Source organism: Anguilla anguilla, chromosome 3 (assembly GCF_013347855.1).
Source record: "Anguilla anguilla isolate fAngAng1 chromosome 3, fAngAng1.pri, whole genome shotgun sequence".
Lineage (NCBI taxonomy): Eukaryota > Metazoa > Chordata > Actinopteri > Anguilliformes > Anguillidae > Anguilla > Anguilla anguilla.
In genome coordinates this window covers 38,201,708-38,273,796 of record NC_049203.1, presented here as the reverse complement: position 1 = coordinate 38,273,796, position 72,089 = coordinate 38,201,708, and the positions used below count along the sequence as shown (strand labels likewise).

General features: G+C 39.8%; 1 protein-coding gene across 7 annotated transcripts; it reads left to right on the top strand.

Moving 5' to 3' along the window:
- The first annotated feature begins 17,767 nt into the window (after positions 1 to 17,767).
- Positions 17,768 to 69,875, top strand: fign (fidgetin). Of its 7 annotated transcripts, none has more exons than XM_035408020.1 (3): positions 17,768 to 17,937; positions 18,820 to 18,850; positions 64,015 to 69,875. In XM_035408020.1, the coding sequence occupies exons 1-3, from the start codon at positions 17,830 to 17,832 to the stop codon at positions 66,222 to 66,224; spliced, it is 2,349 nt and encodes a 782-aa protein (XP_035263911.1). In that variant the 5' UTR covers positions 17,768 to 17,829; the 3' UTR covers positions 66,225 to 69,875. The 7 variants fall into 7 exon arrangements, 5 of the variants coding, with proteins under 5 accessions (XP_035263911.1, XP_035263914.1, XP_035263913.1 ...); XR_004764282.1 differs by lacking the exon at positions 64,015 to 69,875 and adding an exon at positions 31,994 to 32,059 and having other exon boundaries at positions 17,850 to 17,937; positions 18,664 to 18,850; XR_004764281.1 differs by lacking the exon at positions 64,015 to 69,875 and adding an exon at positions 21,758 to 22,013 and having other exon boundaries at positions 17,850 to 17,937; positions 18,664 to 18,850.
- The last annotated feature ends 2,214 nt before the right edge of the window (positions 69,876 to 72,089 follow it).

The window sequence follows — 72,089 nt, the reverse complement described above, 5'->3', positions numbered from 1 at the left end:
GGAACAGCCCGGCAAATTCTATTTCACAACTGAAGTCGTCCATTTGCGAGAGATCATTTGGTTTGGGCCTGAGTAAACAGAGTGTTCCTTCGCTCGCAATGACTTACACGTGAAAGCAGGGATTACCACTGATCAGGAAGTCCCTGGGTCATTTTAAATGCAATGCTTCAAGATAGCACTAAAACAGTGGTCTGAACCTTGCATTTTTTTTCCCCATGTGTATGTGCAAGCGTGCGTGTATGTGTGTGTGTGTGCATGCATGCGTGCCTGTGTGTGTGTGTGTGTGTGTTTAAAAGTAAAAAGCAGCACTTGGTCAACCGCACATGCTCAGTTACCTGGAATAGAAGGCTATGCTTCAAACCCAAATTACTCCTAAATACACATAGCAGGGCTCTACCAGTGTTTTTGCCTACATGGTTCTATTGACCTGTTTCGCAGCACTGTCATACTCCTGGTCAGATTTGTCTTAGCTTGGCAAGCTGCTAAGACAGTTTTCCAAATAAATGGTACTTTGCTTTGATTATATACGCAAAAATGGTGAAGACACGATGCTAACTACAGCTACTGTTCTAACAGTATGGATTCTAATCTTCAATAAGTTATTACCTGCTATACCCTGTGCATTCATTTCTACACCTACGGCATGCATAGTGCATATTATAGTATACATACATCTAATAACAGGGAAAGAAAATGCCAGACGAAGGCATTATCAACAAGCTTGTAGACAAATGCCCCCTCGACCAAAACTGCAGTCTTGTTGTTTTAGCACAACACTTGAAATTTAACTGACAGAAGTCATTCATTCGGAACAACTCCGCTCATGTGTATGAAGTGTCATTGTTCAATGTTATTTGTACCTTCATCAGTGCTCTGCCTTGTATCTTCATTAATTTCCTGACATAACAATTTGATCTTTAGTGTTGAAAATGTTTTGGTTTATGAAAATATTCCAGATGATCACTTCACGTTTTAGGTTGAAGCTGATAAAGTAATAGTTTTTAGTCAAAGATCATTTATAAAATGGCTGCTTGTGTCTATAAGATATTTTTGCGGTACTATACAGCCTGGGTTTTCAACAGCAGTCGTTACAGGTACAGGTTCTCCAGCCAGACTTTATGTGCAGTGACTATAGATCTGGAAAAATATTTCAAAATACATAACGTTTTAAAAAATATAACAATTTTTGACATATGATTGGGGTTTCGTGAATGCATTTTAGCCTGGGTGGAAGTCCCTGGATCAGAAAAGATTGAAAACTCCTGCTATAGAGCCAATGACAAATATATCCTTTAACTGTTCATGGTAGATGAATGTTGTTCAAATTCACTTTAAATTCATTTTAATAAACTGTTTATGTTTGGGGATGCTGAACTGTTGTAGATCAGCGTTCGGACGATTGAAGTGATCCCATTTCAAAATGTTCTAGTTATTAACAGAAGGCTACTCCACTTTACCACTTAATGTTCCCGTCTGCAGTAAATGTTCTCTGTGAAGCAAAGCCTTCAAGTATGAAGCATGAATATTAGCATGAGGGGTTGTAAAGTGGAGTCCATTAGAATATATCATCAATGTATCCAGGGACCATTTTGCATGCTGGTATAAATACATCATTTAATTACAATAGAGATATTACTTCATGTTTCGAGTGATGTAAGTATTATTACAATTCATGAAATTCTTCCAGTACCATGAGCCATTATGCTGGGCAATAAGCCTCTGCAGAAAGATTTAGTATATGGGAACGGTGACTATTTCAGCATTACTGGACTCCATGGAAATAGGCTAATGTCCGAGGATACAAAAACAAGGATAGCTTCCAGGAGAATGTGCTTAACATCTGTCCAAAGCCAAAAGCATTGAGAAATCATAAATATACACTTTGCAAGTAAGCAGAGATAATAACCGTAGCTCATGAAAAAAATAATGCTAGTTAACAGTGATATGGCCACTGAGATTGAGTCCTCTTTTTCTCATCACAGATTGCTGAATTTTACATGAGAGGAGGCCCTGCGGTAGTACAACACTGTTTTACTGATAATTCCTTGATGCCTCAGCACACATTCCTGATAAGGGAGGTGTGTGTGTCTATGTGTGTGAGTGCGTGGGTGCGCGTGCATAAGTGTGTAGGTATGTGAGTATGTGTGTGTGTGCGTGTATGTGTGAGTGCGTGCATCTATGCGTGTGTGTGTGTATGTGTGTGTGCGTGCTTGCATGTGCGTGTGTGTCTGTGTGTGTGTGTGTGTGAGCAAGTTGCTCTAAACAGAGAAAATACAACAGCATGAAAACACAGTGCAGTGTGCAGGCCTGGCAGTTCCTCACGTCACACTGATAGTGACAGCTAGATTAAAGAACAAACTGTCAAAATTCAATAGCTTCTACTCAGGCTTTGTCCATCATTGCTCCCCAAATCCACTGATATAATTACCTGCATCTGTCAGATTTTCCTTTGCACTTGACACTTACATTCACTGGTGCTGTAGAATGTGTTCTTGGAGTAAGACATGGCATCAAAACTACTTTTGTCTATTTTGTTCATACAAAAGCAGTTACCTGTTCATTGTTTGCAAATGCTGGAGGTCAAAATAAATAAACAAATAAATAAATGACTCATCTACTGTAGGTGAGGCTTTTCTAACGGGTAAGGCAGGATTCACTCACAGTGCAAACACTAAAGCCGATGAGAGCTACCGACACTAACACAACCTTAGCATAACTAGCTTTGACGAGAGGATCCACTCCAATATGAAATGGGGTAAAGTGGATAAAAATACATTTTTCAACGTGCGTGCCTGCGTATGAAATAAATCGGCTTTTCAGTGACACACTAAAAGATGACCACTGTTGTTCTGGGTGACATTGCATAGTTAACTTTGGTGACCGTCTGTGTGATCCCACTCACATGGAGTTTGTAATGAAATCCGCCCTGCCGAGCGGGTCAGAACCTCACAAAGGGGGTGTTCGTAATCCCTTTATGGTATGGATTTATATCATTTCAAGTCAAAAATACCAAGATGGGTATATATTTACAGTGACAAAACTTGCACAAAATTGCTTAAGAGCTCCGAACACACCCCCTGATTGAAATCGCATCGGGAAAGAAAACTAGCGAGAAGGTTTATTCAATGGTTTATTTAATGGAAACACATTTGGCTTAGTCTTGCAATCCAAGAATGATGTGTCCTTTTCTTCCAAACCTGTTAAGAAGAACTTGCAACACAATCCACAGCACCTGTGTCAAACCTATTTGGCCAAGTCCCAAGAATGATGCTGTTTCAATTGGCAAAAGGCAATCCAATTGGTAATATTGGTCTGAGCAGGTTTGTATTGATATGGAATAAACACCGTTCCTCACAAATTGGCTTTAGTGTAGAGCGAGACCAGTTGCTACTGACTCCCTATCCTGGTAAATGGTTCTTTTAGATTAGTTCTGAAATCTTTCGATTTAGCTTTGAACCATTGTATAAAGTAGCTGAGACCGCTCTGTTATTTATCCCAGGAAGTTGGCTTGAACGTGATGCAAAGTGACTGTTCATTTGTGGATAAATCTGATAAGCTTCATTCCCCTCTGACTGAAAATCAGCTGCACAAACCATGCTGTTCAACACATTTTATACGGTCTGACTAACTTTCCCAACAATTTACTTTGTAATAAGGATAACATGAATGAAAACAGTAATAAGGAGACACTTGAGACAAATACAACCGCTTATTATTCTTGTTTCTATATATTTGTTTAAACTACAAAGATGTGTGATAATGCAACCCTTAGTCTGCTGAAATTGAAAATCATGTATTTTCTGTTAAAACATGCCTATTACTGTCATTTCCCAATGTATTCCTTTTTTCCACAGTAATCTATTTTATTCAGTCTTTTTTTTAATCCTGACAGCATAAACATGAATATAAATTGTGTTTTTTCATGACAAATCTATAAAACATATTTCCGTTTCCTTCACTCAGGAAAAAAAAATGCAAATAAAACAGATAACAGTTATATGGGAAAGGGAAAATAATAATCTTAAATGAATTACTGAGAAAGGACTGACTGTGCACGGGAGGACTGTCATTATTAAAGGAGTTTCTTTATTATCATTGAAATGGGATGTTATGTTGAATTTGAAACCAAATCAGTGAGAGGGGATATTCTGAATGACAGCACATGTAATCCCAGACTGAAAAGGCTCTAGAATGTTCAATGTGCCAATCAAATGTTGATAGGTCTCTTCCTCCGTGAATTGTCTTGTATCACCAGCAATTGTATTATTGTAAATCTTTCCGAAAGCGCTTTTATATGCTGAGCATCAGGTATATGATTCTGCATGCGACTAACAATATGCCATCAGAGAAAACCTGGCCCACATAACCTAGATATCATAGCAAGCGTGTGCCTCATTAGTTGACTACCACCACAGTGGAAGGACAAAACTGGTTTTGTCCCATCACATGTAGTGTGCGCTTACATTGGCCAGGGTATATGGAGATACCACTGCATTAACTCCTCCAAAAAGTATGTCATTCGCAAGAGATGTACTTATTCACAGATTTGTTCTAGCTCTCCTGCAGTACAGTGTAGTCGTCAGTGTGTAAAATAGTTGCTGCTCTTGGGTGAATGCATCGGGTGAGTACCCATGCTTTTCCTGCAGGGCTCCTTGTGTTAGGCGTGGCATTTAGGAAGAAAAGGGGGAGACATGTTGTCGTTCGTGCATATTATGTATTTGTGCCTTACGAGGCTGCAGAATTTGAGACAAACTACAGCAGAAGCTATGCAATCTGAATACATGACAAAAACAATACTTGCGTGATTCCTGAATTCACTTTATGCTTAACGAGTCTTAAGGAACAATAAACAACAACAGCAACTACAACAACAAAGGGCGTACCAGCTTATTTTCCGTCATACTCCAAGCAGTAGGGAATCCATTGAATGCGCCTGAGAACGGACTAGCAGAACCAAGGAATGTTCAGAAGCATCCCCTCTGAACTCACCCCAAATCCCCTTCAAAGAACTGTCTGGATATTACATTTCAGATTTAGCAAAGGGGGCAGCTCTCATTGTTTGTATTGATGGTGTTTCAATCAAGCCCAATACCTGAGGCTGTGTGGGGGCCTTGGGCTCCCACCCCCAACCCGCGCCGGCTGCAATGATGGATCCGCCAGTGCGGCAGGTGGCCGCTTCAGCGGGTGTGGACCCAGGCAGGGGTTCTGAGATCAGTTCTGAGATAGGCATCTGTAGAAAGGTGAGAGTGAGATCCAGCAGCTTCCTGGCTTCCAGCCAAACTGTTCTCTGTACAGCTTCCCCCCTCCTGCACACACAAGACCGCCTTGCAATGCCTGAACAGCTAGTTGTATCTCTTTCTAGTCCACTGGAGTGTTTTAGGTGCATTTCAGAAAATAATTATACAGGAAATGACTCTAAAACGTATGTGTTCGTATTTAAGGTGCCATGATTGTTCATCTTTTTTGCGACAGAATAACTGATGCAGAAACAACATGGTACAAAATTATTTCTTAGTACAGCAATAATTTTGATAATAACTACTGTACATCGCACGGTCTAGAATGATTTCTCACTAATTTATTTTGAAGCTTTTCGGATATTTGTTTAATGTACAAGGGGGAAAGTATGTTGTTACTATTTCACTTACAAGTGAAATTATGTGTTCTGATTCTGCCAACATTCCTTAACCCAGACAGATGGAGGTGACATGAGGTGCTGAGGGTGCAGCAAAAAAATTTAAATAAAAAAAATCCATTCCACTGGGATTCGCATTAAATAATTCTCCTGTGAATCAATCTAACCTGGCTATTTATTTAGATTTTAAATATGACAAACACATTCATACAAAGATTGCATCAGCCCTCTCATTCCTCTTTCTTTTTTAGAATGACCAGTCATTACTAACATCCACAACACACTGCTGGATGTCAGCTAATAATTGAGACAGTCAGTGCTAAGCCACATACCAAAAGCATAGATTACATTAATAATTGTCTTGCGGACAGCATTTTAGCCCCAGCAATATACATTGTTTCGTTGTGATGGTTAATGGGAATTAGTGTGGACGATCTGCCTGAAATATACCAAAGTGGGATGCCCTCAAAGCTGAAACTTATAAAACCGATTGATTTAACCCACACCTCTAAAGCAATGTATCACTGTTTGTGGAACAAAAAGAACCCTTCGAAGACACGCATAAAGTGGCACAGACAGCGAGAGTATCTCCTCAGGCTGCTGGGTGACTCACGCTGTTAGACACTGTTGTAGTGCATGGATGGGCCCCATGGTTTGTTACAGAATCCAGACTGTGTCAGCACTGACTGTGCTGGGGAGCAGCCCCGCGTCTCTTTCTCTGATGCATGGCAGTGTTAGCCCCATTTGTCGACTGCAGCAGGATAAGAGGTGGTGGACAACATGACAAGCCTTGGAGGAGAGTGCATGCTTGTCCATGCTCTCCAGAATGCACCTTGGAGGCTGCAATGGACATTTTTGAGCATTCCAAGATTGAGCATTCCAAACTGAGGGGGAAAGCATTATAAAAGAAGCAGCTTTCCATAACTGAAATGTAAAATGGGGTAAATAAGGGGAGATGAAGCTGTATTATAAACTGGGAGCCACCCCCCCCCCTCACAATTTGAAATGGCAGATCATATATCTTCACTCATAACTGGACTCTTGGTATCAATTTGGGAAAGCGCAGACCAGCATTTGCTCTTTTTGAACACATGCTATTTCAAGCACCACATTTCAAGGCACAACAGCCTGCAAGTCGGGCTGGCACTGAGAATGGAGAAAGACACTTTACGTGCAGGTGGACTTGCAGGCTCCCGACTGACAAGTGCGATGAGACGTGTGGATGCCTGCTGAATGAACCCTCCTTAGCCATGGATGACATCAACGGCAATTACGTACTGCCCTGCAGTGCCACAGGTCACAGCTGGGAGGATTCGACCCCAGACCACGGGGCTCATTTCCCAGGTAAAAAAAGAATGGTGCCTTAACCTAATGAGCCACCCAGCAGCTGCAAATTTTAAGGTTTTTAACTTTCGCTGCATATGCACAAACACTATATCAGGTGTATCTGCACTTTTGCCTGGCTTGTAATCCCAGAAAGCTAGCATGCTATATCAAAACTGTGTGATCTATTAGTCACTAAAAGACCGTTTTGATTACATACATTTGGATTCCTTGACATACACACACAATACAGTAGCCGAAAAACACTTCCAGTAAAAAAAAAAATCACTGACATACAGTCAAACCAGACTTTTGGCAATTTCCCACAAAATATTTATTTAACTCTCCTGTCATTTGTTGGAGAAAAAGAGATGGTCATTCTGCACGTTTAACCTGTTGTTCAAGCTTGATGCATCTACCTAAAAAGGCATGTTACATTTTACCTTGTGTTAGATTTTGCCCCGCTGTCCCCTACAGCAAATAAGTTACCTAACTTTTGTCTGCAAACATTACACAAACAGACCACATGCCCTCAGTTTAACATTAGATATCTAGCTAACTACTGCAGCCCTGGGGATCAAGATCACTTTTACTTTTTAGATCTTGAGGCTAGCTTGCTAAAATAGTAAGCACCAACTAGCTTGCCAAAAACATAGCTAGCCAGATGGGAGCCCCACATTCATTCATAAGAGCAAACCAGCGTTATTCTAGACCCACTGTCACTTGCGCAACTTAGCCCTACTGAAAGCTAAAGCCAGTGGGGATTCTAAGCTTGTTTAACAAGGGTCTGTTTTCACCACTTCTAGCTGGTCAAAACTGGTCTCTAGCTGGTTAAGCTGGTAGAGTAAACTGGTGGTCAAACTAGACAAGACTATATTGGTTGGTCAGTTGGTGAACACCTGGTCAGCCAGCTAAAAGTCAATATTGTTTGTTGTAACTAGGCTTCATTTTGATAATAATAATTTTGCATGCAGGCCTAGATTATGTAGATTTTAAGTAACAAATTTTACACAGTACTTTGTATGTGTGACTAACTTGGCATTTTTGTATGGTGAAAATATTTTTTTTTATTGAGATATCGTTTATTTTTGTACTGTGTTTCTTATGAGTAACTAATAATGATAATGCATATAAATTTACAAACCATAAAAGTATTAAATCTAGAGACAGACATACACATACATATATGCATACACACATACATTTTACCTCAAAGATACCGTGTTTCAGCTTTCCTGAAAGTTGATAGGGACACGTCCCTACCATCCACACCTAAATCTATGCCGTTGATAGCTGGTCAATTGTAGTTAACTTTTTAACAATAGTTAATGTCACTGGCTAGGGAGCTATTGTTCAGTATTTTGATTATAAGTTACCAGCACGGATGTTTGCTTGCTAATGTGCTGTTGCAATGAAACATCCGAAAAATAGCCAGGTAGCTACTATTTAATCTGTAGAGGCCTAAGGTGATTTTGATGTTTTGTCACTATCCTCAGTTTTTTGCAGATTGAACAGGATTATATAATGGATAACTCCTCTTAAGCCCCTATCAGGACATCTCAGGCTTGGGCGTGGATATAGTATTGTTTAGTTGGTAGGCCGCACTGTATGAGAAAAACATACATTTTTGCTTACTAAAAAATGTGCTCACTTGAAAAATCTAAAGTGTAAGTTTAGGTATATCATCTTACACTACGAGAATAGCTTGTATGGAGAAACCACATCACAGAGCTATTGAAAATCACGTCAATAGTGTGACGTGTAGTCGTCGGCACACTGTTTCATTCTTTTATTCAATCAAGCGGGTCGTACTGTAGTTAATTTAGCATGTGTAAGGTTGCACGTAAACTTTAAACTAGTCCGAACTTGAAAAGCAGTATCTTTTCTCAACCAAACTGTACCAATAAATTCAGTGACCGTTTCTAATCGTTTTACAGTTTCTTTTTTTATTTTTATTTTTTCCTCGATTTCTGCATTGCTTAGGCAACTTGGGAAACACTTAGGTGGTCTGCCTAATTTCAATGCAGGAAAAAACCATGGGTGCATATGTGGCATGACAAAGCCAGAACACCCACTGTAAATGAATGAAATATAGAACATGGAGTGTGCAAACAGTCTGCCTAATTACTGCATTAACGGACCTGGCCAAAATTATTTTGGCCCATCCAGAATTGAATTGTGATGTAATTCATTAACAGTAATGTCTGTTAGGGTTGCAGTGTAGTATGATAACCAAAAGGTTGCAGATTCAGTTCACAAATAGGACACTTGAGCAAGGTACTTGACCTGAATTGCCTCCGTATCTGTCCAGTAGTATTAATGGATAGCATGTAAAAATGCTAAAACTTGAATAAGTTGCTTTAAGTTGCTTTTTTGGAGTCTTTGTCATGTTCAGAACACCATTTGGCAAAACATACCAGCGGATGTTTCACAGTTTGAACCACTAAAAGTCAGCTTCCGTTCAACTGGACCTGGTAAGTAGGCTTGCATAAGTCAACAGAAAACTCATGCAGGTGGGCCTCTGTCTCGCATTGCTTGTCATTTGTCCATATAACCTGACGTTATAAAGTTCAAGCTGAAATTTATCAACAGAATATCTCTCATCCCCATGGGGTATTTCAGTATCTTCAGCTGAGGCTATTCAAGCAGAAATAGCTTTTAAGCCATATTTTCCTGGTTATTTGTACAGCTCGGCCTGTTTCCAGGATATCTGTTATTTATGATTGTTTTTGTTTCCTTTATTTTTTTTTCCAGCAGTGCATGTCTGTGGCATGCGGGGGAACAGAATAAAGTGCTTTGGTCATTTTAGTCTAATAACAAAGGAAGAAATTCATGAAAAGCAGAAATAATGTCATGAACACTTCAGTTTGAGGGGCACGGTCGACCATAATCTGAAAAGTGATTTGTTGTACCTCCTGTCCTTCATTTCAATTGTTGCTGCCTACTTCACGCCTCCTTTGCAGGTCTGTAATGTAGGTAACATGTAAATATTTTCAGTTGTACTGTCAATTTTATTTGAAAATGAAAAACCATATCAACAAAACTAAGATTCAATAGTGATCATCAACAGGCCATAAAAAAGAAAGAGGACGGGGAATGATTCATTCAGTAACCGTGAACTAACTTGGCTGCCTAAGACGTGTATACTTAAAGCTCTTTCCGTTAAGGCGACAGCCAATTGCTTATTCTGTGTCTCCCTTTCAGTTCATTGCCATTCTGAGGAAGGCTTGTTCTTCAAACCAAACTTTGGGATTTAGCCCGATAAACAGTTTATAAAACGGCATTAATTCATTTAATGATTGCTGTGATTGCCTCTGCTCCCCTAAAAGGCTCTTAATTGATATTCCAGGAACAACGCAGGACTCATTTTCTACCAAGAGTGCACATCTATGCAGATTGCTTTAAATTAGGGTCTGAATGTGCATGTTTTCTCTCTGTCTGCAGTGAATGCTGGCTAGTTCCATGCAGCAGAGGTAGGCATTTATGATGAGGCACTCTGGTATAAGTGCAAATGGTACTGCAGCAATGCGTTTGATTTCGTCATGGAACCTCTAACAGTGTAATTTAGTTTCCATATATCAATAAAAACATGTAATGACATTATCATGGCATTCAATTGAATATTTTGTTCAGAAATGTAATACATTCACCAATTATACATTTCCTTTTTTCATATCCACTACTGAACACAGTCTAGGTTTTTGTTTTTTAAATCAGTCTTTAAAAAGGCAATGGGGCTATTATTGTTGCTGTTGTTGAGGTGGATGTTGGAAGCACATAAACACTCTCTGAAAGCAAAGCACTCCATTTTACTGTCCTGCAGTATCTGTTGAGTCCTGTTGAACTGCATACTTCACTGAGCTTATACCTTTGATTGAGTCCATCCAACTGAAGAGCTATTGTATCTCGAGAGTAAACCACAGGGATTTTGTCTAGCCAAGTAATCTTCCACTCAACCTTACAGCAGGTACCTCGCTGGGCAAGGGATGGCTATTGTACACTGCCGCTATGCGTGGGCCCAGCCAAGCATATCACGGGTTGTGCATCTGGCAACCTGCAAATCAAACGTCAGGTGCCATTACACAGAGTACTGAAATCACTACAGATATTTTGGGGAAAATTTAATCCCTCTCAAGTGCATGAGGTGCACATGCTCGATGTATGCCAGGGATTTCCTGCTCCTGTCAATCAAAGGAACATGACTGTAGTTGATGTATAATTGATGTATTTTTGTATTAACACAACATTAATACAATGTTCAAAAGCATTTTCAATTTAGCTTGGTATCACCTAGTTCGAAATAACATGATTACACGCATATATACTGTAGGTGGGCCTCAGTCATACAATATACATGGTGCCATGCATGCACACACTTTATAGATATTGTAGTGTGTCTGAGCTAATCATCTTCAAAAACTGTTTATTATTTTTTTTTAACTAAATCTTTAATTGAGAGGCACAAGAAAATATCTTGCAGTTATAGCAGTATCATTCAGTACTCAAATCCAGAGCTCTGAGCCCTCTCATTTTGTGAATTACAAGGCAGCAAAGTACATTCCTGCTTCATTTACTCAGCAAAACAAAAACAAAAAAAACAAACAAACAAACAAAAAAGAGAGAAAACAGTGATACTGCTGATATGTGGATTGTTTTATAAGTCAGCCTGAGATTGTTTTCATGACGGCCGTGAACTAGTACACAGACAACCTACTTGAATTTCAAGTACGTGTGGCAGCGCCCCAGCCCCCACACCCCCCCCTCCTCCCCTCCAACTCCCACCCCCCATCCAACCCCTCAAAATGTCTCAGCTTTAACCTTCAAAAGTGTCAACTTCACTTTTAAAACGTGTATAATCTCCAGCCAGCCTGCTCTTGTGTGGATTTGAGTCATAAATGCAAAAGGCCACCGAGAGAACACTGGAGTGGTCAATGATGCTCCTTCTCACCCATCCTCTGTTATGGAGAACGTTTCAAGTAGCTAATTAGACAGATACCGGCATTTGCCGATATAGTTTGCTGTAAAACAAACATGCTGTTTTTTAACGTCCGCATGCGATGCTAAGAAAGTGACAATTGCTCATCTCCATGGAGATCAATAATAGGACTGGGATCGTTGTGTAAAGTGTCCGCGGGTTTAACGCTGATAGGATGTCATTATTATTTCTGTCCTAATGACGGTCATTATGCACCAACACTGATTGAATTGCATTTGCTACCTGTATTTGAGCTGAGTGGAATAATTACCACTTAAGTGTCTCCATTAAAATTCATACACAGATTTGCATGCCCAGACCCCTTGCTTCAAAATAACTAAAATATTCTTTGAATTTGAAATGAATTGCATTATTACCCAGTTTGGTTTTAAATGCTTGATTAAAGAAGTGTCTGTCTATGTACAATCAGCTTGTAGTCTTTTTATCCTGTTGTGCAGTCATGTATGAAAAGGCATGCAGAAAGACAGAACTGTGATCCTTTTTGGTACGCTTAATATTTAATTAAAATAGATTGTTTAATAAAACATATTCAATATTGTACTCCCTCTCTAAATTGCATTTTTGTCAACCTCCTATGCCATATTTAAAATAATTATTGCTAGCTCATTGCAGAAAACATCCAGAAACCTTGCTTTAGTAGTTAATTTATTATTAATAAATTATATTTGCAGTTTAAATCTAATTAAAATGCCTCAGACTGATAATACAAGCATATCCTGCAGGACTGTAATACATTAATTATGCATTAATAATTTATGAAAAGTACGATATTGTGTTCCTACACATTAGTAATGTTACACATGATGAGTAAACAGTGTTCCCTGAATATAATCCACAGTGTGGAAATGTCACTATTCTGTATAGTTATAAAACCAGAGAAAAGATCTTATTATTTTCACACTGCAGTGGATGCAGACAAGATATTTTTTGACAGGTTTTATGGTCTGAGGTGCCATTATACCAGCTTAGCCAGACATCAGTAGTCAACATTAATAGATATTTATCCACCACGCACCTAATATTATTTATTGCCTTTATATTAAAGCATCTCAAAATTATTCGAGTAGTCAGTCGTATGTCAGGAGACTGCTTTATAATGATATCTGAATACGGGCTTATCCAAACAATTAAGAGCCACGGTTTGATGAATATGCACTTGTTTTCTCCCCCTTTGGCTTGTAGTTTTTTTTTTTTTTTTGGACCAACGAGAACATGTCACATCTTGTTCCTGGTTTTATTGGAGTCCGCTCCAGCACACATCCGCCCGAGTGGAATTAATTGCGTTTGTGTTTCAGGTAAATACAGTGCAGGGCCCCTAGCACACTCGCTCTGCTGCGAGCGTGCAGCCGCGGCCGAGCGCCTGGGCCTGAGAGGAGCGAGCGGGAGAGGGGATTTGGTAAGGCCTAATCAATCACTGACAGATTACTGCTAAAGCCACTTCCAGACCCATTAAAGCAGGACAAATGCAGAATTGCAACTGAACAACTTCTAGTTTTAAGCCAACAGTGGGACTTCCTGGTTATTTATCAAAGTCATTGGCGGTAAGCGCCGTGCCCGGCCGGGCGATTGTAGTTCACGGCGCGCGGAGCTGAGGGAAGGCCTGCCGCTGAAAGGAGTGTTTATGCCCTCAGCTGTGGCGCTGTCAGCCCTGTGGAATTTACTGTAAATCACATTGCTTTTATTGCAAGATTTAGTAGCTTATCCTCTGTGGGCTCCATTCACTTCAAGCTTGTCCCCATTAGGGCGTTAGCCTCAGTCCATAAAGGGACTAGGCTACACATCATCAAACAATGCGAGAAACCCCAAACCTTTCATTTTTCAATTTTTTTTCCTTTAACCCACCCACCATCTAAAACTCTATACTCTTTAACAGTCGTTGAGTTTCATTGCAGTGGCTCCTGAAACCTGCTATGGTATATTTATTTATTTTATTTTTTTTACGTCTCAGTTTCCCCCCATGGATTGTCTTGCTTGGAAAGTCACTTTTATTTCCATTCTTAGACCTTGGTAATTTGCTTAGGTTTGTATTCTGCTTGGACGTGTGAGAGGGCCACTATAATGGTTTATAGATATATTAGCACATATTACGCAAGTGCTTCTCCTAGAAAAAGAACACGGCAAAGGTGTGAATAATTTTATGGAACAATGTTTTTTGCGCAATATAAATGGTTTTGACAGTGTTATTTGACACTAAATATTGAAGGGCACACCCTTTGCATTTAATACGAGTGTGAAGATAAAACAATTATAGTAAAAATAAACTAAACAGGCTTCTAACATGATTAAAGCATTTGATCTTCATGACAGTGGATGAGCGTTCATCACTGGCAACCCTTAAGAACAAATGTATTTTATGAACAGAACAATTCAAATTAAATAACGATCCATTAAATCCAAGATGGCCCTTTATGAAAACCAAATACCAATCATTAAAAACCATCTAATGGCAGTGGATTGCATTAGACACTTTGGATAGCATGTGAAAACCGAGCTTTGGTAATGTGCTGCTGCACAGCGTTCTGTGAAGCCGACGTTTTGCAGGGAAAAACAAGGAGAACCCCCGGCTCCTGCTCTTGAAGCGATCAGAGGTGACATCAGAGGCTGCAGGCAAAAGGTTAAAATACAGCCAGTCACGTGACTCAGTAAACCCCCATAACCTCCATCCTGAGGAGATGAACAATTTCACCGTGGGGGGAAAAAAAAAAATCCTCTGCAACAAACACCCTGTAGTAGCCACACATTCCTATTCAATCAGGAGAGTGAACTCATTATATCGCATGGAGGTCCAGACCATTAGTTCTGAAACAGTTAATGAGTTAAAAATCTATTTAGATTAATGTAGCAGTTAAATCAAAGCTATGCTAGCTTAAATACCACAGCAAGTCTTGCGCACAAGAGCATCTATTCCTTTATCTAATAATCTGTGTAGTCATGTGTGTATTGTATTGTGCATGATTGCAAATGCAGTTTTTGTAATTAAATGGTGGTTCACTTGAAAACAAAATTACATTGACAAATCATCTTGTGAGGATATATTCAACTGATGCTATTATGACTAGTAATAAACATTACCAAATCCTACATAAAATTGCTTGTTTGACATTGTGTCCATTTCATTGTTCATTCAACCATAAATTCATAATCTGTGTTGAGTTTAATAAAATACAATTATAATCCAAACAATGATATAAACAATTTTGTTTCAAAAATTATTCAAATATGGGCCATACTGCCATAGTCTGAAACAGATGTGATAATCTCCAATAGAGATATTTGTGGTTTTCAGAAGTAAACATTTTTGAACCACCAAAACAGAAAGAAAACAACGCCCCTAGGCATTATGTTTTAAAATACAATCCACATCCCTTTTGAATGCCTTATTCAATCAAAGCAGACCAAAATATCAAATATTTATGTCTGGAAAATGAATCATTGCCATAACTAGTTGCAGAATTTTCGAGTTTCAGTAGTAAGGGTTATAGAAGTGTCTCTGGCTGTACTGGATATGTTTACTAGTGGGAATAAAGTCTGAATGGTTGAAGGTTTAGCTTTGATAAGAACAATCTGCCAAACTATCATAACTGGCCTTGAGACTTCTAAGCATCACAACATAATCTCAATGGATGTATCTGACATCTCTGAAACAGGCGAGTTTGTCTAAAAGTTTCTAGAGGGTAAATCATTCTTTTATTGCATTTCCAGTTCTGCGGGCATATCTATTGAATGAAATCCAACCACCTGAGAAACATCTGAAGTAGCAGAAATAATAAAGAAATATTTCACATCCTGGTCTACATTACAAATTGTCGTGTACAATGTTGTGTTCATTTTACGCTTAACCAAGCTTCTTTCTGCAAAGATTCACAAACAATGGCGAATTTTTTAAAGGTCACGAGAAGGAAGACCGTCCTGAGATGCGGGTTTGTCCCGGATTGTCTGGACGATGTGTTGGCATGCTGTAGGTAGAGAGCAGCCTGGGCAGCTGAGAGGAGTAATTCAGAATGCCCTGCCTGCTGACACAAGGACAAATAGCATAAAGCCAGAGAAGCCTTGCGTCTGAGAGAGGCGACGTGGACGCCGCGCATCCGGAAATGCACATCGCGTGTTTTCTAAATGACCTCCAGTTGGCAGAAAGCGTGTGAAGAACTGCTGCTGGACAGCAGGTGAGGACGGTGTGCAGTGTCATCCCCGGCTCAGGCGCTTATAGGCAGAGTAACCCCGACCGTGATGAGGATTCTCCCATGAATCCTTGGCCACGTCTGGACCAGGAGATTAATAGCAATCCTGATTACATCTACAGTACTGTCTGTGCTCCCTGCTCTCCTGTCGGCTGTGTTTTTGCGCATTATACCACAGCGCTAAAGCAATGTAACATTTTTTTTCCGGTTGTTTCGTTATCGATTTATTTACCCCCCAATTTCCTTTTAAGATGAAGTAAACGGGCAAAAAAAAAAAAAAAAACGAGAGAAAGCCTCACTCGCCAGCCGCTGCTGGTATCAGCTGCAAGAGGCTGCCCTGGCGCAGTAATTATTACCTTGGAATGTGTGCGCCATCATTTGTTAGACTGGCTGAGCGTTTGAGTGTTGGTTGCCTTTGGGTAGGAAATCTCCAAAGAGCAGCAGATCTGCGAGAAACAGCACAGGAGGCCTGCAGGGAGGGCTCTGGGCTGAATCAATGCATCATAGCAAGGTCCCTGCACTGAGTCTGAGAAAGGCATTCTGAGACTGAGGGTGTCAACTTTCAGATCACATGTCAAACCGAGGCTCCGTCTTCAGTCCCTACAGACGGGGGTAGGGGGGACACCCCACTGAATGAGAAAAAAGATGAGGAACAAAGGGGTCTTTACTCTAAAATGTGATTACTGTTGTTAAATTTCTTAATTTGTGCAATTATATATATATATATATATATATATGTATATATATATATATATATACAATTAAAAATAGGTAGCCTCTATTTAACTATTTTAATTATGTAATATAAATGACAGCATCGTAGATTGAGTGTTCAAAGTCTGATTTATATTTAAACAATGAACTTAAGTTGACAGTCATCATCTTTGATGTCTTCTTCAGATCAAGTATCCCCACTGATCCTCTAATAGCGTGCTATCTGGGACATTTCCACACTAATTAGGACTGAAATTATTAATTCTACGCTCGCTCTATAATTATCATTGGGAAAGACATGGGTCTGCCAACAAGCGGGACTTGTGGGTGCTGAGCAGATGTGCACGTGAGCATATTGTAGCAGTAGGCTATATAAGCAAACAGACGCTGTATGCGTACTCCTGTAGAGTCAGGAAATGTATTCGTCTAAATGCATCATTGTGTACACTATTCTAAACTAAATTGAACTGTTTTAACAACAAACATGTGTTTACAACTGGAGTTTGTGACTACATATGTTGTTTTCCAAATACTATAGCTGCACCGTTTTGAATGAACTGAACACTCAGCGTATTTATAAAAGTAGCTTAAATCACGCATTCATTATACATATATAGACCTATATGAGTTTAACGCGTCAATTATTTATAAGAGGTTTTTGTATTTGTTTTATTTCTGTAACAATATATTGTCTATAAAAGGTACAGTTCAAACGCTCTGTAAAAAAATCTCGTTTATTTTCACAGTTTATTTTCAACAACAGATGATACAAATAAACTGCCTACAATACAATGCTGCATAGGATCACCACGCATACAGAAATGTGCATTAATTCTGACGTGATAGTGAATTGATTTGAATTTGGCTCCTTCACAAAACGCATGCGCACTGCGGGGCATGCTGGCTTCTCCAAAGCAGCTGTTTTGGGTTTGAAATTCCAACATGGCAGAGGCTGTGGTCAGTCTTCCCTTTACTAACTTGGAATGGTTTCAAATCGAAAGCATCCTCGATTAACCCGAAAACCCATTCATCAGCAAACACATCGGATCGATGTTACTTTAACCTCTAACGCTGCCCTGCCACACATACAGGTAAGACTTAAATGGGGATATCTGAGATCTGGGCAATTAAAAAATGCCGAAGCAATGCCACGAAAGAGCGACCGCTCTTATTTTAACCTACCCTCTCCAAACCTTCGCACGCTTCAACCAGAATCGTACATCTAAATTCAAACGCAATAATACAAAATGTGCAACATATTTAAATCGACTTGGTAAACATATCGCAAAGATCGGTGACGAATTGCGATGCGATATGGTTGGGAAAAATACCCATAAGCGTGTTTTATTTACGATTCTGGTGTACTGTATTTAACGAGAAAGTGAGAGTACATTGGGTGGGGTTTTAAATTGTTTCAAAGTAACTTTTTCAGCGACGAGAAGTTCATGCATGTATCATCGTTTGAAAAAAGTTCCAGTGATCACTTCAAGCATATAACAGGAAATAGATACAATGTCACTGGCTCGTTGTGGGGGTAACTGCAGACATAGCATCTATTTTTAAAGTAGAGGGGGACGGCGTGGTGGGTGTATCGTTTCCTCAGAAATCTAGCTGGCAAAAATGTGCGTTTTAATGGTATTCGCAATTCTCTGACCCCCCTCGTACCCCTCTACCCCACAGCACTGTAGTTTCAACGGGAGCGAGTGAAATTGACATAGACTTCCATTCGTGGCCATGCGTTTTTTCACATCTCTGTTCTCACTTGTTATACGAAAAAGCATTTGTTGGTGTTGTTTTTCTTAATTATATGCATGTAGGTTAAATGAATACCTGACGAAAATGGCCCACGTTTCAAGGCAGTGAAATCCGATATCCGAGAGGAAGAGTGGCTGTAATGAAAAGCAACCTTTGGAATCCCTCCTTGAGAAAATTCCGATTCAGCCCTTTCTTTCTTTTTTTTCCTGTTATCGCAGCAAGAAATGATCAGTAGCAGCAGCGTTTATGGTATGTCAATTTTGGGATCTACTTTACTAACTATATAGAAAATAAAATTCGCTTGCATCGTGATTGGATTTGCATCTGTGTGTGCGGTTTTATGTTACTTGTTAAAACGGAATGATTGTTAAAGACGTGTTTTGTGCTGTTTATTATGTGACTGTCAGTGTTTGCCATGCTGTGTGTTTGAGACTTGACATTGTGAAATTACTTATGTAGTTTTTCAAGATTTAAGTATGCTAGTGTCCATTTTCAACTTGTGTTTTGTTTTGTTTTTTATTATTACAACATTGAGAACATATTACTAGTAGTGCTAATACTACGATACTACGAGCAGTATTGTGCTTTTAAAAACATTTTCAAGCATGACTCATTGTATAGGCCTATTCATTACATCAGTTTACATATACGTGCTGGCTATATTTAATATATTTTCATATGTAGCCTATTTCTGGCAAAACTATTGTTAAAACGTTGTGTTATTGTTGTTATTTTCGGTGTTTCCTATGATAGTAGCCTGTCTTCTCGGTTTGTATTAAAATAGTTGCCAAGCTATCACACAAAATCATGTTGCAGTAGTATTTTTCTAATTTATCTGCAGAACCGTTTTTCCCTCCTGCAGAACAAATAATCACCATGTGATTTGATGGAATTTTTGCATCTGAATCTACGGAATTCAAAAGGAAACCTTTGTGTAGATGTTTGTTTTAAGATGCACATAATTTTAGTGCAGAAATGTTTTCGGAATGAGAGTGGAGCCTCTCTCCCGGAGGTTTTCTGAGGGATGTGATTACCAGATGGGAGATTTCCCCGTCCTCATGTTAAAGCTCTAATATATATTCAGAGCAGATTGGTCAGCTTGCTTCTGATGAGCAGGATATCGCATTTATACATTTTAAATCGGGGGCAGGAAGCATTTCTAAGATCTCGATATCTGAGGGAGAGATGTTTCCCACGGACCGATGCTCATTAATGGTGTGATTGCAAAAAGAAAAGACAGGAAAAAAAGATTCGATGGACGCATGTAGGCCAGTCCTCGGTAGTAGTAAGATCTTGGCCGTGTATACGTGGTTAATACGACTTTGTTTTTACGTTGTTTGTTAATATTGATTTAATGACATTACGAGTGTTGTAAATCAATACGTATGTTTTGAAGAAAAAAAAAGAAATGTTACGCAGTGCGCGAAATTCGTTTATTTACTGCAATATACTATTTGGGTAACTCAATAAAAGAGTTTTTCCTTAAAGCAAAGGAACAAGAAGTTTTGGTCTTAGCAGTGTAGGCTATATATTAATTAGGCCTATAATACGTATAGGATTTGTCAACACAGTTTTCTAGTTGCAGAATAGTTATTTTTGCTGACCTTTTTAATGAATGATGTCTTAAACTGGTCTAAATGTCGGTGTGGTGCTAACACGTTTTCGGTGCTCTAATTTCGCAATTTAAAAATCAAAATTTTTCTCGCGTGGTAGTAATGATAGAAATCATTTTAATGAGAAGTTGTTTTTTGTATCTCAGATTAGTTTACTATGCGGCATAGGCCTATAACTCGGGCGTCAAGTTATGCATGTTACTTCACGTGGATCAGATATTGGCTTCTGAATTAAGCGGATGATTGTTGTAACTTTTGTCTTTTATTTTTACAGCAGGCTACAACAGGTTAAACGTATTGGAATAGCTGCATTCACAGCAGCAACACACAATTTTAATACATCTTATATACGAAATAATTACGCCTTGAACACATTACGATTAAATAATACGATACTTGAGTGTTCACTGTACTGACTATGGTAAATGGTGTCTTGAAGATTTACAAATAATAATTCAAAATCGAATACTTCTGCAGTAATAACATTACTGATGTGTGCCATTTTACTTATTATGTCTATCGCTTATTTAGCATATAAATTTATTGGAAAATGTTGTCTGTGTTATAAATTAAGCAGTCATTGCTACATAAAGATGGGTATATTGAAAACGATGCATGGCGCTGTCTTCTTAACCTTTGACATTAAAGATCTCTGGGTGTTCAGGTCTAATGTGCTTATATTTAAGTGGACACCTGTGTCTAACCTTTATGTAGGCTAAAAGTGTGGTCTTGAAGCTCAAATCATAGCTGTGCCTCTTTATATGCTTTATCGTTTCTTCACTAACTTACTGTTACGGTAATTTATTTCTTCTTAAATTGTCTGCAGTGGGTAAAATGTTACTTTGAAAAATATAGAAAAAAATACATCAATTTGATTTTAGTGCTTGAACAGTCTTGCATTAATTTAGTTTGGGTTTTCCCCAGTAATTGCATACAGCTACACACACATTGCAAGAGAAGCAGGATAAAAATGCTATTTTGAGCATCACGAGTATTCAGTCAAATAGAGCATCCCTCTGATTTGCAAGTGTGTCTTATAATGGTCACTGCATTTAGAACAGGCAAATTCACGTTCATGTTTGTTGTAAGTATGTATCTTGTCAGATTGGTTTGAATGATTGTAATAAACACTTGTACAGCAATGGTGACTTTGCTGTAGTGGTCAGTATTAGAGTGGTTCATTATTGAAATTCTAATTTAAAATTATTTTTGGAAACAGGGATGTTTAAACTTCCTTTCTGGTTAATATTTTCTCTCAGGTAATTTGTTATGAAACCCACTGTGGAAGTCTGATCATATTTTAGACACCTTATGTATTTCATTTAATTTATTATTGTATATTGACCTTAAAATATTTATCTGATTAGGATGTGCTGAGTTGCAGTGCATACATAGGCCTAGCTTAACTGTAAGGCTGGGGAGTGTGTTATAGTTAGATGAGATGTCAGGGTTATAGCGACTGAAATCTTTGTTAGTCCTGATTTAACCTCTCCCCATAAGCATGTGAAAGGACTTGACAGCTCTGTTTATTCCTGATTTCAAGGTGCCTATGATAGCAATCTGAGCTGGGAAGTTGATGCAGACCCTTCAAGTTGAGTCCAGCGGTAGCCTTGATGACAGACAGTGACCCCACCCCTTTTCATCACCCTCTTTCCTTGATGTCACACATTTTGACATGCGAGGGGAGCGTTTCATTCATTTAGCCCCAAAGAGTTACAAGATGGAAGCAATAATGCCTCCCTGACACTGTATGAGGTGGGATGAGTATACATGGGCTTTCCCATTCCGTAACATAGATTTAAATCATTTGTACATTACTTCAGGAAAATGGCTGACATATACACATTTTATGTGTGTATACGCATGTGCCTGCATCTGTGTCTGTGCGCATGTGTGTACAAATGTTTATAATCTGGTACAACGTTATATATTGTAATAGTTTTCTTCCCCTGGAGGAAAATTAAGTTTATTTTTTTAAATATATATATTTTAGTTGTCAGTTTTTTTTGCACTTATAACATGCATGTTTATTTTTTCTAAGTAACCTGCATTTGATACTATTGTTGGATATGATACTGGTTTTTGAATGGGGGGAAAATTCTACAGTGCCACTTCGGTAGGACTTTCAAATTACTTTGCATTCGTAAGCCACATTTGTGTTTTTATATTATTATTTACCTAAATTATTTTAAATGTACACATTGCATTTGTGGCTGCATCTTATAACTGCAACAGGTGTATTGCAGTGTGAATGTTTGAGTAAAATAAATGTCCCTCAAAATGAAATTAAAACAATTTCAAAGCGATCTACTAAAATCATTTCATGCAGTCACAATGATATATCTTCAGAGCATAATGTGAATTGTTGATCTTGGAAACTTTATTTAAATTCCCAGAAAGCATTTGTAATGATTTTGTTTTATTGTTACATTATAGTGATGCAGAAAAAAATAAGAGAATGGCCATACAGGCCTACTGCCTTTGTGAGATTGAGATTTCAGTTGTAGATTCTGACGTGTCATTGTTTAGTAAGTTGCAGGGCCTCTTGTTTAAGTACAGAAGAAAACAATTTATGGCAACCAGCCAGTATTTTGAAGAATGGTTGAAATCATGAATGATTGTCCAGAATATTCTTGGGAGTCCAATTGTGTTTTATTGTTTTGCGAAGCCTTGGTTTGGTGGCTGTATACTATTTGGTTGTGTGTGTGTGACCAGGCAGTATTTCAATATTCAAACCTCAAGTTTGTTTTTGTAATGTATATTTCAAAAACTGAGTGAATTAATATTCATATTTATTCATTTTGCCATGGTTGTACTTGCTGCCTGCCGTCGATGAACATCGAAATGAATAAAATGAAATTGTGTGGCCACACACAAAAAACTGTTCATATATGAGCAAGTGGAATTACCTTAACATGTACTTCATCATAAAGCCTGACCAGTATATTCTACTGGATTAAGAATGCTAAGTATTTGCATTCATGCTACTCCAGCCCTTTGTAACTACAGTTTTGTGCACTGTAAGATTTACAGAATTTGAAATGTGGCGCTACAAATTTAATAACAGCAGTAATTGATTTGTAATACATTTACCCAGGCTTGTCATAATACAAGGCATGGAATCCTGATGTCTCTCTTGGTAAATCAATAGCAGAAAGAGTGATGGTGGCTGTGGCCAGTGGGCCAGTCAGTGAATTATATAGCATGTCATATACTGTTGCTCCCTGGCTGCTGTCATAAAGAGCGAAATGTGGTGAGCTTACGGCTCGCGTTCTGATGGAATTATAATTACGTAGCGAGATCTTATCGCCGTCTACGCCGCCACCTCACCTTCGGAGGAGCTCAGTCCGCCTAATTGGCAGTTGTATGCGATGTTATCCATTATGTACATAATGTGTCATTTTGTCTTAATCTAGCTTTGGGTTTTAATAGCCCCTGACAAAGGGATAATGAAGGGGATAATTACAATTATTGAAAGCAGTCTGCAGAGCGGTTTTGGACATGATGCCTGTTTTGACAAACAAAGACCATTTTCTTGGTGTGCTTTATTTATTTTACACTGTGACTGGTCTGTAACACTTTAAAAGGCTGCATGTACCCGACTAGGGTAAGAAAGGGGGGACGATCACTTTTCCCACAGGGATTATATAAATAAATTAGACTGACAGAATTTATCACGTTCTAATGTCGAGCATTAAAGAAACCCTCTTACTAACTTAAGTTACTTATGGGCTAACGCTCCTGGGAGATCTGTGGTGCTGTTTAAATAGATGGAGCGAGCAACTGTTACAGATGGATACATTTGTCAGTCTCCGTAGCGAGTGTTATTCATCCTTATATCTCCAGTCCTGACAAAGACGGGCTCAAATGAAATCAACGCGAGGTTGTCATTTTAAAGCAAATATGTTAAGTGTTGTCTTTTGTGCTTTCCATTTGAAAAGTGCGCCAGACCCCGAGGGAGCCAGACTCATGCAAATAGAACAAATCCCATTTCTTCTGAGTGCTGCATTTCCCCCGTTCTCCCTCTCCCTCTTTCTCCCTCCCCTCTCTCCCGCTCTCCCTCTCTCTCTCTCTCTCTCTCTCTCTCTCTCTCCCACTCTGTGTAGTCTCTCCCTTCCTTCATGGCAGCTGGCCGTGTTATCTTTGTGTGTTTCTCTACACGTTGACAATTCTTTCAGTGATCTAAGTTGGGGTGCATTTGAAAGTGGAAGCAGCTGTCTGTTGCTATACTGAGAGACATATTTGCTCTACTGCAGAGATGAAGGACCGTGAATCCTTGACACCCCCCCCCCCCCCACGCACACACGCACACACTACCACCCTCCCCCCTTTCACCATCTCATTTAGACGCAGAGACTGTCTGCTTAGACAGTTTTTTTTGTTCTGACTGACAGCATATGGCACACTTTTTCTCAATGCATACATGTCCATTACCCGCCTTTGCTGTGAGGTTCCTGCGTACCATTTGTGCATCTGTGATTACTGTCCTCATATATGGCTGCTGCTTGGAAAATGGGCCCAGCATAATAGGGAAAGGTTTGGTTCAGAACAAGGATATTTTAATAGGCTACCATATAGATTTAGTTTTGAAAAAATAATATTTAGAATAGAAGCTATGTGGATTTATAAGTGCATATTTTTAGATACATATGAACTGTATGTGTTACACACATTTCACACTGTTTTTATTTGTTTTGGGCAAAACATAAGTATTCAAGCCTTTTTTATATTTTCTTATGCAGTCAACGAAAAAGACTATCAAATTTATCTCCTCTGGCATTTCTCTGGTTTAAGAAATCTCCTTGAGAGGTCTGCAGTGAAGTCGTTGACCATTTCTGAGTTGGAGATATAAATGAGAAATTCATGTAGGATCCTATATGTTTTCTTACGGTGAATTACAAATGAAGCGTTTCTGTGGGGATTTTGTGTAGTCATGCTGGAGTTAGTTGATTATGAGGTCATTTTGCAATCTCGCCAGTGTTATATTTCAGGTTATGATGGTCTGATTTGCACAGAGCAAATATGTGGTGACCCGAGGGGAATTTATAGAATGTAGCCAGGCTTACATCAGGGGATGCGGGGTGAGGGCAACAGAGCTGTTTGTCAAAATGGAGTTGTTTTGCTTATAAAAAGGTAACGTACTGTATATTGAACTATTAAAATCGAACTGTAATTTTAACATCATGTAATCTTGTTTTGTGGAGTGCATCTTGTCATTTTTGGTGTCTTAAGGGTATCTGGAGCCCGTAGAAACTGAAATCACCTACAGACTATGTCTTTTGACAATTACTTTAATTTTAAAGTAGCGCGACTCACGGTAACTGCTCACGGTGACTGGTATCATTTTTCAGGTTTGTTCACTGTCAAGCTGCATATTGCCCCCTCCTGCTACTGGTTGAATGAGCATGTTTCACTGACAAGTATACGATCCGAGCCCTCATAGTGTAAATATCAACTGGACGCTGCACAAATTTCAATTTATACATTATCAGGAAGGACAGTCCAAATTTTTGGTGTCATACTAATCAGCCGTCACTTGAAGTATATTGCACATTTACACACAGGGTTGTGGTGAAAATCCAAAAGCTGAAAATGCATTACATTCTCTTAGCGTGACGATCCCAATTTTGCCACAGCAGCCTGCCTTCCCTGCATCATGGGATCCCAGACAATTGCAGCTTACTAATTACCACTAAATTCAGGTTTCACCGTTTCCGATTAAATGTACATTTGCGTCTTTTCCAGCATTTTTATTTCTTCTCTTAACTCTGTTAAGTGTCCGTCCATGGTTGTAGACCTATCCTATCCTTCTGCTTCGTGTTCTTCCATGAGTTCAGGGGTGGGGGTGCAATCTCATGCAGCCAGCTGCTGCTTCTTGTCCACCAGACAAGGTGTCCAGTCCTTGCGCTGGAGGTCTACACCGCTAACGCCGGTGGCACGTGCAGAGGAGTTGCTATGGTGTGAAGTGGTAGGGGATACTATACCGGATTAAACACTCCCTGCCTGGGTAGCGCTGAGGGCAGTTATGCACACTCCGTGACCCCTGGCCAAAATGGGCATGAACACATGATTACATTCCGGGCTGTGGAATGGATCGCTGCACCAGGTTCTAGGTTTTAGACTGAAATGCCACGTGGGAGTACCGAAATATATATTTGTAATAATAGCCGTAGTTCAAATTTCAGTTGTATAAAAATGACATCACTTTATATATGCAAAGACCTTGTATCTTAAATATAAGTGCCAGAAATATATAAAGAGACTATTTAGTTGCCGTGTGATTGTTTTGGAAATTATGACAGATTTATTTAATTTTTACAAAAAAATTCTTTTCTAGACAGTCTCACCCAGCAATCTAGAGTTTGATGTCTATTTTTAATTACATTGTTGAATGCAGCCTACTAATACTGTCAAATAATAATAATGTGCAATACTCTCATAGATATTCTCAACCAGAATGCCTTTTAATAATGAAGACAAAATGATCATTTCCCTTGCTGTGGAACTGCTCTTTTATGGATTAGATGCTTTTCCATGATCACTGAATTACTCTTGGTATTGATCTGTGGAGACTGAATTTTGCTATAACACTGAGAATTTCTATCTGGGGCTGGAGTTTGTGCTGCCATGTTATTTAATGATGAGCACTGGGCTTGCTTTGAGTCGAACTGGAGACGTCAGCCAAACATTTCTGTGTCTTCACTTAATGTTTTGGTGGTTAATATTTGGCTAATGTTGGAAATGTATGTGTAAATCATATCTCTGCTCAATACCTTGTAAATTGAGCGCACTCCATGATAATGGGCTTCCCTACTGATTATGACTGATTATGGCAACAAATATTGCAAAGACGATCATCATTTATTGTTGTATTATGAATGTTATTTCTATTGTCAGTTATTATAATAGTATTGTTCATAGCACCACTGTAAAAGCGCAATTTAACAAGTGCCTTCAGTATGTTGGGCAAATCAAAATGTTTTTAATAACAGAAAGGCCATGAATCTACAAAGGGAACTAAGAATATACTTAACATAAAAAAAAAATGATTACATTTAGTCCTGTTTCTATTTGAGATTGACAGGCCATAGTGTGTACTGGCCTTTCTGATTAGATACTATGTGTACAGTAAATGGGAAGTAATCTATGAAATAGTCCATGCTTCAAGTGCAAAATTAATAGATGAGGTAGTAGAATTATTTGACTTATTCAGAATTTCTTTAGATGGATTTTTCTATCTTAAAGTTTCTTTTTATCATTGATGTCTCATTCCAGGAGTGTACAATTGAACTTAAGAGTCCACATAGCCCTTTCTACAGCATGTATTATGAGCATGTTATAGGTTTACACAAAAGAGAATATCACATATGCTTAGTACAGCTTTTAAAAATGCATAAAAACTGTAGGTTATATTATGTTAAACTGGGTGGGGGGTGGGGGTGATTTAATATGTTCTCTAATCTTAATATCAAATGGCCAAAGAAATGCATTTACATATCTGAGCTAGCAACGCTGGCTAATGTTAGCTTAGTGTTAGTTATGCTGAGACTGAAAGACAACTTTGACTAGAAACTAAGTGCTCATTTGTTCATAATAAACTTTATGTTGAGAATATTTTTGCTGTAATGTGTATATATTGTAGGATGTATTTACCAACTGTAACATTAATAGCACTGGGATACACTGAATTGGTTATCTGGATCACGTAACCATCCAGTCAATATGTAACTTGAGTGATGCTCGCTGATGGGCTGTGTAGACGATGCTGTTTTGTGTGGAATCTGGACCTCAGTTGTTGATACTCTGCTCTGCTCCTAACCACCTTCATTTTTCAGCTTTGAGGCAAGGGTTATAAGAAAATGGTTTTCCGCAACACACAGGAGTATTTGACAAAATTTGTGCTTGCCTGGTGTATTAGTAATTCACATTTTTACTTGGCCCTCCTGCAAAATGTTTGCCTTGGGCAGCTTGATTTACAGCACTGATTAGAATGTTTGTAAATTATATGCAAAATCTACTCTGAAACATGTTTTAACTGCAACGGTCAAACGCAAAAGAGCAGTTTGCTAGTATCAAGAATACATTGACATTAAACCTGTTTAATAGACACAAGGAAAACTTGATTTAAAAAGTGTTTGACTTGCTTTTAAAACTTCAACACTTCAGTTGAGACTGTTGTAAGAGTTTTATGCAATTGTGAAAAATGCTGGTTGAATAAATGTAGGTGGTGTGAGAGCTGTACTGTGTGCCATAAAACCCATTTATGCAGCCAGCATGTTTTGTTGTAGCACTACTGGAATTTTCAACACCTCTCGTTTCAGGGTGGGAAAAAATAGGGAGTGCAAATTTTCTAAAAACATTCAGGGCCAGGGACAATGAACCGAAAAGCATAGGTACAGCATATTCTTTAGCAATTTTGTAGATCACGGCTTTGAAATCAAACGGCACAGATCCTGGCGTATGTACTGTAGTAGGCTTATATTTGTCTGCAAATTATGGCATGGCATCCACATAATGTGGAACAGCATCTGTTTGTTCACTATTTACATGTTATAGCATTATCAGATGTGTGTGTGTGTGTGTGTATGCCATCAACTTCAAGGCATTGCATGTAAATTATATTTTGTATGTTATTGTCCATTCGAATGCAATATCTATCCATTGTGTTGGGCACTAATTCAGTTATAAACATATCGTAACTGGCACATTTGAATTAGATTCTCTTTTCATGAGACTTTTTCACACCACAAAAAAAGGACAAAGGACAAACCGTAAAAAAGGAAAGGACTAAAGACAAAGGCTTTTGAACATACTGACTTTAAAGACCATGACATTATTGAATAACATTCCTTATTTTTTTATCCTTTAATGATAAAGATATAGTGAAAATAATGACAAAACCTATTGTGCCATCATGTGCATATGATCTCATGAATTAATTTATCAATGTATTTTTAGCTCTCTGATTTTTAAGAAATGCATCTCTGCTAAGCTTATCATTTACAACCAGAACCTCTGGATATCTGTACTCATAGAATTTACCTCCTACTGAAATGTACACTTGAACAAAATTTAACTAAATATTCCATGTTGACAGGTGCACAGGTAAAATGCCATTCGGCTACTTCCACAAGGGTGTTACTAAGCACTTACTCCATATTTATATCTATAAAGTATATCTAACTATATTCCTGTTCACTGGCAAAGAACGCTGTTTTAATAAATTACCTACAATATTTAGCAAGGGCACCTAATGCCTTTTTCGGCTGCTTGGTTTTGCTTAGCTAGAGAATTCTCATATTGGCTATTTATTTAATGGGTCTGATTAATTTGGTGTTCACCATCAGTCTTAAAATGAAGATGCTTGTTAGACAAAAGAAAATAAATATATGAATAGTAGTAAAGTGGAAATTATGTGCAGATATGGAATGTGTCGAGAAGAAAATACAATTTAGGACAGGTGTAGCATTTTCAAAGCATTTTCATGTCTGATTTTGTTTAATGCTGATTTCAGTGGAGTACATATATTTCTTGCACAATGACTTAACAGATTTATTTAATCACATTTCTTTGAGAGAAATATTTTCTTTTTGAAATATTGTTATATGTTGGTTAAAATGAAAACTTTCCATGTCCAAGGTACTCACTGAGTGTACTTTCAATTTAAAATTGAATTTCCAGTTGTTCATTTTATATTACTTTGATAAGAGTTAATTGAATAATTTTATGAATTTGACCAGATTTGATTCGTTTTATGCCTTAGTTGTACCTATAATTAACATAGTGATATTAAATGAAAGCGTCAGATGAATGCCCCAGAATTTCATGGAGGTCCTTTTTTTTTTTTTTTACACTGCAGCATTTAAGAAAATGTATGGCAGTCAGGATCCATATGAAGGTACAAATTGCCGGTGTCACTTAAATAACAACTAAGAAATGTATATTGCTCTAATTTATACTGTCACATGACTTAAAACAAGTATGTAAAACACAATTTGTCTGTAAAACACGTTTCATGTAGACACTTTCAGCAGTGTACAACTGAAAGATAACCTGGCATGCTTTTGAATTTCATGTAGTGGGGGGTGGTTGTTAAATTCAGGCCATGTGTGTCACGCAAGTAATTTAAATTATTTGAAAAGAGTGTTGCTTTGTGTCTGCAAGGCCTTTTTCTCACAATTTCAAACAATGAACTGTAGGTTTTGTTCCATCTCCTCCTTCCCGATCGCTGTCTTCGTACTATTAAAGAGTAGAGGCAGCTCAGCGCCAACTGGGGATTGGTTAGAATAGACAATCCCCTAGTGTATGAAACTAGGTTTGCAGTAATGCTTTTAATCTGGACTTGTACGGGATTCATGAGCGTTCCTAGATTTGCTTCAGTAATTATCATACCCCAAGTGGCAGAGAGAGACACATTTGCCTAAAACACTGATGTCTTCATTACATTGTTTACATTTTAATTAGATACTCTAAACTTTTGATTCCTATTGGCTATTATGATGGATTTTTTTTCTCTCTCTCTCTCTTTAGTTCAAGGAGACCAGTGATGTGCACTGTGCATGCCATACTGAACGAATCTGGGAGTAGGCTCTGTTTATTCGTACTGACAGCATCTTTAATGACAACTTTAGATCTTCTAAATATTTTAAATATGTAAAATAATGTGAAATATGAAAATTATTATCCACTTTGACCTCCTGTTCAAAAGCCTTTGTGTAAATATGCTTTTGATTTTTTTGATTTAGAATGTAGTAAAGGGTACACTTTTAGGCAAAAATGAACAAACAGGCAAGGATGTTGCAGGAGTATAAGCTTTGACAGCTGTTCTATTTTGAATATAACCTCAGTGATGTTTTGCGGTAAGAGGAATACAGAATTATCAGTGCTCCTTCTGACAAGCTTTAGCACAGTTTCAGCTTCTTGGAAGTAGATGAGACATTTCTCTTACACTTTGGTTTGTATCGCAATTCCATCTATGTGCTCTGCGTGTGTCCTTGGTAGTCCGCGTACTGCAAGCCTGTTGTTGACCAGATGCAGTGCTGTAGAATGGCTTACTAGGCAACATGGTGGCCTACCCATAACACCCCGTCCCTCACAAGCCCCTCCACTTCACCGCACAATTGCATTCAGCTTGGCATAATCTTTTAATTATGCTATTAACACTTATCTTGCCTCCTAGGACTTTGACATTTATATATGTTTCAAGTTCTTTTTTTCCTGAGAGTGCCACTCATTTAAATCAAATGGAAACCTCAGATTTTCCCCTTGTCTGGAATTTTAAAGAAATTATTGTTTGCGCTCAGCATCTACAGAAAAGTTTTCTTCCAGCTTTTCTGAGAATATCTATAGATAAGATGGAAGAGGTTAAATACTACTCATTCTGGCTTACATTGAAAAAAGGCTGCTTCTTAAGATCATAACGGATGTGAACGCTCCTTAACTGCTATATTGTATTGGCAAATGAGACCTTACAATTCTAATTAAAATATTGAAATTAGTGTCTGGGCTAAATTGTACATTGATATGCGAGACAGCTTGCATTCATTTACCAGAATATGAAAGCTGTGAAACCTTTTATCTGCTTTTTTTTCTTGAAAATCCTTCTGGAACGGCGAATTGAGTCATCACGTTCGGTGGCTAATTGTCTCAAATTGATATTTTGATGTACTTCTAAAGATCACATGAAAGAAGTTGGAACTTAATTAGGAGGACAGTCATACAAGATGCATGGCATCGGTGGTCCATGACAAATTCCCAATGTTTCGTTCTCCCTTCACAGAGTTGTGCGTTTGACAAGCTGGCAGACGGCCAGGGATCGACGGAGAGAACCCTGGGTACCTGAGAGAACATCAGACTATGAGTTGTCTCGAATTGGGGGGGGGGGGGGGGAGTGAGGATTGAGTGTTGGTAAACTGGCACGGAGCTGCAAGGTGTCAGAAATAAGCGTCCGTGTAATCCGATTGAGAATGTGAGTCAGAGCTGCCCAAGGAGCCAGTGATCTGCACAGACACGAGGAAGCAGCCTAACTCTGATCGCCGCTACAAAGACCGGTCGCCTGCTTGCTGTCACACGAGCCGGACCGGCCGCTAATGACGAGATATAGAACTATTATTCAATCCTGCCATCTTCAGAGCAGTGGTTTGAGACTACACTCGAGACACCTTCTCTGTGTTCCGAAGGAAACCTTGCTGCCGTGTTCAGTTTTGTTGCCACATATTTGCTACGGTGAAATATAAAAATATAATATTTATGTGACTGTTTTTGTAAGTTAGTATTAAATTAAGGTATATTTTGTCTTCATTCTCTATTGTTAGAAAGAAGGTATCTTAGTTTCCCCTTAAAGAGCTTTTTATCATTGAAAATGGCAGAGTATTTCTACTGAATATGTCTGAAGCATTCCCAGATTTAAAGTGACTTACATTGCTATCTTAATTGAATGCAATCAAATCCTGTTTATAGCTTACAGGCAGTGATGCTTAATCTTATCTGAAGCATTTATATTACAGGATAGTTATGTGAAGCTGACTTCAAATTGCTTGTTCTGTGCTTATCATTTTTGGGAGATGTTGGATTATCTGTAAAATCCACTGTTGAACCTGCAAAGATAAACTCTGGTCCATCTTTCTCATCTTTTCCCATTGCCCCATTGCCAGCAGATATCAAACACATCTTACTTAGAAGTTTTGTTTGAAGGGGTTTCTCTCCTCAGTTTTTGAACTTCTGTGGAATTCAACGACTGTTTCATACAAATTAGTTAGACTTTTGTTTTTGCATAGTTCTGCTCAATGGGAAAACATTTCCAATACCGGATGGCTTCTTTATGCCTTCCTACTGGCAAATTTGCTTTGCAAATGTAGGGTTCTTTTCATATTAACAGCTTATTTTCTAAAGTGAAAATGAAAATTTAGACGATCATGAATCAGATCTTTTTCATTTGTCACAAACTGCAAAAGTAACAAGTTCACTAACATAACATTAAAAACCAATGTCCAGAATATATAATTTTAGGAAGGAAAAAATCACTGAAGATAAATAATCCGTACAGTAAGTCAATGACATTTTCCAGTTTAAAATGAAAGGTATTGTGTTCTAAGTGAGGGAACACTGGGTTTGGTTTGAGTGCTGATAAATGTGCAAACAACTAGTTTTGTTAGCAGATTTATTGTCATGTAGGTTGTCTACTCATGGTGACTGTTCTATAAAACATTTCTGGCAAACATGCACACGTTAAATGGGACTCCTCTGAAAATGTATTATACTGTAGGTGACAAATGTATGTTATAGATCTACTTGGACATGGCTATTCACACAGAGTATACCCAATTTTGTGTGGTTCAGTTTGGTTTTGCTTTATGTCAGAGCAAAGACCTGCGTGTTCTGAAAGTTACTTTGTCAAACTCGCCTGCTTTCCAGGCTGTCAGTGTGTCTCTGACAAAAGGTTTTTTTCCCTTCTTTTTGTTACTTTTGGGGAAACTGCCAAGAAAGTCATGCTGAATATTGTTGTCAATATGGGAAAAAAAAGTGTGGGCAATGGGTCTCGTTGAAATGACTGAATGGAGCATTCACGTTAAAGAAGAATTAGCGAGATGCCATATTGTTGCCGCAACAATGATAAATGCTTTCAAACAAAGGGGGGATTGTGGGCAGCAGCATTTTGTGAGTTGGGCAAATGTGCCTTTTGTGCGTTAAGAGTAAAGCCCGGGTTTTAAAAATAGAGTAACAAAATACAATTGTTACAGAGAGAATTTTGCAAGCAGTCGGATTTTAGTCTCTTATACGCCTTTGAGAAATGAGAGTATCTGTCCAATGCTTTTTTGTGGGCATTTTTTGTATGTAATATTCATTAGCACTTTTCTGCACTAAAGTTGTGTGCCTTTGAAAGGTAATTGTGCTGTAATGATACTTGATGAATTTATCATGTTTTTGTATTTCAAAGTTCAGCAGAAATGGATTCTAATTATCATTCCCCAGAGGGCTGGGAACCGATTTAACTTTTTGGGTGCTGCAACGAATCTGTCTTCTAAAGTAAGTCATCGCTGACCCTGTTTTTATCCACAAAACTAGCACCAGTTTGGTTAAAACTTAGCCTGGAGCTCCTCCATAATGAGGTTCCTCTTTAGTTTGGTTCCATGCCTTGTTCCACAGTAGTATTTGTTTTAAACATGCAGTTTCTAATATCTCGGTTGTATGCCTAGTACAATTCACCATGGTTTAAAGGTAATTTCAGGGACAGAAGACTCTCATTATCTGTTATCCAATACCGCAGTCGGGTAGGATAGCGGACGCTGATGAGCATCTCCCTTCGTGAGTTCATGCCAAGAAGATTCTTTCTGAAGACATGCTTCTTGTTCATTAGCATCAGTTCAGAGTGGGCGCTGCACTGATCCACTGATCTTTCAATCGTCGGGATTGGCTGACAGTCGACACCAGTGATTACGCTGACACATTCGTGTTGTGAAAAGATGAGTAGATATGTGCCGACCCTGCTCCGTACTAATTGATACCCACGACAAACAGATGGAAAATGGGTTTGGTGTCTTTTTGCCATTCATAAGTTTCTGAGGGAGCTGTCATGATTCAGCGTGACAAATAGAGGCTGGCAGATGTTACGTGCAGTTTGATGCTGTGTGCCCCACGAACCAACATGGTGCATTTTCTCTTTAATAGTGATCATCAATGCTAACACTTGTTGTAACGGTTACATAAACTATGATAATCAAAGCTAGTCTTTCTTACAGTAGAATTTTTTTTACAGATACCAGTGCTTCCCTTTCTCTACACTTTACAGTATTGTTCATTTGTGTTGTTTTAAACATGCCCTTGGTTTGTTACAATACCCTCATACAAAGTCAAATTTACCATATGTTTTATCCTACAGAATGCAGCATGTTTACCTAAATTGTGTCGTACAAACCCATTATGCATAACAGATTACCCTGGTCTTTTTGGCCTTTCCGTATTTGGAAATTCTGAGAACCATAACCCAGGTTTTCATAAGATAAAATATGCAGCCATTTGTAGTTACAGGCTGTTTTAATTAAAAACAAACAAACAAAAAAAAAAAGAAGTATTTTCTGAAAAGGGAATTTGTTTGCTGATAGCACTTCATTTGAGTGGATATCATCACCTCGTGTTGCGATCGTGCTGCGCTCATTGGGCCTTTAGTGATTGCGTCAGTGATCTCCCTCTGTTTTTGTCCATGGAAATGCCTCCATCCCCCCTGAGTTTTTGTCCTTGCGATGCATGCGCTAAATACATCTGATTGACTGCTTGGCTGCGAAACGGAAGGCGCTGGGCTTGCTTGTGTTGTGTGTGTGGCCTATTTGACGGCTCTACCAGGTGTCCACATGGAATAAGATTAATTTAAAAGCGAAGAAAAAAAGATTGTCTTCATAAAGGGTTCAGCATTATCCTGGAGGTTTCAAGGCTTTATGAGGGTTGACACCTCTTTTGTGCTCATTATCATGAAATCGCTTCAGGGATTAATGATGTCATTGCGTGTTCTAAAATAACTGGTGCAGAGCAACTTGCCACACTGTAGTTGACTTGGATCCCTTTTCCTGAAAAAAGGACAATAAAGTAATATTAAATTTAGTTGGACAATAAAGTAATATTAAATTTAGTTGGACAATGAAGTAATATTTAATTTATTTGGAAGAATCTTTTCTGGAAATGTATACATTACTGGCACGTGGGTAAAACATCTTCTTGTTCCGTTTCTTTATTTGTCACTTCATTTGGCATTGCGCTTATAAATCATGTGATGTATACTACCTTTGTTCTCTAGCTTTGTGACATGGAATCTAAAACCCCATGAGTTTCTCAGCAACAGCTTGCATTGTGACCTTCAGAATGAACGTGCTTTACAATAATGGGTCAAACCTTTTTGCTCATGCGTTGCATTATAACACAGTTGCATAGTCTAGGTAATTCATAAAAGCCTGTCCAGAAATTGGGGATACAGTGATGTGAAGATAAAAGTAGATCACATACTATGAGTTCAGCTTATTATTTGGTTCAGAAATTTCTTGCTCTGGGAACATGAATGCTTATGTATAGCAACATTTTCTTGAAAGTTACACGGAGATCTATTGTACTATTTCACATATTAGTTGTACATAATTTTAAAATTTGATTAACTGAAGTAGTTTGGTCAGTTGTAATGGTAATGGTACTCCCCTTGAGTGCAGGCAGGCCTGGATCCAAAACCATGCCCACAAGCTGTCTTTTGTCACTGTGTGAGCCATGTAGCACGTAGCCATCTTCTATTTGGTGATTGCTTTCCTGTAGTACAGTGTGACCAGTGATACCGTATGTAAAATGGTGGCTGGCTCACAGGTGAGTGCGTCAGAGTGGTATACATTCCTCAGCTGCTGTGAAGGTGCAGGTCGAACCATGATTACTTGGGAGGCTCAAACATGTACTGTTTATTGAGTGATTGGTAAAGTTTTAAATTCTGTGCAATTAGCTTTTCTAATTTGTCCAAGTTCTTTAGTGAAATGAAAAATAATCGCTCACTCACAGATGACCTGTGGGACACATACGCAGGTGCTGCTTCATTTAGTAGTAGGACGCATGTGCAGGTGCATCTCCTATATCACCACAACAAACGCCACAAGATTTTTAAGCACAGCTTTATCGCCTAACATTACTTTAGCTAACCCTAACATATTAGCGTTTTGCCTACTTTAGTTAACCTACTTAGCGCGTACCACCGATACAGATGTATTGGCACACGGAGGACAACAAATACCGTTACAGAGGTGAGAACATGCCATAGCTAGCTAGCTATATAGTTAGCCAAGTTTTACTCATGACACTTTGTACAGGTGCGCCGTGGGTCTACACGGTTTCGTGCTTGTTTGAGATGAGAATGCGTGCCTTTGTCCAACTGGTAGTTATAGACCAAATCTGCCCTAAGCTTTACATGTAATTATACAATTAGAACAGACCCTAATGTAGCTATTCAAGTAGCGTATGTGAAAACATGTTTGTAATCCTTAATTTTATCCAAATAAAGGTCTGCATTCCACTGCAATGCAATGCACATTTTCGTTTTTTAGTTTGTTCTACATAGTATGTTGCATTTGGTGTGTTGGTAATTGAAAAATCATAAAAATCCATCCCATGTAATTCCCAAGTGAAGCAGAAGTGACTTTGTTATGGTCTGGACAGAAATGGACAGTTTGTCATGTTTTCAGTTTCAGTTATGGTGGAGATATCCTGGAGATCATAAATGAGTATCGTCTCGTCTTCAATCCCTTTTGATCATACATGCAGGTGTGACTGGAAAAACTCCAGACGACCCCAGTGAAATTTGCTTTGATATTTTCTTTTTTTTTTTTTTTGTCTTTGACTGTTGTAAAATCAGGCATTATTCAGTTTTGTTTTGATGTTCATCTGTCTTTGCACAGCGTAAGTATGGGGGATAAAGAAAGATTGTATCTTCGCTGAAACGTCCACTGGCCAGGAGACTTTATGTTTTCTGGTTACAGATGAGGACTTTGTTTCCCTTACAAGGAGAATGTACCCTGTTCTGTATCTTCTATATTAAAGCTAACCAGACATGCAGTCCTTAACCGTACCTTTGAAGATGACTTATTTTGCTTAAAACTAAAATGTTGTTTTTTTGGAAATCATTCAAAGAGGAGATTCAGTTTAATAGCATTACACCCTGTCTATGCAAGCAGACTTTCAGATCACCCCTGGCAAGCTAAGTACCCTCAGAAAATGTTGGCAAAATACTTTGATGGCAGCCCTGCGTAACAGAGTTGCATATTTCAGCTTGCTCTCCGTAATGTCTGAGGACTTTAATTCAATGTGTGGCCGGGGTGTTAATGGCTACTGTGCTTCTTTCTGAAAAATGTACTATTTGCTGCCCAGGACAGTAATGGCTGTCTAATTACTCCCTATGAACAGTGCAGTGATTCCATTTCTCTTCTGCGTTGCACAATTGCCATTGATTTTGTTCTCTGATGCAACGTGAAACCGGGTAAAGCAGAAATAAAATCAAGAGGAAAATGAACAAGTCTTTCTAATGAGGTTACTATTCATTAACTGCTTATGTTTTAAGCACCTATTGCTTCTCGGATATGCTTCCAAATCGCAACTCTAATTGTTTTTGGGCAAATTGAATTTGCACACACTGGAAATGTTATGCTCTTTGCCAAAGGCACAGCAGCGCGGAGCATTGCGACATCGTACATTTGAAACGAGTTGCGAATGGACAAAAACTTTGGGTCATAAATAGTGCATGCGGACTTCTTGACCGCGGAAGTCTATCCCCAAAAAACACCCCTCTGCGGGTTTGCGAAGCTTGACCTTCCGTGCCTCCTTCAAAGGTATGCATAGGAGGGAGGGCGTAAATGTAATTTCGCATTTGAGATGAGCCAAAATTTCTGCGGAACGACGCTTTGCGCGAAACCCCCTGGCATCGGTGGGGTGGAGGGGGGGAGGGGGCGGCGGACGGGACGTGTCTGTGCGAGAGGCCCGCGGCGCGGCAAGCGGGGGGACGAGGCGCGGGGCCCTCAGCTGTCTGCCCGCGGCTGTCATTCTGTCATCCCGAGCCCTAACCGCTTTCCCAGAGGGCACCTGGGGAAGACCCGCGCGGCACCAGGCAGGATTCAACCGCGAGGCCTCCCAGTGACAACGGGTCGCCACGGAAAACAATACTGTCATCGGATGTGTGTAAACCGGCGGCGGGTGACTGGACACCTTAATGTTGTTGAAGCTGCAACACATTTATATGCATGACCTCGCTTTCCTCAACAAAAAATGTAAAAAGCTATTCAAAACTGCTTGAATATATATAGTAATGTGGATAAACTATGTTGATAAACTAAAATAACATTGTGTACTTGGAGATTTTTTGTATGTATTAAAATGGCTCAAATCAGCAGCAAAACATTGATATGAGAATTTTTTCTAGTATGCATTAGCAGAAATGGCAATTGCACATACATTTTTTTTGTGTAGTGAAGTACAGTTTTTTTTTTTTTGGTCAATCTTGAGGCTTTGCGTACTAACATTAGGAATGTAGCATGTTGTGTTTTTACAGATACAAACTGTAATTCCCAGATGTGGATGGTTCGGCCCAAATGTGGATGAAAAATGAGTGTGTTTCGTCAATATAGTAATATTAATATGATAATATTGACCATTCAGTATTGATATCATTCTACGGTAATTTAATTTATACATTTTATGACGTCAGGCTAAATGACGTGGTGTGTGCATGCGTAAACACATGCTGTAAGTGCATGTTTGTGTGAGGGTGACATCTAGATTAAATTTATGTAATCTGCGTGAATTTCCCATTTGATTTATTTGATTGGTCGTAATCTATTCATCAGTGGAACCCATAATTGTCACTGAAGACAATCAGGAAGCACTTAGATTGACAGGGAGTGGACTTATTACTTTTACAACAGATTATATCTGATGTATCGAGTTAAAATTGTGGTTCCAGCAACAGTAAACGTTACTTCCATCAACCAAAATGAATTACTTCACTTATACACTTGTTTATTTTTCTTTACATTTTTGACCAAACTGCAAGGACAGTGTGTTTGTTGTGGATTTACTAATGGTGCTTAACGTCATATATGTAGAAATATTCTCTAAATAAATTGATTCAATCAATAATATTTAAGTATAAAATTTAAAGTGATAGTCTCCATCTCTCTATCTGATTGAATACAACATAAGCAACTGGTAACCACCCCTAGTAGTCTTATCCTGAGGGCCTTTTGCACTTGTAGATTTCTTTCCATTGCATTACCACAACAGACTAATAGAAAAGTGTTTTTCCCATTTTCTGTGACACTGAAGGCAGCATAAGGATGTTGGAGGGGGGAGGGGGGTGGGCTGGGGGAAGGGGGGCTCATGATATAACTGGTCTGGCCTTAAAATGGAAGGACCGAACACAATAGGGAATGCAGCTCATTTTTCAGGAAACAGGATCGTCTCTTAGGGCTTGTCAAGGAGATACACAGTACTGCCATTTCCTCACACCATGACATATTCCAGTGTTTTTGGTATTGTTTATTTTTTTAATGTTTGAATTTTGTGTTCCATGACTACAGTATGGAAATACAGACTTCAATAGGGGGTACCTCTTTTCAAAAACTCTAATTGTATCTTTTTATTGTATAATGGATTGGACAAGAATTGATTAACAATTTTTTCCCCGTAACTTCCCCCTATTCTGTAATAATTGGAAAAGCTTATTTATTATTCAAGTGAACATCTTTATTAAACATTTGATTGAGGGTTGCTTGGTTCTTAGTTCACAGTGGAACGACAAGACCAATTTCATATACCTACATCTTTTGAGCCTCGTTGTTTATGGTAGTATCCTTTTTTTGAGAAATGTTACTCTTGTCACATGTTAATGGATTGCTAAAGGCAATTTTTGTGCTTAAACTTGCATGGAATTATAGATGATTCCCCAATCAGGTTTGCTTCATCTTTGGAAGCACTGAAATTGCAGTAGCAAAATCAGTTGATGTGTTCACCTAAAATAAACTTACAATCCTAGTTTATTAGTCATTTTCATACAATTGTATTAGAACATTAATGGGAATTTTGTTTATTTAACTAATGGTTGCCTTCGAGATAGGAAGGGATCAGCAGAGCAGGATCCCACAGGAAGTGATGTATCCACACCCAGTGCTTGGGTACTCTAAATTTGAGGCCTCCTCCATAATGCCAGCAACTGTGCACAGACACTGGATCAATTTATGCAGCTGTTCATTTCATTACCTGCACAAATTTTTGTTCCATTTTTTAAATTCAAATCTTTATTCTTGTGCCGTATTCCTGTGCTTTTTTAGATTGGTATAAACCTTAAAGCCAATTTGCACTTGAGCAATGAATGACCTCAGGTTGCACGTATTGATGAGTGGGATTTGATTCTTAATAGAATTGTATCTAATTAATTAGCTTTTAATTGGGCGAAAGCAGAACATGCAAATGCTGCAGATTCCAATTCAATCGTTATTTATAAATAATTGTTTTAATGTGGCTGTTTCATGTGAATGTGACCATGTTTAAAATGTTTGTATTTTTCTATCTTTCAATCTTTGCGTAGGAATAACATTTTTGTTGCTCAAGTTTGGATTCCTTAAATAACAAGGGAAATAATTACTAGACACGGACATGCTATAATAAGTGCTATTAAATTTCACTTAAAAAAAACAGTGTCTGCTTAAAACACAACCACTGTCCAATTGTTTATCAATCTGATTACTTAGCCTGTCTATTCTTTATCTCTGCACATGTGTGTCATTATGTCTCCATCTTGCTATCTGGCCATGTGAGTTAAGGGCAGCATGTCTACCTTTACCACCAATCCATGCGAATTAACCAGTTGTTTGGCTCCATCAGGAAACATTGCAAAGCCTCATGGTACATTTCTGAACTGGAGGTCCTTCTAGTGGCGTCACTGCCTGTGAATCATTCTTCTGGAATATTCTCATTCTGCTGACCTTGTCGTGTATCCCCTGACTCTGCCCCCGCGGCCTGGCAGACGGCCTCCCCGGCGTGGCCCGCGTCGGCTTCTCCCCCGCCACCGCCATGTCCGGGTCCTCTAACGGCGCCTCGTTGTAGACAGTTTCCATTTCAGCTCGTTATGTCTGCCAATGAGCGGTGGTCCACCGTGGCCTTTCTGCGAACCTGCGCCGGGCACACCTGCTCGCGGGCCTCTGCGTGTGTCAGAGGCGGGGAGGCGCGCCGTGGAAACGCACAAAGCGAAACCCGCGGCCCCATATGCTCGCCCGCACCGGCATTATAGGTGCTGTGTACCGAGAGGGAAACATGAATACTCTCGAGCATCAGAGAGGAAGGGAATCTCAATTTAATATCCAGCCGCTTAGATCTTCTCTTGGCCTGCCGACTTGCTTTCACACCAATAAGCTATGATCCCGGATTCCTATGAATAATTGCAGACACCTCCTTTACAGCGCTTAAATGAGTGTAAAAGTGGGGTTCAAACAGAGCCTATTAATATTTATTAGCTCTCATTTCGCGATGCGGAGGTTGAAAAGTGCTTTCTCTGTATGTGCTTTGTTTGGCCACTCGATTAGTAACCAACATTGATTGACTGTGTTCTTGTCTCTGTGGTATTAACGCTGACAAGGCGCTGAAAGTGAGCAGCCTTGAAGTACCCGTCCTCAATCTGAGGTTGTTTCCCCCCTGTGTTTGGCACCCATCTCCCTCGCGAATGGATAACGCTCTTGCCCGTATCGCAACGTAAAGATTCTGCATATTCACGGCTTAGCGCTACATTTTTGTCAATCTGCCAGTTCTTTGCTTTCTTTACTTTTTTTTCTCCCTCAGCTGAACATTTGACTTCGCAATCGCATTAATGCTGAGTTGATGTATCTTCTGTCTGTTTCTAAATCAATACTGGGATGACAGCTAAACCCAGGCAATGAAAAATCTTTAGCTTTGAACGAGGATTCGTCTGTGTCGAGCCCGCTACAGTGCCTAAGACCGTCTCGTACAACGTGAATTGCAAGTTTGCAAGTTCAGGGTTGGGCATTTATGTCCATCAAATCTTTTTTTTTTTTTTTTTTTTTTTTTTTTAATCAGAAGGTGCACATGAGAATGTGCATGGAAGCCTGTTTCAACCTGAATGACCCAATGTGTTGTAACTGGAAATCATATGCAACTGAGCCCTGGTCAACTGCTGCATCCCGCGAAATGCATTAATTTTGGTGTCTACATGCGGAATTGATGAATTCATTAATCATGCACGTCAATGTTGGATTTTTTTCCCTCTATTTTAGTGGTGTATGTGTGAGTGTGTGACACTTTTATCAAATGCAGGCTTACAATCCTATATTGCCCATCAGTTTGGCTGATGACATTAAATCTAGCTCAAAATTAAAAATCTGGCTTTACTGAAAATTTCTACACTAAAAGCCTGTACTCAAAAGAAAATAGTAATGACTATGCAGTGCAATCCAGTAACTTCCATGAGATGTATGCTAAGTGGTCATTAATGATGTATTTAATAAATAATTGTCTTTATTTTTTGGCTATTTTAAAATGACCAATCAAAGCTGTGACTACAGTTACATCTTTTTTTTTTTGTTTAGGGCCAAAGCTAGTAGGATATCATATTACTAATGCACCAGTTGATAATTTTATTTATGGACATTATGATCATTAAATATTATGCTAATATATGAATTTGCAACTATATTCATCAAAATTAATATATTATGTTACTATATTGAACAAATGTTATCAAATGGACAATACACTTTTTATGCCTGATGAGGTATTGTCAATGGGTTACACCCTAAATTTAAAGGCTGATATTTTTTCATATTATGTGCTTTCTACCACTTTTATTTAATTTTGTGAACTTGCTTCATGGCTTAAACAAATGCATTTTTGTTTACTTTACCAAGGGCTGCTCATGACATTTCTGTAGAACACAGCTTGACTCTAGGGGGAAGTGGATTTTTCCAGTTAAAACCTTTGTGCCTGGAACTTACGGAAGAACCAGTAACACTGACAAAAACATAAATTTCTTTCATATGTGATAAATGAATGTGTTGTAATTGGGTCAACATTTTGGACAAGAACAAAAACAAATATGTTTATAGATGGTAGAGTTTCCCATATTATTATTAAAAAGCAGCATTGAGTCCATTTTATCAGTGTATATTATTTGCCTAAAATGAACTTTTGCCTTTGTTTAAAAAAATTGTGCCCAGACCAGAACAAACCAGAAGAATAATATGCTTACTTTCATTTCACAGAGTAACCCATGTTTGGAACATAGGCCTACAGTAATCACACTTCCTGTAGCAGGTGAATGTACACGAGCGTGACAGCACCACTTGTTACTTGCTTAATATAGTTTCTCCGCTCTGCTTGTTACAGTGAATCTCCGCTTGTTTTATTATTTTTTTTATTTATTTATTTTTATTTTTTATTTTTACCATGCAAGTGAAGCTGCTCATTTTAGATTTGGAGTGCAGCTTATAGCAGTTGAATTATCACTGTAGGTTTATAGCACAACCTGTTACAAAGAAACACTATCTAGTTTTACCATGCAGCTTGTACCTGGCAAATGCTTACTATATTTACAGTGCAGCTTGTACCAGGCAAATGCTAACTATATTTACAGTGCAGCTTGTAACAGGCGAATACTAACTGTCTTTACTGTGCAGCTTGTAACAGGCAAATACTGACTGGTTTTATAGTGTAGCTTAATGGGTAAATGCTAACTAGTTTTACAGTGCCGCTTAATGGGTGAATGCTAACTAGTTTTACGGTGCAGCTTAATGGGTGTATGCTAACTAGTTTTACAGTGTAGCTTAAAAGGGTGAATGCTAACTAATTATACAGTGCAACTTGTAACAGGAAAATGTTCATTAGTTTCACATCACAAGATGAACGTTTGCTGCAATCCAGTTAGCTTGACAGTAAATTATTCATTTAAATAGCTAGTGTAAAAGTGTCATTTTAGTAGTGATATTTTATCTATAAGCTGAGAGCAATTTGTTTAAAGAATGGTCATTCTGCTGCCTTGCCTTCTCTCCTGTTTGTCATCGTGTGGTCTGGATAAGAACCAGTCACTAGTCTGGTAGAATTAGGCTGTGTTAAAGAGCAGCCCATGGATGGTTGATGGTGAAATGGGAGCACTTCTTTAAGAAAAAGTGTATGAAGTACTTTAAATGTCATTTGTGGCATAAATGAGTAATCCACCGTTTGACCTGTTAAACTCCTGTTTGTTTGGCCGACACTTACAATTTCAGCTGGTGGAGGTTTTTTTGGGATGCATAGAGTGGACTTCTTGGTTCAGGCATCAGGTGCCATTGGTAATATTGGTGTAAGTAGATGCAAAGGTAACATTGGATATTTGGATATGGCATTCCTCTGATATCATTTTTTAACGGAATAGACTATATGTCAAGTTAATCCATTCAGAACCTTGTTTGGAATGCTTGTTTGCAGATGTGCTTAGATTTACCAAAGCTTACTCTGTAATCAGTCTGCATAAAGAGTCTGCTTTTCCATGTACTAGTTTTGGGACATGCACTCAAGTGGCATTACATTAATTCAGGAATCCTTCGATAAGTTGTTTAGGTGACATTGTTAAATATTCATTTCACAGTCGATCCTTTTCCATAAGATTGGTGCATTAAATGATAAAGCAAATACTGCTAAAATACAGCTAAACAAATCCTGTATGATAAAATGTGTACAGATATGACTCTCAGGTCATGGCGGTACAGGCCTTGTGGAGAGAGGTTTTTTTTTTTTTAAAAGAGGTGTCCAGTGTTACTCTCGGGAATGTTTGACCCATTCCTTGTGGTCCATTCCTTCTCCACCGAGAATTTCAGACCTAGACTCTAGACAGACCATTTCTCCAGATGATGCCCTTTCCTCAGTTGTGTTTTAATTTTGTAACTTAAGCTCAGTAGCTTTATCGCAGTTCGGCTGAGAGTTTCCCCATTTCGTTTTCTGACCACAGATTGTCTCCGTTGCCCAGATTCCCCTCTGTCCGGCCCATGTCTGAGACGTGACCTTATTCTTCAGCAGCCATCAATAGTGCACTGCTGCATTCTCAAGGCGCCTGAGGAAGGTGTTATTTTCAGCTGTGGACAAAGTTATTTAATTTCGTGACTCTGATCCACTTACTGTCTTTTTAAATGAGTCCTTTAAGCAAAGACTCTTAATTACTATTTAATTCTATATAATTAAAAGAAAAAACAATGGACAGGGCTAGTTTAGCATGGAAGGCATCAATTGCGACCTGTTTTTTGATTAATAGTTTGGCTGTACAAAGTTCACAACAAAAGCTAGTAGCACAGAAGGTCACTGGCTTAATGGCTGCATATAGTTTTTCACTGTTATTCTGTTAATAATCGGACTAAACGGAAATGTGTTGTGTCTTTTCAGTGCAATATAAAAGCATTTAATTGCGTGAAACCAATTCAGGTGTTATGCACTTTTATTGTATTCAGTTGCTTGCTATTTTTAATTGTGAACCTAATAATGTCGATGTAAGTATGATCTATTTGTGTTTTGCAGAATCTGTGTAAGGAATGAAAATTACTGCTCTGTTGTATTTGTCTGATTTTATTAATGAAATATTGGCTTTGATGAAAGAAATATCGTTTTAAATTTATAAACTGCAACTAAATGATAGCTTCTGAATAATACAAATCTGTTTGTGTGGAAGTCTTAAAAATAATAAAATATTCTTAAATATTTGGTTTCAGTGATCTCTAAACTGTTCCTGTTTAAATGGTTTATACAATCCCAGTTCATGTATTGTTTAATTCACATTTATTTCATATGCAACATATTTTTTGTCAGCCACGACAGGAAATAATGCATGTTTAAATTCTGATTGCAGATTAGTTATGCTTTGTTACAACCCAAAATGTGTCCTTTTTGGGTACTCCCCTCCTAAATGAGCCTTTTAAAATGGCTGAAAAGGAGCTTTGCTTTCATATACAGAGAAGAGAATTTGAATTAGCTTTTTTATGTCAAAGTCACCATGGAATAATTTCACACTGAGAACATGAATAAAGAACAATCATAGTCACTAGCCTGTGCAGGAGTCAAAATGTGAAGTAAAGTTTCAGGTTCTAAGTTTCAGGTTGTGTCCCTTCTCCAGATTGAATGTGTGACAGTCTGCTGCAGCAGGGTTGTGTGGAACTAATGGCTGAGCTGCAAACATTTGGGGAGTATTCTGGACTCAGTAGAATGGCTTCAGGCACATGCAGAATTGAGGCACACCTAGTTAAGGAAGTGCTCACCCCAGCTTAGCACCACGCTGCCAAAACCCTCCCAAAAAATGAGAATTCCTCTGTTAACTGTTTTGTGGAATTTGTGTGGCCTAAACCACACAATGTAATGGGGAATTTATTTGCAAATTGAATTATAAAAAGGACTTATAAAGTTTATTTTTGAAGTGGTCCTATGCCTCCAACTCTAAATTTTTGCATGGCACCTGCCTACTTGTGTAAAATAATGTGATAATTTGTCATGCATTTTATTGTTAACAGTGCTAGAAGCTATCGTTGTGCTAGATAGTCAAGATAGTTGTGCTCATCAGTCAACCCCTTAAATGCTGCTGTATCATGACATGGCGAGGGCCTTCCTTCCCTTCCTTCTAGCTAGTGCTTTTCTTGGTCAGTTTCTCAAATGGGACACATATTCTTTTTAACATTTCAGCTAACTGTCAAGTTTTTGTCCCGTTGATAATTCTTAGTGTGTGCGTATGTTGACACGCCCTTTCTTCATTATTGCAGCATCATGGAGAATTTAGAACCAACTCCACAGGTGCAAGTTGTCCAAACCTGCATGTTTATCAAGGGGGGTAGGCATATCATTTCTCAAATGTATCTCAGCCGAGGGAGATGTGTGGTTTGTTGTTAGACTGCTTGGATGCTGCCATTTATTTCAGGATCCATGTCAAGTCATGACCCATTTATCTGTCTGTTTACACCCCCAAGCTCCTGGGGCTCCTGAACGGAGACAGAAGCTCCTTGAACTTTATTGCAGATTAGTGAAAATCGCTATCAGGTTTGCACAAAGTAAAAAAAGCACAATGCACAACACCCTGCATTTATACACTTGTGTCGTAATTACATTGTGTAAATGTGTTGATATGGGATTCGAATCGCAGTTTCCGCCCCACCCCAACCCCTCACACACTCATTTTTTTACACCAATGTAAACTAATGGAGGCAAGTGTGGAGTAATCACAATTCCGTGTCGGACCAGTGAACAAGGTAATCTTCGAATTTGCAGTGGAGGCGGCCTATCGGTTTACAAATCAAATGACTGCTTGCCCACGCTCGCAAACCCCGCTGCAAAGTGGTGGATGCAGTTAGTTCCTCGAGCGCCTGTCGTGGTCCAGATATCTGTTTTAGAAAATGTTTTATCCTTTTGTATTCTGGCTAGTCTCAAAGGATACACCCTTGCTAGTGCGGTGAGGTGGGGGGAGTGAGTGGAGGGGGGGGATGTTGCTTCTCCACATGCACATCTTTAGAGGCAGATTTTGGTCAATGAGAAGAACATCCTGCAGGTCACAGGCTCCAGTGTCTTCTCCCTTGAAGTGAGTAAGTGATCCCCAGGGGTATGGAGTGCCCGTTCACTGGGGCTTACTGATGCCTGCAGAGCTGCCCACCCCCAAATTCCAGCGCACCGCAGCCGAAGAAGCTACTCTACACAAATCGACCGCGCGCTCTCGGCTGGCTCTCCACGGACCTCTGGCTAACGGCGAGCGTTCGTCGCCTTTCCATGGCTGTTGGTGCTATGCGTGATGGCCAAGAATTAGTATTAGCAGGAGTGCCATCTGAGCCTATGGCGGTTGCTTTCCAAGGCCAACTGCTTCAGCTCCCTGCTCAATTCAGCCCTCTGTGACAGAGAGACAGGGAACTGGGCCACCACCGAGAGATCCACATTTAAAGAGGAGATTGGCTTCTGTCTCTACTGGCCTCTGGAGTCAGGGCTTAATGATCAGCATTTGGCCAGGACAATGATGTCTCACAAATGCCTCTCAAACCCCCCAGGGTTCACTGTATCAAATGTGGAAAAAGTCAAACAAGACAGTTGGTGTTCTCTGAGCCCTCAAATGGCCTTTAAGCATACTCTGCGTATAAATTGATTTCAGGCTCAACTGTATTGTGGTCTTTAAATCTCTTCCTCTGGCCAGTTTAGGTTAGAATGTGCATCTTGGGTCCATATGACATAGAACAGTATGTATTATTTTGTATAAAAACAAAATCTTGGGTATCCTGCATGTGCTTCAACTGAATATATAGAAATTAAAGCAATTCAGTTGGGCAAATTTGATTTAGATCCATGGACACTGCTGAGAAACGGAACCTGCTGCTTAGCCCATTAGCGTGGTTAAACCTTATTATCATTTGCTCAGGCATTTGGTTTACACCGTCACTAAACATTATGACTCAAAACAAGTGTAATACACTGTGTGCTCTAGTGGATGCCAGTTTGCTTCTTGGTCGTCATGAGAACTCTCTGGTAACTCCTGGAATAGGTGCAGGGATGCTAACAATAGGTGTTTGCCGTTTGGCACGCACGCTAACTAGGTTAGGGACATTATTGATTGTTCATTATTCTTGTCAGGTGGAATGTTATATTACATTATAATTTCATTATGTCATTTTCACGTTAATTCATTGGAATTGTTGTCCTCCTTGTTTTTGTAATCTGGTTTCAGATTGATGGAATTTTTTTATTTCCTGTAATAACAATTGCCAGTTGCAGCTTTGTTAATGAAAGAACAAGCTTTATTCCATTTTGGTTGGGCCTTATGCATTAATGTGTCTAGTTGTCCCTGTTTGATGTCATGTTTCCTTCATGTACTGTATCCTTCTTGTGACCGGATGAACGTGCATTTCATGGGTTCCTTGTCCATCTGGTTTTGACATCCAAGTCTCTAAATTGGTCATTGAGAACAACAGAGATAGGCAACAGCACTCGGAAATATTAGTTTGATATTTACACCCTTAAAGGATGAGCAAAATGTTTTTGGAAATGCTGTCCAACGTTCTGTGAGAGAGTGCCCTTCCAGGGCTCCCTGTCATGTAGATTTGACTCCCCTGTGGGGCAGCAGTGTCAGTTTTAGAATTATGTGATTTTTCTTTTTCAAATTGAATATCTGTGTGGATGGCTGTAGTGGCTTCCAGAAAATAAAGGCCAGAATTACCGCATGAATGCTACAGAGGTGATGTCACAAAGTCTCCAGATAAATTATGCTAGGAAGTTTTGTTCATCTTCAAAAGTAGATACATTTTCTGATGTTATTTCAACTGCCATTTAAGCATACTGTATATATCTTCAACTTGATGGCAAATGTAAATTTTATGAAGTACTAATATTATATTGATCAACTTACTTTTAATTTCTTGGTCGGTTAATTCTATGCTTTTCAACTTCTTTGAGTCTGTCTCTTGGCCACAAATTATGGATTCTGTTTGGGGCCACCGTCTAATGGCCTAATGAGATGTATGCCGTACATGCTGTGTACTTGTTCCCATGTAAAACTGTCTGATCGACACGGGTTTTAAACACTCACTGAGGTCCTTAACCACATGAATCATAGCTCCTCATCCAGCTGCATAAAAATGCATGTGAGGAATTGGTATAATTGATATGCGTGACAGCGATTCAATTCTGCAGTGCAGCTGTACTGAAGTACACTCCAAAACACGAAACGGACACGGCACAGAAAAGCCTGGTCTCTAATCTAACCACAATGCACTTTGTCCTTGCCTTCTTGAAACAAATTTCTGCAAATTTAGCTTTTTTTTATTTTTTGTAACACTTGCTTAAACTCATTAGGCAAAGTCAAGGACGGCACATTGTGGCTTGATTGAATTGAGGCCTAGTACGGAGAAGATTATGCAAGTAGCAGTGTACTGTGAAGTCAGAGATGCCATTTCCCTTCCTTTACAGTTCCCCTAAAGAGCCTTTCACATCCTTTGTGCAGTTAAATTATATGTGGGTTTGATGCTAATGTATTTTTGATCAGATTAGATTCAGTTGTGTTGTGTTTACACTTACTTTGTACCACAGGGAGTTGATTCCACTTGTAGAAAAAAGTACTGTGCACACTGGCGATGTGGCTGCCATCAGTAATGAAGGGTTTTTTTTATCTGTTGCTGAGATTGACTTAATTTCATCCTTGTGGTTTTTTAGCTAGATGAATCAAGAGACATATTTTTTTGAGAATGGGTAAAAAAAAAAAAGTAATGACAATCACCATTCCAGGTCAAAATTGAGTCAGACAAATAATTTCAGCTAACTGATGCAGGCCACTTTATTTTCTATGCCTCTGATTTGCCCATCCGCAGAACAGTGGCTGTTTTCATCCTGCAGGCCATGCAATGCTACAAGCGTCTGCCAATCAGATAGAAGTGCAGTCGGGGCTTGACATTAACACCAGCCATTGTAAATGCTGAGTGACTAGTGACTTTGGAAAACCACTAGCCACAGTGGCTGGTGAGCCAAAAAGTTAATGTCAAGCCCTGAGTACAGTATATATCTCACTGGCACCAACTGGATGCCAGAGGGTATATGTGATGTGGAACTAATCCATTTTAATGCCTGTGGGTCCCAGTCTACACTGCGAGATTCCTTTACCAAATGAGCTGATCGGTACTGAAAAATTGTGCATATTTGTAATTGTTTGAATGATGCCCTTTAGCAGACCTACCATCCAGTCCGCTTCCAAACCAGGTGGGACAGACCATATCCTGATTCTTTATTCCAAATGTGAATGCCCCTGATGTTTCAGTGGTTTGAAGCATGTGGACCAAGGAATATGTAAGATGGTCAGCAGCTTACATAGGATGTATTCTCGCAGCCAGGTGAGAAAAAATAAAGACGTTCTCCCACCAACCCAACCACATTGTTCTTCTGGGGAAGGAGGACGAAATAGAAATTTTTAATTTAATTTAATTTTTCATTCAGGCATTTAATATAAGTCTACTGTGGACTTTTATGCAATTATAAGATGTAAAAATTCAGAGAGTGTCAGAGATTCTTTGGCAATTGCACCGGTGTCCAGTCTGAAGTGCGAGCAACTTGACATTCTTTTGTCCTCAAAACAAAAAGAGAGCCTCACAATGCATTTATGTGGAGTATTTCAATTGGCCCTGCTTAGTAATCCTGACAGGTTTTCGCCAGCAACAGGGATATTTAACCAATCTCAAATCTCCAGCAACTTCAGTTTGGAGGGTACCTCGTTGACTCTCCTCCCGACCCCTCTGCCTTTTAATTTTGGGAAAATTGTCCATTCTGTCAGTTTAATGTGGTGGCCATCATTAGTGCTAACACAACTCTTAACACATGAACTCCTGCTACCGGCTGTACACGTAACGCCAATCACCGTGTCAGTGGAGTTTAACCATTTCTGATGTTCGAAGAGATGGTTTTATTCTAATCGTTCAGAATGGACTTGCATGGGCGATGTTTGGCTGGTAGTCCAACGGTGGGCCTCTGCTTGCTTTTCACCGTGGAAATGAATGGTGAGCAGTCTTGTGATGGACAGGAGATCCACTCATTGACAGCTGCTTGTATTTATCACAATTGAAGAGTCTGGTGGCGCTCACCGCAAATAATGTCTCCACTGTAGCAAACCCTCTAAGGAAAAGATTGCAACTATGGATATTGTCGCAAACCTGCAGGAGAATTGCCTAAGAATGAAGCACTTGAGAGTTGCTGTATAAATGAAATCCTTCCCTCCAGTGGGATGTTTTTGTGTATGTGCGTGTGTGTTTTGTGCACATAAGTACAGGAACAAAAAAAATTTCTAAATAAAATCCAGTATCTCTGGAGCCTTTTGTTATATATATATAGTATTTTCGCTCTTTGAATGTATTTCAGATTTGTTAAACATAGAGGATCACCTCCATGTCAAATATGTATTTTGTATTTACAAGTAACAGTCCTTTTTCAAACTACTGCCCAAGGTTCTAGAAACATTGAGCCATGACGCTCAGTGTGATGTTTGTATTTATTCACAAGATCTATGTGGACAGTATACATATTAATCGTTGATGGGGTTCTCATGTGTTCTCATGTGTCTGTACCCCATCACTGGAGAATCAGAACTTCTGCAAGTAGCCAAGTTTGAAAATGACACTGAATAGAAAGGCCACTCGCACATTGCATCTTTGCGACCTCAACCCTGGTAACAACCCTTAAATGGTCATTTTGGATTATATATGAAAGTCTTTGTTCCATGCATCTAATAGATGACACTTCCTAAAATGAGACCCTTGAAAATTATTATTGCAAGCAATATAAGATAATGGATTGTCATTACTCTCCTTGCTGTCTGTGCTCATGTACATTGCCTGCTCTTGAAATACGATGCATCCACCATACTTAGTGGGCACTTAATATCAACAAGCGCCATGTATGTAATGATTTATAATTACCACAGTAAAATATGCATTGTGGACATCATTTATCGGTAGCTTTCAATACGTATCTCATGTTATTTATTCAAATGGTTGAGGATAACATTAAAAGGCTTTCTTCGTATTATTATTAGGTGCTTTTTTAAATCCAGTGTTTCCATTCACAGCAACACTTCATGAACAAGAACAGTGTGTGCATCAGTTTGTGTAAGTGTGTGTATACACGCATGTGTGCATTCACGCACGCATGCACACACACAAACACACACACACACACACACACACCCACACCCACATCCCCATCTGCTCAATCAAATGGTGACCATGTTTTTCCTCTGAAATAAAGCCAAATATGGTACAGTTCCTGTTTGGCAAAGTTGTGTTTGTTAGAAACGCATAACATCAAAAAAAAAAAAAATCAACATTCTATTTTGCTTTCTATTTTACTTTTTTTTTTCTTTTCTGCCACATGAAATGATGATCAAACGTTCAGGTCTGAGTCAAGTTTAGATGACTCCTGAGATCTGATACTGCTTTATATTATGCTATGTCTGTGTGTGTGCGTGTATATTTTGCTATTGTTACAGTTTTATTTGTAACTGACTACCACATGGCTACAAATTACGAGTATTAGCGAGATTGGTTGGTTGATAATCTACTGAGCTCTAGATTACACTCCAGCCCACAAATATTGATTTAGTGTTCACTTAACTGCCCCATTTCATTTTGTGCTTGCATAATATAAATTATAGATTATTTTCATGTAAAGTCCACCATGTGCCACCATAAAGTCAGATGTAGTTTGTCCAACTGATACCACATTGGATTGTATTATGGAAGCCTTTTATTATTATTATTATTATTATTATTATTATTATTATTATTATTTTTAAAATAAAATAATAAATTATGGTGAGCGTGTCTTTAAGTAGGACTTGTAGGCCTTAGTTTTAACTTTTTGTTTTATAATAAATTTTTCTGATTAGTTTGTTTGTACGTCACACTGTGATAATGCCTTGTCATATCTTCTTGCCAGCATATCTGCAGTCATATCAATAGGCAGTAATTTCACAATATCGGACATGGTAGTGGTAACTAGGTAAATGTAGCGTAAAGTTGGCGAAGCTTCATTAGTCATAGCCATCCCATAACCTATGGAAGTGCCGGAAATGTATTATCTGACAGCCCTTGGACTGTAAATATGATTTTGAGTGCTACTAGAGATTGGTTTATTATGTACACCCTTTTATAGTAACAACAAAGTTGCAGAAATGTCAAGAAATTGAGAAAAAGTTATGTATTTCAACGTCCTATTTTAATTACTGGAATGGACAGTGGGCATGTTTTTGATTAAGCAAACTCTTGTATCAAAAGAAGTTACAGTGTGTAACAGCTTGCGCTCATCTCCAAATGTATTCATACCCTTCAGAAGCTGTAACAAAAAGATAAACAATTAACTGACAAATGTATGCAGTTGATCTTTGCAGTACTGATAGTATCAAATGCTTACATTTTCATATATGCATGTAAAAATTGTGTTAGAGTTCGGTTTATCTAGATTTACAGTTTATTCATGCAGAGGTATGAACATATTTGAATTCAGATGGAAAATAAAGGAATTAAAAGAATCAATTTAATTGATAAACTTCACTGAACCTCCCCTACATCTAACACATTAATTTATATACACACACACACACACACACACACACACACACACATGCATGCATGCATGCACATTTTCTTTAGTATTAGTATTACTTGAATAATTTAGCAGACATATTGAAGTAAATTCACCAGGGGTTTGAGTTATGCTGCAGCTCTAGATAACTGTTCCGTCAGCCCAGGATAGAGCTGCTTTAGTATTGGTCACTGCCCACCGCCATAATAAGTGTTTACTCGAAATGACTGCATGATTGTTAAAATGATTGTAGCTCTGTCACAACAGGCAATGCATGTGCAGTGACTTATTTGAGCCCAGCAACAAGAATATTACTGCAATTAGGAAGAGTAGTCTTGTCACAGGAAATTGAGCTCCTCATTGACTGGCAGAGTACATTGAATGACTTGGACTGATGCAGCAGTACCCATGAACCCTTGCTGCTGAAGGCACACCCCTTTCTTCATCATGCTTTGTGCATTGAAGGACACCTTTAGGCCAGACTAAGATGTGTTCATCCATTTACCCCAGTCATCACTTCACGTATATATGTGAATGCAACTCGAAATTCATGTTACATTGCCTTGGAAGTAAATCAGTATTCCATAAAGGAACCCTCAGCAAGCATTTAGCAGAATGTATCATGCAGACGCTAAGCCATTGGCCTTACAACATAGATTTGTAAATGCTTTTCAATATGAATTACTGAAGAAAGCCCACTTATGAATGTACAGTTATGCATCTAAACAGTGTTGTTCAGAGACAACATAAATAATAGCATTAATAATATTATCATTAATGCTATTATTTATGGTTTTCACTGTCTTATAATGGAGTGCTTTGTCAAGACAAACACTGTGGGAGCAGGTGGTAAATGGCCTACCCCACTAAGATAAGAAAAGAATTGTTGAATCCTTTAAAGGTAGATTTACCCAATGAAGATGTTTTTTCATCAGTGCACCATAAAAGCACCTGGGCAAGTTCACACTAAAAAATATTATATGGGTTTGAATGGTTGCTCTACTTTTAGCTTCTCTGCTGAACATTTGCTGAGCTCAAGTGCAGTGCATGTTCATGTAGTTGTCATGTAGTTGTACGCACCAGTACAATGACAATAAAGAAATTCTATTTTATTCTTCCATTAAGCAGTTTAGATTTCAGCAATGTTCATTATTTTGTTTTGCACAAGATGCAAAAATGGCTCATTATTTATTTGTCACCACAGCCTCATTTTCCCAGAATCCAATGCATTTTCCTATTATAGTGGACATGCAAGAAAAATGGATTGTGGGAGATTGTAGTTTGTCGTAAGCTGAACAGCAAGTTGTGGAGAGAAATCCATTTTCATTCATTGAGCTTGGATAATTTGTATAGTGCACAAACATATGTATTTGTACCACGACAAGGACAGAGTCAGATACTACAAAATTCAATATGGGTAAAATACCCCTGAAGAGCTTGTGACTGATTCCATGGGTGAGAATAGCCACTGTTTTCTAAAGAAACATAACTGTAGGCTCCATCGGGCTTCCAAGCCAAGTTATCCCATCTGTTGGCTATGACAAATCAGTGTACCGCTCTACCTAACTCTTTCAAGCTTCCCTGTTCATTTTTGAAATTGTATTTTTTTATTTTTTATGAATTTTAGTCTCAATAATAACAGAACTCATTCCATGGATGGCAGCACATAATTGTCTATTGTACACAGCTGTTATTTTTAATTACTGTCCCTCTGAGAGTTGTCAGACAACCTCACATAATTGGTTGAATTACAAGTTTAGAGCTTCCTAAGGTTACTAATAGCTCAACCACTCCACTTTTGTTCCAGCGAGTTCCATTGAGTACTTAAGGCATCCTTTGGATTCGAAATGAAGTCTTTCTGTACTCAAACCTAGAATTATACCTGCTTTTTGTGTTTATCACAGCACATTAGCTAGTGTTTATGTGAAGATTATTTTGAACACCATTAGTGCCTCTGCCCACAGTCAGTCAGTGCTCCAAACATTGTTTAATGTTCTAGTTTGTACTCTTGATGTTGCAAGTGGACAGCGGGTGGATTTAAATCGCTCACTTCAAACAGAGAGCTCTGCTTGTTTTTATTTTTGAGTTCCAGGAAAGAAAGGGGGTAGTTGACTGTGAGGGGGAAAATGTAGGAACAGTGGAAACAAATGAGTTTGTCAGAATTGTGTTTAGGGACACATGCAATTTTCTTTTTTTTTTTCCCTGTGTATTTTTGAGAATGTCAGCAGAAATGACAGCTAATGGTTAAAATGTTTTAAAAATATATAAAATTCTGAAGGGGACCTTGAAGTGCATGGTCTGACGTGAACATTGACAGTGTAGCAGGTGTTTAAAATGTGTGGCTTGCTTCATCAAAAGTATAATTCAAGTCTAATTTGCATATAACTGATTTTTGAACAAATACTTCAAAATCTATTGTCATTTGTTCCATTGCCTTTGAGGTATAACCCAGAACAATCACTATTTGGCAGGTACTGTATGGTTTATAGTTGCTTAATAGATTGCTTGGTTCTAAATTAAGCCCAACCAAAACCTGTAACAATTTCTTCATTGCAGGATTTATGCAGGTTTAACAGCACATTAAGATAAAGTGCAAATATTTGAAAGTGCTTACTTTCAGTCAATTAACCACAACACTAAAATGATTTGTATTGCAGTCTGACACTCATTTAAGGCTAATTAGTTAATTAATTGTGTTTATAAAGTGTTTAATTTAAATATTTTATCCTACAGTAGGCTACTGTGTCTGTTTTTGTTTAATTATTTAACGCGATGGTCCCTGGTTTGTCACCTGTTGTATATGGTTCATTCATTTGAACTCCTGACAGGATAATAGGCACGCCACTGCCGCTGAACTCATTTTTCAGCATCTCAGTGACGTTATGTTGAGCCGCCGAGATGGACGGAGCAGAACAGCGAAAAAGACAGTGACACGTGCTCCCGTATTTTACCAAATTAGGGGTTAAATGGTGGCTCCTGTTCTTTAAGATCCATTTGAATGACTACTGCGTGGATTTCCAAATTAACTTTAAATGGCTCTAACTCGATATGGAAGATGAATTTGGTTCTGTCGTTGAGCGATTACCGCTGCGCATTGAATTGAGAAATTTCCATTAAGATATTTAGTTAATTTCTGTATAAATTTGTGTTTGAGAGTTTCCATCCGTAATGCGAGCCTGTTTAGTGTGTGTTGCACTTTATTGTGATGACAAATCTGCTGTCAAAAGAGAGGCTGTCCAAATATACATATGTGCAATCTAAAGTGAAAAGCTCTCATACCAGTGTTTACATCCGCTGATGAAAATCCCTGCGCTGTAATGATCAGTAATTACACGTATTTTTCGGCTCGTTCCGAGGACAGACGGGGGCTTTTCCTGCTTTAGCCTGCTGCTTTTCGTGAGCTCAGAAAAGCCCGGCTTGTGCGGCTTAATTATGACATTACTAAATGTAGCAGTCTGCTCCGGTGCCGCAAACACTTCCAGCGCATAATCACGGCGAAGACTGACTTTAAAGAGCTCATTACAGTTATTTTTCTAAAGACCGGTTTATTAAACACAGTTACCTAATAAGCATCTTTGGTGGTGCAAATTGCTGAAAACAGTAATGAGTCTGATTAGGCCACGTTTCAATTACGACAGCTCAGCACCCCCCTTCTCCAAAAAAAAAGAGAGAGAAAAAAGGAAATCTGTGCCTTGATTCTTGGGAATCCTGCTGGAAGGCATTACACACAAAAAACCCCACCGCCACCTCTGTGCTTCCTTTCAGCGGCACAGTAATGAATAGAGAATTGTGCAAGCGGCAGTCCAATTTACGCACTGGGAAATTGGATGGACAGAGCGGAGGCGAAGTCGTGTTTGCTTAAAAACTGCAAAGGCTACCGAGATTAATAGTTCTCAAAAAGGTCAGCTTCTCTGTTTCTCTTGCTTCTTTGGTGATGACTGCACTAACAGAAATTAAATGCAATATAAATTAAATGCAATACAATATTTTTTTTTTCTAGGCAGTGATGGCGAGTTTGCAGTTTGTGAGTTGGTCTGCATCACTGTCACAATTTTCATTGCCTTAAGAAATAGAACGTTTTGTCACTTTAATCATCAAATGGAACTGAATAAAGTTTTCATTTGAGTTGCTTATAAATAATTAACCAACATGATTCTTTTGCATTGTTTAATGCAGAAAAATATTTTTAAACATTTTTGACCTTTCTATGTCCTGTTTTATTTAACAAGAACCAGAATATTAGACTATACAGTTTAACATGCTTTTTAGTGGAGTGATTGCATAACAAATTTAATGGTTTTTTTCATCCTTATTTACTTAAACATCAGAAATGGCAATGTATCGTAATCAAATAGTCTAATTAGCAAACATACTTATGGATTATTTAAGAAGAAATTAAAAACAATTTTCACTTGTTCATGTGTGGATTTTGATGTTTTGACGGACTGCGTTGTATTGCTTATATGTGATAACTGATAAAAGTTGATGAGCCTGGCTCTTAAAACTAAATGAACAACACTTCTACCCTGCATCTGTTTTTAAAAACAGGTTTGGTATCCTCATGTTGCTTAGGCTTAATAGCTAACCTCTCCTGGTGGCAGCAGTAAACGCTAAAATTCAATATTCTAGCATTTTGAATGAACCTAATCTTGGTGTTTTTGTGCCTCAGGCATCATAGTGTGTTGTTCTAGGTGGAGAGCACAAAGGTCAAGGGGCAGCATTCATCTAAATATCATTAGTAATCACGATTGCATAATGAATCAAATTTGATAAAGACTCCAGTGTTACTCCTGTACACCCTCACCAAAGTTACCTGGGTAGAGGTTGAATGTTGAATAAAAATAGATAATGAATATGGATGTGGGGGGCAGTGTTTTCTGAATCTGTAGATGGCGTGCATATTGCTTTAGGTACTGGGAGCTTTTGGGATGAAATGTTGACCACCGGACAAGGCCAAATTACACAAAGACCTTTTCACTAGACTGAAAGTTACGAATCAGTGAAATTTGAACTCAAGCCCTGGAGCCAATGAGAAAAGACTCCATCCACTTATGGAACATTCAGTAATTATGCCATAGGAAATGTAAATAAAGGAAATTCTATTTTCAGATGTGCGTGCATGCATACGTGCGTGCTCGTGTGTTTCTGGCGTGTTAGTCTGTGTGCACGTGCAAGCGTGTGCATGTGTTGTGTGTGTGTCTGAATGTGTGGGCGGCGGGGGTTGGGGGGGGGGGTCCGTGCGCGCGTGTGCGTCCGAGTGTGTGCGTTTGAATGTGTCGGCAAGTGAGCGTGCGTGCGTGTTTGTGAGAGGCCAGAGCACAGGGAGGTGACTGCTTCTCTGAATGTGTTTCTTTCCCTCAACTTCCCCAACCCCCACTTGTATCCTGGCTTCTCTCTCTCTCCGTCCCTCTTTGTCTCTCTCTCTGTCTCTCTCTCTCTCTCTCTCGCTCTCCCTCATTTCCCCGCTCTCTCTCTCACCACCGACATGCCTGCACTTTTTTTCTCCCCCTGCTGAAAGCTGAACCTTGCTCTCTTGAGCAAGACCAACGCAACATGAAGAGTTAGTTTGTGGATTCTTTAGTGCCGGCAGAGAAGTGTTTCTAACAGATGATAGACTGCGTGCTGCTGGGTAGAGAGGGCCGAATGGATTTTTTGCCACAAACCCTGGTCCTCACTAATTGTCTTCAATATGCCGGTAATTGCATTTCAGGGGGGAATTCGGCCTGAGCGCTGACCGCGTGACATCCTCACGCGTTCCAGTCGAAAGCGGCGGCCAGTCAGGCGCGGCGTTCAAGAGAGCAGAACGGCGCTTATTTCCTCCGATACTGTACATTACGTCCTGATACCGGCGTTTTATCAATCGTAAATATTTGCAGACCTTGGAGGGGGGTTTGGCACGTCTCTCAAAGATGGCCACCGCGTGTTTGCCGTGATAATCCGCGTCTATGTACAGCAGGCTTGAACAGTAAGACGGTCCATATCCGTTATCCTTGTCCTTTGCCAGGGAGGTGGATTGGGTAGAAATTGTGGGGGGGGGGGGGATTTCATGTCACTGCTCCTCTCCGCAAGCCACTGATTTCAGACTCACTCATCTTCCGTTTAATCCTTTTTTTTTTCTTCGTCGTCTTGGTCCGTTTCCATTTCATTAAGCTTTTGATGCGTTGGGATCTGAACTGTACGTGGTAAAGCACACTCTGTCTGTAGCACCTACGCCATTGTTCAAAGCGGCACTTTATGCAGATGAGACAGACCAGAAAAGAAAGCCATTTGCCAGAAATGTATTGTAATTTGCAGAAGTGAGCTGTGGAAGTGTGATTTAAGGGGAACCATCATTGCTGCTGTTTAAATGAAATGATTAGAATGTATTAGTTCACAGCTACAGGCTGCAGAGCATATAAGTACTGGTCACTTTCTCTTAAATAAATGGAAAAATCTGTGACTAAGCAGAAACAATGTCAAACAACTCTCATAAAAATATTGTGTTTCTAAATGCAAAAACATTTGCTAAAAGCTGGTAACTGCTGTTATATTTTTAGAGTGACCTACAAACCCCTTCAGTGGCTTTGAGAATGCAAAAGAATAAAGTTATTGTTAGATAATATGTTTTAGCCGTGATGCAATTGTTGCAATTGTAATGCAAAATAACATGAAGCCTTTTCAGTTTGTTTATTAGAAATTATTATTTGGTATATTCAAGAGAAATTGTGTGCTATCCACCTGTGCTCTGTGATATTTTATCAGTTTGATTTTGTAATGGTAGCTGATGAATTTTAAGTGAATGGGATAAAAAGATAATCACACATAATATTAATTGCAATTTAATTTTCATCTTCAATATTCTAAAATGAAATGTTTTTTTTTTTTTTTTAAACCAAAAATTTCCATCAGTTAGATATTGTCTGTGATGTTGGTGAATGTTATTAATGGTATTAAAAACGGCTCCCGTTTCCCATGTGTGAGAATCAAATTTGTATTTATCGTTAATTGATGGACTTTTCGCATGTCTGCCGTGTTCATAGGGCGCTCTTTCTCCTCGGCATTTCTTAATCATTAGCTCGGGAACCTGACAGCCATGCCAGCCCCAGCAAGATTCTCTTTGACTAAAACCTTGTAAATTAACACAATTAGCGTGGCATCATCCCGCTAATTAGCTCGCGGTGTCTGGTGCAGCAGCTCGGCAAGCGTCTGGGGGAAAGTCATGTGGGAATCCACATGCCGCTCTGTTACCAAACAAACACCGCGCCTCAGCAGGCCGCGCTTTCCGCGAAACCCGCGGCGGCCGTGTCCAAGCCCCTCGCAAGCGCGCGACGGGGGTGTCTGCGTGTGTGCGCGCGCGCGCGCGTGTGTTTGTGCATGCGTGCGCGCGTGCGTGCGCGCTCAAGTGTGTGAGAGAGTGTGCTTGTATTGCTTGTGAGGATGTTTTTTTTCATGTTTTTATGTGGTGGCATCTGTGTGTATTGTGTGTATGTTTGTACATGGTTGTATAAGGATGTGTGTGTGTGGGGGGGGGGGGGGTTGTCAGTGATGTGAGTCCATGTATGTTTGCACATGGTTTTACAGGAAGCGTCATATATTTTATTTATGTTTTTCCTGTGTGCTTGGGGAGGGTAGGGGATATGTTTGTACATGGTTGTTGTGTGGACACGTGTGTGTACATTTGTTTATGGAAACCTGACCTGATAACAGATGATTCATGGACCGTGTGTGTGTGTGTGTCTGTGTGTATATGTGCGTGTGTGTGTGCGGGCGCATGTATTTGTGTGTGTGCGGGCGGGTGTGTGTGCGTGTGTGTTCATGCGCGTGTGTGTGTGTGTCTGCGTGTTCTCATGTGTGCATGTGTGTGCGTGTGCGTGCTTGTTTGTATTTGCGAGTGTGTGTGTCTGTCTCTCTGAGAGCGGGCTGGATCAGGGCTAACAGATCCAAGCTTGCAGTGACAGATGTGCTGCATTTTGTCTTTTTCCTCGTCTGTCACGAGAGCGCTGCCGGTCACCCGACCGTCAGTGGGAAAATCGCACCGCGGCGGATAGGAAACCGCACCTGTTGATGCTGCTCTGCATCCGCAAACAAATCGCAGGCGCCGAGAGGCTGGAGACGTAGCCCGCGGCCCCCCGAGCGCACGCAAAAAACACCTTCGAGGAAGCCGGCGGAAGACGCCGGATTGTCATTACCTCCCCAACCTGTTGTGCCGCGTCTGTGATAATCGCGCGGCGAGCCCGCGGCGACGGCGCCTGTAAACGCTAGTATTTGCAGACGGGCGTCGGGATTAAACTGGATGGTGCCTTTTGAGACCCAGAAATTGGGGGGGTTGGGATGGGGGTGGGGGTGGTGGGGTGGAGAGAGAGAGAGAAAAGACTGAAAGGCGGACGAGGGCCGTGTGTTTTACCTCCAGCCCCCCAGTCGGTGCACCGGGAGACGGAGAGAGAGAGAGAGAGAGAGAGAGAGAGAGAGAGAGGAGGCCGTTGTAATTCATGCCGAGCTCTGCCTTTCGTGTGATGAAGGCAACAGAGCGATGCCGGGGAGATTGCTTTGCTGCACTCCACGAAGCAGATTTGAAACCCGTCTTGGACCCGCTTTAGATGAGAGTTGGATTATAGAGTGACCTGCGATGTCTGTGTCATATTGTTCTGTGCAGGGTGCATTATACTGTGCTAACTGGGTGTTGGGTCTCAAATTTGCGCGGTGTCCTTGATGCGATCTGTCAGCGATGTCTCATATTTTTCATACAGGGGGTTGTCGTGCAGGAAGAGCTGGGATGAGGGCTAGAGCCAAAAGTGTCACATTGTGAAGATTTAAGCGACAACTTGAAAGGGCACCGAGAGCCCTTCTCCAAAAAATGTCTCGGTGCTTCATCCCCCAGTATTCGTGTTGCATTTAATGTATGTATGTATTGTTGATTTAAAATGAAGTTTAAATTTTTTTTAATTGATCTCCAGTGAAAGTATGGAGTTGGACATACAAAACAAAAAAATCTGAAACGGTCCTAGTGCGCATATGATTGGTATAGCCAAGTCTATTTTCTGTGTATTGGACCACCAAGTTTTCTGCTTTTTTTTCTCCAGTTCTGATCACTAGTTTTTTTGTGAAATGCATTGTTTTAATGAGACTGTTGACTACTTCCAGGTCAATAAAGTAATGTATTTGTGGCAGCTAAAAATGGCATCTCTGTCTTTGTCGTTGATGTGATTGCAGGCATAACGATGCAGTGGACCCCAGAGCACGCCCAGTGGGCAGAACAGCACTTTGACATCACCTCCACCACCCGCTCCCCGGCGCACAAAGCCGAGGCCTACCGGGGTCACCTGCAGCGGACCTACCAGTACGCCTGGGCCAACGACGACATCTCCGCACTGACCGCCTCCAACCTCCTGAAGAAGTACGCCGAGAAGTACTCGGGCATCCTGGAGGGCCCGAGCGAGCGGGCCCTGCTCAGCTCCTACGCCGACGGGGCCCCGGGGCTCCTGAACGGCAGGAAGTCGGAGAGCGAGCCCTGGCAGGAGGCGGTGTACCCCATGAACTGCGTGCCCGACGTCATTTCCGTGAGCAAGGCCGGGGCGGCGTCGGGGCTCCCCCCGGCCGACGTCTCGGCCAGCATGGGCGGCTCCCCCGGGGTGGAGCCCGGCTACTCCAGCAGCAACTGCGGGGGCCTCCACTCGGGGCTCCCGGCTCAGGAATACGTCTCGGGCTACAACGGCTCGTACCTGCAGTCCGGCTACAGCGGGCAGCCCGCCTCGGCCCTCCCCTCGCCCCACCCCTCCCCCCTGCACAGCGCCGGGCTCCTGCAGCCCCCCCCGCCCCCGCCTCCTCCCCCGACCCTGGTGCCCGGCTACAACACCGGGTCCCCCAACCTCTCCGGCTACAACTACCCTCCCGCGGGGTACCCACCCCAGACTGCCGTGGCGCCCGGGTACAGCCCCGGCGGGGCCCCCCCTCCGTCCGCCTACTTGCCGTCAGGAATCGCCGCCCCCACGCCCCTGCCTCCCTCCACCCTCCCCGGCTACACCTACCAGTCCCATAACATTGCGCCAATTGCACCGACACCTTTGAACAGCAGTTCAGCCAATTCCCTGAAAAGGAAAGCTTTCTATATGACAGGGCAAGGAGAAATGGACTCCAGTTATGGAAATTTCAGCTACAGCCAACAGCGGTCGACGCAGAGCCCCATGTACAGGACGGGAGACAGCAGCATTTCAAGCGTGAGCAGGGGGAATGGATTTGACAGAAGTGCTGAGGCGTCGTCTTTGGCGTTTAAGCCGACGAAGCAGCTGATGGCCCCGGATCAGCAGAGGAAATTCAGCGGTCAGTCCGGCAGGGCGCACAGCCCTCCGTCCTTCGCCCCGCCGAAGGGCTCCCTGGGAGGCTCGAGGACTGGCGAGGCGTTCGGCAAGTTCACGTCGCCCGTCATGGGCGAGCACGGGGACGAGCACAGGTCGCACCTCCCCCACGCCATGCCGGGGTCGGCGGTTGGCGCAGCTACCTCATCCGCCCACCCCGCCGAGGACCAGCTGAAGAGCAGCGACCCGCGCCTGGTGGAGCTGGTCACCACAGAGGTCGTCCAGCAGGGCCCCCCGGTGGACTGGAGCGACATTGCCGGCCTGGAGCTAGCCAAAGCCACCATTAAAGAGGAGGTGCTCTGGCCCATGATGAGGCCGGACGTTTTCAGTGGCCTCCAGGCGCTACCTCGGAGCATCCTTCTATTCGGACCTCAGGGAACGGGCCGGATGCTGCTGGGCCGGTGCCTAGCCAGCCAGCTGGGCGGCACCTTCCTCCGGCTCAGCGGCTCCGCCCTGGCGACCAAGTGGCTGGTGGAGGGGGAGAAGATCGTCCAGGCCGCCTTCCTGGTGGCCCGGTGCCGGCAGCCGGCGGTGGTGTTCATCAGCGAGGTGGACATGCTGCTGTCCGCCCAGGTGAGCGAGGACAGCCCGGTGAACAGGATCAAGGGCGAGCTCCTGATGCAGCTGGACGGCGTGCTCAGCTCGCCCGAGGACCAGGTCCTGGTGGTCTGCTCCAGCAGCAAGCCCGAGGACATCGACGAGTCGCTGAGGAGGTACTTCATGAAGAGACTCTTCATACCGTTACCCGACAGCACAGCAAGGCACCAGATAATCACTCAGATGCTCTCACAGCACAACTATTGCCTCAATGACAAAGAGGTTGCACTGCTGGTCCAGCGGACGGAGAGCTTCTCCGGCCTGGACGTGGCCCGTTTGTGTCAGGAGGCGGCGGTGAGCCTTCTCCACGCCATGCCCGGCGCCGACCTCACCGCCATCCTGCCCGGCCAGCTGAGGCCCGTCACGTACCAGGACTTTGAGAACGTTTTTTGCAAAGTCCAGCCCAGTATATCACAGAAAGAAATGGACACGTACATGGAATGGAACAAAATGTTTGGGTGCGGCCAGTGAAGGGGAAGTTGGCAAGAACCGCATGGGCGGCCGAGCGAGCGAGCGAGCGAGCGGACGGGTCTGTTCGAGAAGGACGGACGACGGCGCCCTCCAGCCGGGGGAGCGGAAGTGCAGACAGCAGCGGACGCCGTCTGGACAGACTTGAAACGACTGCGCTTTAAAAACGGGAGCCGGTAAATCTACGAGTCGCAAACACAGATCTTATTTCATGCTTGATACTGCTGAAGCCAGCGTCACTTACAAAGGTGCAAGTGAGGTGACTTTGAAACGATGGAGGCCCTCTGTTTGTATATATCATTCTGCTGTTCTTGAGATTTAGTTGCTATCAAGTGCCTAAAGTGGTGCTTTTATCATTTTGTATTATTATTTGTTTGCCTCACAATCTACATTGGTGGCATGTGCTAATATTAAGAGCTTTAACTTCAAACACAAGACTAAAACTAGAGATGTGCTGTTATAGGAGACAGTCTGATTTTTGCCATTGTAAGAGCAACAGTATTCCTCAATTGGGCCTGTTCTGCAGTACCATGTGAGAACGGGAGCAGATAGGGTAATGGTAATCCGGACCCTAATTTGTATATGTCATTTCAGTGTTCTGCCTGCAAAAACTCAGGAAAGTGATTGTGATTTGTACAGTACCTCATAAGATTGTGTGGAAGGCACTATGTACTGCATTAGGCTTGGTTTCTGATTTATACATGATCTGAAAATGTAGGTTTACCTCAACAGGCTTAATAGGAAATGGCAAGAACATGACGATGAATGTACCAGATGTATTCTGGAGAGATGGGACATAGTCAATAGTAAGAATTTGTTTTCTTTTCCATGAATTAAAGTGAAGAATTTTTATTGTGTTTTTTTTTTTTTTTTTTTTGATTTACCTTTTTGAGATGAGAGAGTTAAGGCCCAGTTTCTTGATTTGTGTTTCTTCTCAAATTCCAAATTATGTATCAGTGTCCTGATACTGAACTTCAGCCGCAGTACATGAGAAGTGTAGGCCTACCGGTTATTATGGGATGGGCGTAGTTGATGAAGTTGAGGTAATTCTATTAAACCCTGCCCACATGAAGAATAAAAACAAAAAACAAAAACAGAACCCATGTCGCGTAAAATGCTACCGTGCTACCCCTGGCTCTCCTATTTTGGAGAGCATGTGGCAGGGCAGGAGCCAAATTAAGACTTGCATCTGCTGCTCATATTGTACAAGCTGAGCATCTGGGGCCTGAAAAGGATAAATTGTTCTCCCCAAACACACAACGAAATGGCTGTTGGTAGAGTATGTGACTCCGCTGCTGCTGTCACGTGTATAACAGTGGCTAAGGATTACGTATCACGTATGCCATACTTTCTGTTCTACCTCAGTCTAGGGTCATTCTCTCTGAAAGCAGAACATCTTAGGATGGCTAGATATCAGAAACCCTTTGGTGTACTGAATCAGTCTTTTTGAACAAAAAGAACGAAGGGTGTTGCCTTGGATTTAAGTCGGTCGCGGTGCCCAAGCAGTCCTCTTTAGCTCTTTCGTACTTCTGTTTCCCCCGGTCCCCAGACAGAGGGAGGTTTTCCCATCTGGAAAAGCTGTCACGGCCTGTCATTTGGCATGCGCCACTCCGTTCAGCTCGCTCCGTTTAATGATGCTATGCTTGGAGTGCAGCTGTTTGCAATGTCACGAATGAGCACTGGGTAACAAGTCTGAGCAAGTCCGAGCTTTGGAAACATGGGGAAGTCCATTTACCTGCATGAGAAAAATGAAGCCTTGCATTTGAATGTATTTTTATTTTGCCTTTTCTTTTTATCTTGTATCATTATGAAAACTGTTGCTAAGCACTAGTCCTGTGGTATGTAGCCATACCACTTCATACCACTGAAGGTTTTAAGAGCAGTTTATAACAGGTGCACTGAGCGTTGTTTGTTTTCTTTCTCACACCAGTTTGTTTTGGTTTTATTTTCCTGTCATTGTATGAGAAGTCAAGTAATTCATCCGTATTTATTACATTTTTCAGTTATTATTTAATTGTTGTTATTCATTTTTCATGAAGTGACTACTTTTCCACTTTTATGTTTTCCATTGCTTGTTCCATGCCATTATAGCATCCATTGAGATACAGAGCGATCTTCTATTGAATGTATACTAACAATATTTCTTTTCCCTTTGATGTAACATGTTCCTAAAGACTACTGCCCTTGTTTGACCCATAAAATGACGTACAGTTGGCCTTAAACTGGTAAGAAATATGATGTCCTCCTGACAGCTCTCTCATTTAAATTTCCCTAAGAGAGGTCATACACTAAGATGCCACACACTAATATTTTATAATTAGGGTGATTGAAAAAGAGCGTTAATAATCCCAACAAAAGTGTTCATTTGAAATTCATAAATTTTCCTTGTTTGGCCATAAACTTGACGTATGGTTGTTGCATCCAATTTAAAACTTTTACTGAGGATTATTTTAAAATATATACTTTGCCAGAAATCTGTTTTAAAATATAATTTATATACATTATGAATGAACACTGTACGGTAAAGTACTGGAGAAGATACTCTAGGGGCACTTAAATGCATTACTGTGTGGGGGAAAAAAGGAGTGTTACTATGTTTAACATTTTTTGCCCTCGTTATTTAACCACTTTTGAAATATCAATTTCATCACGTAGCTTAAAACTCTGAATCTAATGAGCAATTAATCGAAATGTCCTTTAAAATATTTGATTTATCTGATACTAATCTCTATTTTCAATCACCCTTGAAGGAACGGCAAATTCAACAATACATTTTGTTTCCACGTGAGTTAATTGTGCTCAAACTGGAAATCTTTTTCTTTAATTAGAAAATGCTAAGCCATGCTGCTGGGTGTTTATCTGACAGGGACTGTGCATTTTTTTTTTTTTTTTTTTTTTTTGTGTCTGTGTGTTTCAAGTCTTTGATGGCAGTGGACAGGTTTAACTGAGGGCAGTGTATTCTTCTCCCACCTTTCGGTTATTTACTCTTTTACACTCGGCTCAAAATTGGAGATGCGTGTAGCTATCAGTCTGTTCATTAACTAAACCCACTTTTTTTCAGAAATATGGACAGACATAATTATTCCACAAAACAAGGAGTGTTGCCTAAATTAGGTGCAATGGTATGTGTGCTTTGCTAATTCAGCTTCATCCGCCATTGCAGTTCTATATTTATTCTGTATGTCCCTTCATAGAAGAGATTAAGCACTCAAGCAAGAAATTGCACTTCTATTTTACATTTGAGAGACACCAGAATGGATCCGCACAGCACAGAGAGTAGCCCAACTGCTGCCTGTCCAATAGTAAATAACTAGGAAAAATCCACCTGCAGTACATCAAGGTTACAAGCACATTCATTACTTCTCATACAATTCAACCAAATCACTTGAAATTTATTTTTAACCAACATTTGTCCCTTTTTTTCTTCCTGTTTTAGTTTTATACAAAACTGCTAAGGATGATGTTTTTTTCACGTCTGTATCTTATGTTTATATTCGAGCATTGTTCTTTATAAACATTTCTACCTCATTGCTACATATTGTACATGTAGTATTTATTTTATGTCTTTTTGAATGTCATGCATTTGTAACAAAAACAAAAAAAAACATGAAAAAAGACTTGTCCTTGAACTCGAACAGTCTACCTCACAAAGACTGTCTTTACACTGAACAGTATTAGCAACAGAATTGATAAGACATATTTGGTGAGTGTGGCAGTGAAGATAATTCACACTTACTACGGATATTTACCAACTTCTTAATATACTCACAATGCTAAAATTTCTGCAAGAAAATTGTGGACTGTATAGGTCTTCTGCAAGGTCTCTTAATGCAAAATCAGTTTGAACATATAATGCGTTGCTTTATTCTTTTGTGAATTGTAGTAGTGCGCGTGTGAATGTGTATGTGTGTGCACATATATAATATATAAAATTCATTGTGTACGTGTGGGATTTTATATACAAATGATATATATAAAACACACTTGCACAAACATACTTAATGTACATTTGTTATTGATATATACATACTAAATGCACCACATACATGTTTATATGTGTGTATATATCGCCATACTTACAGTCAACTTAAATGTATTTTCATGTATTCTGAGGTACAACGTACAGCAAAAGATCCATTAAAGACATTTTCTTGAAATCTTTCTCTCTGTATCTTTTGTATTTCCATTCAAATTATTAGGTTTGAGGGGTGCTTGGACACCTATGTACAATGTTTACTGTGCCTGTACACTGAATTTCAGTGATCCAAAGATGAGTGCTGGGAGCTTAGCCCAAGCTAAAAAAAAAAAAAAAAGTGCACCATTTAAAATTTGTATATGAAAAGACCTATACAATGCACAATATAGATAAACTGCTGTTCGTCTTTATTTTGATCTTATCTTTCTTTTGTCTTTTGGCTGAATATCTACAACTTAAAAAAAAAAAAAAAAAAATCTTTTTTTGTGGTTTTTTTTTTTGCATTTTGAAAAGACAAATGCTTTATTGCACTCATTAAAGTATAAAAACCCATTTCCCTTTGAAAAAAAAATTACAAGCATCAAATTATGAAGGCTTAAATTACCCATCACTCACATAATGAACTCCCATAATTTGTGAGCATTGTTAATGTAAATTAGATATTTCTACTTAGGACTTTTTTACGGTACTATTATATGGTTGATGGTATATGCATAGGAAGCTGTTGTACAATTAAATTTGACATCTGAGAACATCGCTGAATGTTTGGGTCTTATCGCAGTCTCAACTGTAATCTGTTGCCTCATCCTCTCTGGTGTGTGTTGTAATGTTCTTTCAGATCAGTCCCCATGTAAGAGATCTCCATTGGAGATTTATTTTTGTTTTTCTGTGTTTTTTTCTTTTCTTTTTTTCTTTACAAGATAACTTGTCATTGGGCACTGGCTTGGTTGAAATTTCAGAATTAAAAACCTATTAAAGCGGTAACTATTTGAAGAGATTCAGAAGTATTTTTATGAGCTGTTGTCTCCAGAGTTACTAAAAATGGAGGATATACAGAACAAGTGTACCTCAAATAAATGTTCAAAATTGAAAGCTAAAAGCCTAAAATTTTCTGTTATTAAACTGCACTTCAAAAACATGATATTTGCTTTTGAGGTTGTGTGTGTGGCTGTGTGTGTGTGCGTGTGTGCAGTGTTTGTACATTGCATTTTTATGTGTGTGAGTGTTGTGCAGAAATAGGACATTCATATGGCTTGCAACAAATGTGTGTATGCATAAGATATTTCTTAATTATCCATTATATTGTTCCTGTTTTTCCTGCAGCCTAAATGTTTTTAGAGCATCTTCTTCAGGGTTCATTAAAATGCAATTAATTAATGATTTACTGCACACCAGCGAGTGTATGCAAGGCCCTTTCCCTTCGAAGCTTGCACGACTCAGTTGCCACGCCAACACCACAGTATTTGCAGAATCCTTTATCTGTTGATAGATTTCTAGTTCCTAATCAAGACGAATAAAGAGAATGTAATTGACTGGTCATTTTTCATCTGTAGTTCATTTGGCGATGAGACACAGTAGGGTGTCATGATTTTGAAACTAAAGAAATGCTATTTTTGGAGTCCTTAGTATACTCTGTAATATAGAAAAACATGCAATTGAATATTGTTGAAGGCATCTTGAAATAATCATCAATGACATATGAATGTTTTAATTAACAACTGATTATGACCTGTATTGGAATATTCTGCCAACAGCAGTTTTTGCATGTACATTACAACCTGACACATTTTTTTGATTTTTCAAGTTATAAATAGCTCCTTAAAACTAATTCATAATTTGGTCACTAAGAATGTATACAATATGTATATAAAAAGGTTTATTTTAATGTTTGC

Coding starts and splice junctions, on each gene's coding strand:
- fign (XM_035408020.1), top strand. CDS start 17,830: ATGGTTTCAAATCGAAAGCATCCTCGATTAACCCGAAAACCCATTCAT. Junction 17,938..18,819: donor CTGCCCTGCCACACATACAG/GTAAGACTTAAA, acceptor CTGTTATCGCAG/CAAGAAATGATCAGTAGCAG. Junction 18,851..64,014: donor CAGTAGCAGCAGCGTTTATG/GTATGTCAATTT, acceptor ATGTGATTGCAG/GCATAACGATGCAGTGGACC.